We start from the raw sequence: 54275 nt of genomic DNA on the forward strand, positions 1-54275 counted from the left end.
GGGTGATGGTGGTGGGTGGTTTTTGGGCTTGGAAGAGGAGGATGAGGGAGGGAGGGAGGGAGGGAGGGAGAGGTTGAGATTGGGTCGGGATAGGGTTAGAGAGTCAGGTCGAGCCGGGTTTCCGATGAGTTTCGGGTTGAGTCACTAGGTAACTCGAACTTGACTTGGTTTGAGTTCGGATTGGGCAAAGCTTACTCAGTTTGGACCGACTCACCTATTCGGTTCGGGTCGAGTCGGATCGGAATATGTCGGATGAGTCAAGTTAGCCGGATCGAGTCTTCTGGTGCCACCTCTATGCACTTCATGCAAAATTTTCTCTGATCAGATGATCGCCTTATTTTCTGCGGCCATCCATTTATCAAGCCATGGATGGGATGGTTATGATTGCCTAACAAAAGTGATTCTTTAAAATCATACGCAATCCGTGATGCAACCTAACAAATAAAAGGATAAAATTGTTAATCAGACCTATTTTGTGCGAACAGTATTGACCATCCATATGAAAGGCCATCGATCAAATGGTTAATATCTTTCAAATCAGATTGATGTTTGCATATGGTAGCTGATGAAATGTGTGTTGGATCCCAATGAATAGTCTAGATCTATGGATTAGACTATGTATCCCAATGCAACTAGGAGAGAACACAGGAGCATCTCTCATCTTCTATTATTTTGTTTCTGGTTACGTTGGGTTGGGTGGGATCATCTGGTCCAGCCCTTTGATAACCTATATGAGTGGGTCGGGTGGTTGGGTAGGGTTTAGCCCGAGTCTTGACCCATTTACTTAAATCGGCTATAGGGAATGGCACTCTTCATACGCGGCAAGGTGGCACATGGCCGTGGGAGATTCAAGCCACTCATTCCACCATGGTTGTTTTCTTGTCCAATAATAGGATGATCTTATCATTAGGTGGTCCACTCGGTATTTTGTCTGATGAGCAGCTTTGGATCTCACCTGTATGAACCAGAGTGGCAAGAAGAAAGTCCATAGGCTCATGCAGCACAAGAGTGGAGTGACGTCTCCCTTCTTCCAAACCGTCCAAATCAACTATGCTGGTTAGGTGGAACCGTGACTATGGGGCCCACTGTGAAGTTGATGTTTTACATCTACGCTGTCCATCTGTTTTTCCAGTTCATTTTAGGGTGTGAGCTAAAAAATGAAGTAGATCCAAATCTCCACTGGACCACACCACAGGAAACAATTGTGATTGAATGCCTACCATTAAAAACTTTCTAAGGGCCACCGTAATGTTTATTTTTCATCCTACCCGTTGATAAGGTATCACAGACTATCAGCATAATCCAAAACTTCTATGGCCCCTTGGAAGTTTTTAATGGCGTGTTCAATAACCATTGTTTCTTGTGGCGTGGTCCACCTGAGATTTGGATCTGTTTCATTTTTTGGCTCACGTCCTTAAATGAACTGGCAAAAGCGATGGACGGCGTGGATATAAAACAAATACATCACGGTGGGCCCCACAGTCCGTTCCACCGACCTGCGTGATTCCGCGGATCCATGAAATCCAAATCCGCGTCCCAAAATCTAATACCTTATTTCATATGGGACGCATCAAATAATATTAGTTTGTTGCGAAAATGACCACTGTAGACAAAACCTTTTACCCAGCGGTTTTTATGAAGGAATACAAACTTAAGTTACCAACTTAGACTAGCACGTGCGGACAGCGACTTTGAGGACGAAACTACCCCTTCTTTTCACTGCGAAGACGAGCGCTGACGATCCTCCAACTGAGAGTTGTACGAACGGCTTAAAAGAGATCAAAGTTACATGGCCCCACAGCTATGTATTTATTATATCCACAACGTTCATCCATATTTCGAGATCATTTCGGAGCATTATCAAAAAAAGAAAATCATATCCAAAGATCAACTGGGCCACACCACACAGCAGCGGAAAATTGATTTTCATCGTTGAAACTTTTGTACGGCCCACCATAACATTTATTTTCCATCCAATCTATTCGTAAGGTCACAAAAACCTGGATGAAGAGGAAAAACAAATTTCATAATGATCCAAAACTTGTGTGGCCCCTAAAAGGGTTTCAACGGTAGACATTCAAGCGGAATGGTAATGGCGTATGGACGAGGATACGGATATAGCTACGGTTATAATCCATAGCCATAACAGTAGCTTGGCGATCAATCGCAGATCCCATGATTCCACTGTAAGTCGCTATCCCTATCGGCGATTAATCACGGATCCCACAATTCCACCCCCGATCTATGGCTATGGATTTTAACCGCAATTATAACCGTATTCCTATGGACTTTTTTTTTTTTTTTTTTACATGGAGAATTTTATTCTACCTACATTTTTTTCTAACACATATTCATATAAATGTGTAAATATAAGCATACAAAAAAAATTCTCTTTTTTTTTTCATTTCTTTCTTTATTCATATAACAAGAATATTTTCTAAACCAAAATTAGTTACTTGACGTACCATATATAATTTTAGGGCTGAAAGTTGGGCGGGCTCAACCCGACCAACCTGTGACCGACCCGACATTGGGTTGGGCTTGGGTTGAGGTCTCGGGAATTGCCAGGAAATGCATGGAAATGACCGTGAAATGCATGGAAATGAACGTGAAATGAAGGAAAATGACCGTGAAATGCATGGAAATGACCATGAAATGTATGGAAATGACCGTGAAATGAAGGGAAATGATCGTGCAATGCATGGAAATGACCGTGAAATGAAATGGAATCACCGGGATTGACCATGAAATATATGGAAATGACTGTGAAGTGAAAGGAAATGACCATGAAATGAAGGAAAATGACCGTGCAATGCATGGAAATGACCGTGAAATGAAATGGAATCGCCGGGATTGACCGTGAAATGTATGGAAATGACTGTGAAGTGAAAGGAAATGACCGTGAAATGCATGGAAATGACCGTGAAATGAAACGGAATCACCGAGATTGACCGTGAAATGCGTGGAAATGACCATGAAATGAAACGGAATCGCCGGGATTGCCCGTGAAATGCATGAAAATGACCGTGAAGTGAAGGGAATTGACTGTGAAATGCATGGAAATGACCGTGAATCAAAACGGAATCGCCGGGATTGACCATGAAATGCATGGAAATGACCGTGAAGTGAAGCGAATTGACCGTGAGCGAGGGAAGCTAGAAATTCAGCGAGGCAACCTACAAATTGAGCAAGGAACGGTAGAAATTGAGCGAGGCAACCTACGAATTGAGCAAGGGAACATAGGATTTGAGCGAGGGAAGCTAGAAATTCAGCGAGGCAACCTAAAAATTGAGCGAGGGAAGCTAGGAATTGAGCGAGAGATTGAGCAGGGCAACCTGGGAAATGAGCGAGGGAACATAGGATTTGACCGAGGGAAGCTAAAAATTGAGCGAGGCAACCTGCGAATTAAGCGAGGAAAGTTAGAAATTGAGCGAGGCAACCTACGAATTGAGCGAGGGAACATAGGATTTGAGCGAGGGAAGTTAGAAATTCAACGCGGCAACCTAAAAATTAAGCGAGGCAACCCAGGAATTAAGCGAGGGAAGCTAGAAATTGAGCGAGGGAAGCTAGAAATTCAGCGAGGGAACCTAGGAAATGAGCGAGGGAACATAGGATTTGAGCAAGGGAAGCTAGAAATTTAGCTCGGGAACCTACGGATTGAGCGAGGCAACCTACGAATTGAGTGAGGGAAGTTAGGAATTGAGCGAGGGAAGTTAGAAATTGAGCGAGGCAACCTAAGAATTGAGCGAGGGAACCTACGGATTGAGCGAGGCAACCGATGAATTGAGCAAGGGAAGTTAGGAATTGTGCGGGGCAACCTAGAAGTTAAGCGAGAGAACATAGGAATTGAGTGAGGGAACCTAGGAACTGAGCAAGGGAAGCTAGAAATTGAGCGAGGCAACGTACAAATTAAGCGAAGCAACGTAGGAAATGAGCGAGGAAACCCGGTCGACTCCGCAAATGGCATTCACACCCTAAACATTTAAGATAATTTTTTATTCCTCTAATAATTGAAACAAGGAGAAACAAGTTTTTAAAATAAGGCAAAAACCAACTTTTGTGTATGTGAAATCTTTTTGTATTTCAATTTTTGACTCAAGGTCAAGGGCTATTGATAAGCATAAACTGGAAATTGAGCGGGCCAAATTAGAAAATGAGCGGGATAAACTAGAATTTGAGCGGGCCAAATTGGAAATTGAGCGGGACAAACTGGAAATTGAGCGGGATAAACTAGAAATTGAGCGGGCCAAATTGGAAAATGAGCGGGACAAACTGGAAATTGAGCGGGCAAACATGGAAATGAGTGGGCAAACACCTATCAGTTCACCTAATAAGAGTGATCCGTTGGAATCATATGGAAGGGTTAAAGATAAATAGCATAGATCAATGGATGCGAATAGGTGTCCCATAACAACTACGTGTACTATAACTTACATTACTCTGAAAGCAATGGAGCATCTCTCCATCTCCTTCACTTTCTCTTCTTTCTTGGCCTCAGTAGCTCCACCACCGGCACTTGCAGCCACAACAAAGCCACCACCACTACCACCAATGGCACATTTATTCATAATAATTGAAATACATCAAGAAAGGGGCAGCGATTGTTCAATAAAAATAAAGATCTAGGAACATTTTGGTAATGAATTTGTCTTTTAAAAAAAACATTCAATTTGTCTGGAGGCTAAATTACTCTCATCAAGCCAGTGTTTTCTAATTGCTATGTTTACTTAATGTCATTATTCCATTGTTGGGTGTCATGAATAAATAGGAAGCCTCCAAAGATATTTTATTTGGCAACTAATGGAGGAAAAACAAACACATCATTTGGCAGAGTGGGCTGTGGTTTAAAAACCACATCAGCAAGGTAAGGGGAAATAATCTTCTAAATAGCATTAATTGCTGACTTTTCAGTATTTATCATAAAAGCTAACTTTTTATAAATTTCTAAGAAGAGTCTGATGGAAGACTGAGAAAACTACAAATTTCTAGTCTTTTAATAACTACAAAACCAAAAACTAATTAGTAGTAAAAATTATAACCATTCTTAGTCTTGCTTGGATTATCAGAGAACAAAATCAAACCACCTCTTCAGGATGAGTTCTTTCGGTTGGTGTAGTACATTTCCGCTAATTTACAGCCTTCATTTTCTTCATTTTAGTATTCATGGACTAGCACAACACAAAAGTAAAAACAATACAAAAACTATTAAAACGCGTGGGGAATGCTTAAAGCACCACAAACATACATTGCTTAGAAACTGAAAAGCCAATTGCCTTCCATGGTTCTCAACATAAAGGAAAAGACGTATGATATGCAAAATGGAGTGCCAAAATAACTTCTTTTAGTACCAACAGGGGCAATGTGAAAATAATAGTAGCAGAAGTAAAAGGTATATGGCACAAATTGTTAGGGAAATGATAGTTGGGTCACTTAGCAAAAATTCGGCCAAGATATCACTGTTCTCACTTTTTGTAGTATATGGCATGTCCTTGGACGCTTATTGAGAATCTTGACAGGGCATTCAAAAATATCACCCGGTCAGCTCAATTCGCCCTGAAAATCTCGATTGAGGACTCAATTAGGTTTTGAGTTGACTGGACTTGTCAAGTCACGAATCAGGTTTCAAGTTTTCAAACATTTTTATTTAAATAGAGAGGTCTAAGTTAAAATCAGCCATTTGTAGGAAGAATGGTAATTACATGAGCTCAAGTACAGATAATTAGGGGATACAAGGCAAGATTAAAAGAAGATAGAAGAAAATGTCGGATGAAGAAACATACCTCTTCATCAGACATACCAAGTTTGCCCTCCACCCTCATAGCAAGCTCGGCCTGCGATGTCATATAGGTGAGAAAGTTTCAAAAAAATGTAGCCATGAGAATGATGATTGTCTTGATGCAGGATGGAAAAATAGAGAAATTTAGATTTATTTTTTCCCATGTCAGAACTTCCATTCATGAAAATGTTATAAACCTGCAACCGCCACTAAAAGACGAAGTTTGGGTTATTGATCTTGATAATTATCCACGACTGTACGAACTTATCCCATGCATCATAATAAGCTTTAAGTTTTTTGTTTATGATCTCCAGCTGGAATATGAATTATGATATGAGCAAAAACCAAACTGATTAATTAATAATAAACATGCATAAAAGCCAAATTGATTAACTAACAATAAACATGCATTTGACAAAAATATACTAACCAAGCACATGCAATATAAAACAGATGTGAGCGCTAGATCCATTTTTAAAGGGCTAACCTGTGGGTCAACTGCTTTGACGACTTTGTTTGGTAGAGGTTTGAAACCAAGCATCCAACCTTCGAACAATACGACCTAAAAAATCACAACACAATCAAAATACTAAACATTGATCATCATATATACCATACACAAAATCAAAAGGTTATATTGGGTGGGCTTGAGTGCACTCCCAAATTCACGGTTGGCAGGGCTTCTATGGCAGACGTGTAAGTGTTGGGTGGATCGGCAGAGAAAACATAACAACATTATGAGGGACATGTTTTCATGATTTTTCAGTTATTTGCATCTGGAGAACTTGTAGCATGGAGGAATTTCGGAAAGTAGAAATTGAGCGAGCCAAACTGGAAAATTAGGGAAACAAACTGGAAATTGAGTGGGCCAAACTGGAAATTGAGCGGGCCAAACTAGAATTTCAACGGGCCAAACTGAAAATTGAGCGGACAAACTGGAAATTGAGCGGGCCAAACTAGAGATTGAGCGGGCCAAACTGGAAATTGAGCGGGCCAAATTAGAATTTGAGCGGGACAAACTGGAAATTGAGCAGGCCAAACTGGAAATTGAGCAGGACAAACTGGAAATTGAGTAGGTCAAACTGAAAATTGGGAAATTGAGCAGGACAAACTAGAAATTGAGCATCATTCAAAGCATTCCTCAGAAGATCCATAAAGTATTCTTTTGGGACACCTCCATAGTTTAGTAGTGAAATTAAAGTCTTATTTAGGTACGTTTTCCTTGGCTGGTTGCTAAAAAAGAAAGACAAGTAATTTGGATCAACTCTTCACATCACATTTGTAGATAACCCATAACCATTACATACAAGCACTAAAAGCAAACAAGGTATTGTACTATTATTCACACAACCAATTCGAAGATGGAGAACCCCCACTTCTCACCCTAATAAAATTTCAAATACTCCCAACAAGGATGGAATTTATTCATGGAAGGATTGAAATTCTTCCTACAACATATGATGTATAATCCTAAGAAAAGGGCGCATCCCCTATAAGGTTGGATGTTTGGTCCCTCCAAGACATCCAACACCAAACTGAGAGACCATTCAAAATTGATTTCTCAGCAATCAGGAGATATTCTTGGCATTCTGGAGGCATGTAGCCCCAAGAGGATAAGCTAGGATGTTCGTTTAAGGAACATTTTCATAAAAATTGAATAATCTGGTAGATATACCCTGGGTTGTTGGAAACTTATATTAGGCGCATCCCCTATAACTGATGAAGAATCTTGGATATACCCTGGCCCTATAAATGTGGTATCCACCTTAGGTGGTCTAAATAGTTCACATGTTAGCTTCATTGTGCAAGAATCTTGGATATACCCTGGCCCTATATTAGGCCCGCTCATTTTCCAGTTTGTCCCGCTCAATTTCCAGTTTGGCTTGCTCAATTTTCAGTTTGTCCCGCTCATTTCCATGTTTGCCCGCTCAATTTTCAATTTGGCCCGCTCCAATTTCCAGTTTGTCCCACTCAATTTTGAATTTTGCCTGCTGAAATTCTAGTTTGTCTCGCTCATAAACATGTTTGCCTGCTCAATTTCCAGTTTGCCCCACTGAAATTTATGTCATTTCCATGCATTTCACGGTAATTCTCGGCCATTCCGTGTTGATTCACGGTCATTTCCAAGCATTTCACGGTCAATTCCCTTCACTTCATGGTCATTTCCACACATTTCACGGTCAATTCGCTTCACTTCACAGTCATTTCCATACATTTCACGGTCAATTTGCTTCACTTCATGGTCATTACCATGCATTTCACGGTCGATTCCGGCGATTCCGTTTCATATCACGGTCATTTCCATGCATTTCACGGTCATTTCCCTTCACTTTACGTTCATTTCCATGCATTTCATGGCCAATTATGGCGATTCTGCTTCATTTCACGGTCAATTCCCTTCACTTCAAGATCATTTCCATGCATTTTTTTTCTAAACAAACAAGTTAAAATATAGGACAACTACTCCATTACAAGTCGTATTTTGTATCAAGCAATTTATTTGGGAGAGGGAAATCCGACATATCTTGTTAGCTTGAGGGGAGACATTGGAATTTCCTTTGCCTTTAACACAAATGATCTGCACTCAATTTTAATTAATTTATAAGGAACTTATATCTTAATCGGGTTTGTGTTGGGTCAGGCAACCCGAGACCTCAACCCGAGCCCAACTCAAGTTTTATCGGGTTGGTGTTTGTGTGGCCCAACCCCAAGACCAAACTCGATACATCCTGCCCAAGCCCAACCCAATGACGGGTCGGTCACAGGTTGGTTGGGTTGAGCCCGCCCAACTTTCAGCCCTAAAATCGTATATGATACGTCAAGTAACTAATTTTGGTTTAAAAGATATTCTTGTTATATGAATAAAGAAAGAAATGAAAAAAAGAGATAAATTTTTTTTTATATGCTTATATATACATATTTATATAAATATATGTTAGAGAAAAATGTATGTAGAATAAAATTCTCCATGTAAAAAATAAATTAAAAAAAAAAAATGGATAGGGATACGTTTATAGCTACGGTTATAATCCGTAGCCATAGATCGGGGATGGAATCGCGGAATCCGCAATTGATCGCCGATCGGGACAGTGACTTGCGGTGGAATCGCGGGAGCCACGATTAATCGACGAGCTACAGTTATCGAAAAAGCAGGGGCTACGCTATGGCTACGGTTATAATTCGTAGCTATAGAAAACCGTAGCCATAGGTTCCTGGTTTTTTTTTTTTGCTGTTGTAATCCCCACCGCCTTTTGTGGGTCCCATCACGTGCAGGTCTAAGTGGCAAAACAAAGTTTGTATTGTTTCATAAAAACAGCTAGATAAAAGGTGGGGTCCACAGTCCTAAATTTCTCTTTACTAATAAGTCGTAGCTTATCCTCAATGCGGCATGCATGCAACATTTTAGTTTACAGGAATTCTATAACTAGGAAACTAGGATGTTGATACTAGTCAACAAGTGATACAAAAATGGAATGCCTACCTCTTTCCCTCAAAAACACATGGTGCACAGACAGAGACAGAATGCACTCATTCGGGATTTGTTATCTCTGTTGATATTGGATATTCCTGTGTCTAAAATTTGTTACCAAAATCATTCACCAATTCACCTAATGTTTTCATGGCACTGATGTTTTACACAAGTGGTATATGGCTGCAAAATTATCAACATGACACCACAGGTTGTGGTACATTGCCACTAGGTGATTAGTTCCCAATGAGAAAGGGTCAGAATCACTCCCACGGTGGGACTTGTACAAATGCAAATACTGTTTGTTACCTTGATTCTATTATCCTTGACTTGCAATAACATCAGCCTCTCATCTTGAAGGCCTACTTGTGGTAGTAATGAGCGGGCTGAGCTGCATGACCAAAATGCGAATGTGAGACCTGGATTAATACAGGAACCAAACTCTGAGGTAAGTTCTCTTGAAGCTGGTGATGTTGATGCATCTAAGGCAACAATACATGTTTACAATAGAAGAAAAAATAATCTTCCATTAAAAAAATGAATGGATGAGCAATATCCCAAATAACCAACAAATCAGAAGATCCTAGCCATCTATTCTCTGGACAATTCTCCACAAAATCATTAATAAAATACATATGAAACAACATGTTAACATTATACAAATGGATAGAATTGTTAATATTCTGTAGCAATTCTCTCACAAGAAGATCCAAGTACAACATGGAAGCTCAGTTTTTCCATCTAATGCATGTGGTCCAATGTAAGATTCTGATATTAGCAGCAGCAGCAGCAGTGAGTGATACTGCAACTTTTTTCTTTCTTTCTATTTAGATCACTTATACTATACATACAGATGAAAAATCTATAGATGGAAAAATGGGGACCATTTTTTTTCCCGAAGGGTAAGAAAAAAATCCTAATAAAGACAAGTTTTTCTGAATTGTATTATATATGAATGGATGACATGAGGTGCTAAAAAATACCTTTTTGGTAAAGTTTGGCCAGTAACTCCTGGACACCAGGGTCTTCAAAAATAACATTAACAGTTAGGTATACAGCTTCTTGTCACCAAGAAACCAACAAAACATACAACAATGGGGCCTGCAACCTTGAAGGTGGAAAAGTCATTCCATAACTTCTTTGAATGTTTCAATGTGACTTTCACACTCAAATTAAGAAAAGGAGATTTCATTTTCATTGCATAACGGGAAACTAAACTTAAGCAATACATATCGTGAACTCCCCGTAGGGAGAAGATGACACCATGCTAGGGATGGGGCCACAAAAAGGGGCGGCATGAGGTCCTACTAGTCCTCAGAGTCAGGCGAAAGAGGGGGTGCTCCCTCTTTCTGTACACAGCACAGGACCGCTTTTACTGTGCGGTAGAGCTTCTTGCCCAGCTTCTCTTGTCTCTCCATCCTTGCATCAAGCGATTGGTAGAGCTCTCGTATTTCCTGTAAGGCAAGAGGTGTCTCGTTTGCCCTTTCCTTTTCAGATTCCTCTTCCCCATCACTTTCTTCGTCTACTTCGTCGCTCTCCTCTTCTTCCTCCTCTTCGATCTCATCCCCATATTTTTTGAGCCTCGACATCTTGAGTTTCGGGCCAATATTTATATGGTTGATCGTAGTTTCGTCGATGAATTTCATAGGCTCGGGGTCCCCAGTTTGTCCTGCTCAACCGCTCAATTTCCAGTTTGTCCCGCTCAATTTCCAGTTTGGCCCGCTCAATTTTCAATTTCCAGTTTGGCCCGCTCGAATTCCAGTTTGGCCCGCTCAATTTCTAGTTTGGCCCGCTCAATTTCGAGTTTGGCCCGCTCAATTTGTAGTTTGTCTCGCTCAATTTCGAGTTTGGCCCGCTCAATTTCCAGTTTGTCCCGCTCAATTTCGAGTTTGTCTCGTTCAATTTTCAGTTTGGCCTGCTCAATTTCCAGTTTGGCCTGCTCAATTTCCAGTTTGTCCTGCTCAATTTCCTGTTTGGCCTGCTCAATTTCGAGTTTAGCCCGCTTAATTTTCAGTTTGTCCCGCTCAATTTTCAGTTTGTCCCGCTCAATTTCCAGTTAGGCCCGCTCAATTTCGAGTTTAGCCTGCTCAATTTTCAGTTTGGCCCTCTCAATTTCCAGTTTGGCCTGCTCAATTTCAAGTTTGGCTCGCTCAATTTCGAGTTTGGCCGCTCAATTTCCAGTTTGTCTAGCTCAATTTCTAGTTTGGCTCGCTCAGTTTCCAGTTTGGCGTGCTCAATTTGGATCGCTTAATTTCCAGTTTGGCCTGCTCAATTTCCAGTTTGTCTCACTAAATTTTTCTTCTTTCCTCTCCCTGCTCCTTCATCTTAGCTGACCGAATCTGATTCTTTGATAACTTCTCCCCCTCTGTGACTGTCCACGGTCATTTCCATGCATTTCCCTTCATTCCACGGTCATTTCCATACATTTCATGGTCATTTCCATGCATTTCATAGTCATTTCCCTTCATTTCACTGTCATTTCCATGCATTTCCTGACAATTCCTGAGACCTCAACCCATGCCCAACTCAAGTTTTATCGAGTTGCTATTTGTATGGCTCAACCCCAAGACCAAACCCGATACATCCTGACTAAGCCCAACCCAATGTCGGGTCGGTCACAGGTTTGTTGGGTTGAGCCCGCCCAACTTTCAGCCCTAAAATTATATATGGTACGTCAAGTAACTAATTTTGGTTTAGTAAATATTCTTGTTATATGAATAAAGAAAGAAATGAAAAAAAAAGAATTTTTTTTATATGCTTATATTTACATATTTATATAAATATGTGTTAGAAAAAAATGTAGGTAGAATAAAATTCTCCATGTAAAAAAAAAAAAAAAAAAACGTAGAAGAAGAAAAATGAAAAATGAAAGAGCATTGGTATACGGCTATAGCTACGGTTATAATCCGTAGCCATAGATCCGGGGGGGGGGGGGGGGATGGAATCACGGTCTCTGCGATTAATTGCTATTAGGGACAGCGACTTGCGATGGAATCGCAGGATCTGTGATTGATCCCCAAGTTACTGTTATAGCTACGGATAATAACCGTAGCTATATCCGTATTCCTGAGCATACACCATTACCATTCTGCTTGAACATCTACCGTTGAAACCCTTTTAAGGGCCACACAAGTTTTGGATCATTATGAAATTTGTTTTTCCTCTTCATCCAGGTCTTTGTGACCTTATGAATAGATTGGATGGAAAATAAATGTTATGGTGGGCCCTACAAAAGTTTCAACGATGAAAATTTTCCGCTGCTCTATGTGGTGTGGCCCAGTTGATCTTTGGATATGATTTTCCTTTTTTGGATAATGCTCCGAAATGATCTCGAAATATGGATGAACGTTGTGGATATAATAAATACATAGCTGTGGGGCCATGTAACTCTGATCTCTTTTAAGCCGTTCGTACAACTCTCAGTTGGAGGAGCGTCAGCGCTCGTCTTCGCAGTGAAAAGGAGGGGTAGTTTCGCCCTCAAAGTCGCCGTCCGCACGTGCTAGTCTAAGTTGGTAACTTAAGTTTGTATTCCTTCATAAAAACCGGTGGGTAAAAGGTTTTGTCTACAATGGTCATTTTCTCTAGTTTGTTGGACAATCCAGCCTCCAGTTAAGGGAAATCACAGCCGTCCCCTTGATGAATGCTAATTGCACTCGGTGTAACTTTTTGACTGTGACCCGTCGATAATGGACCACTTGGTTTGGATGGTTTAGATTTGGGGTTTATTTGTAGCTTTGTACCTGACTACGGATAATCACATCTGCAAAAGTATCAAAAACTAAATAATTTAGGGTTATCATTTGCATACTACTGGATGAACGGTTTAGATTACTGACTGTGGTCATCTTGTGCGGTGAAGATCGGGTCCTAAATATGCAAAAGTGGGGTGGAGTACATAACCACATGACCCTTCCTGCGATTTCCATAAATGCGATATTAGCCCCACACGCAGTACACGTGTCATTCTCTCAGCTTTGGGGGCATCTGAGAGGATCACAAAGTGACCACCATAAAGATGAAAACATGTAATAAACAAGTTCTACTCATCGTTTGGACCATCCTGTAATAAAGTAGTGGACAACAAGAAGACTTGTCAACGTTCCACGTTTGTTACACGTGTGACCCGTCTACTGAGTGTGCGGGCCTAAATCTCGGCTATGTTCACCCTCACGGAATGGGTCACCTTATGTACGGCTCAGATCATGTTTCAGACTCCTTTTAGTGTAGCACGTGTACCAAACCTTTTTAGGACCATATTCCAATGGTTTTTGTTGCCTCATTTGCAACCAAGGCGTTGATTCGCTACCACAGCAAATTGAAGTGAATTTGGGATCCAGACGAGGACGGATTAGACGGACAGCGAACCTGGACACCGTTTTGCTACCATCACAACCGTTGATGTCTACCATTTTGAACGCATGGCAATCTTGATCTTCCTCTATCTCACGTTTCAAGCAAGCATAAGCTGCCACGTGGGAAATTTATAAGCACTGATAAGCTAGCAAATGAGCATTTCGAAAGGGAGCGGATTAGGTGTTGCCCTCACTGTGGGGCCCACCTTAATGTGTATATTATATATCCACGCTGTCCATCGGTTTTGCCAACTTGTTTTAGAGTACGAGGCAAAAAACGAAGCAGATTCAAATCTCAGGTGGACCACACCACAGAAAACAGCAGTTATTGACCATTAAAAACTTTGTATGGGCCACAAACGTTTTGGATCAAGCTGATATTTGTTTTTTCCCCCTTCATCCAGGTCTGTGTGACCTTACCAGCGGGTTGGATGGCAAATAAACATTACTCTGGCCATCACTGTGGGCCATAGGAAGCTGTTAATGGTAGGGGATCAATCACCACTCCTATGTGGTGGTCCACCTGAGTTTGGATCTGCTTCATTTTTTTTTGGCTCATGCCCTAAAATGAACTGAAGAAACGGATGGATGGCGTGGATATATAAATACAAACATCAAGGTGGGTCCCACAATCAGGGCCGCACCGTGTTGGGTGAGGCCCGGGCACACCTTATCAGCTCCCATTTGGAATGTAATGCACAGAGTAATGTTTATTTGCTATCCAACCTGTTGGTAATGTCACACAGACTTGGATTTAGAGCTGGGCATGGAGTTGAGTTGTACCGAGTTAGGGTTGACTCAATCTGGTTTTGAAATAGACCTGACTCGAACTTGATCTAACTTAGTATTGAGTCCAGCTTGACCCAATCCGAGTCTGGGTCTGGCATGGACTAATCCGGACTGAGTCTGACCCGGTCACAAATAACGAGTCAAGTCGGGTGCAACGGGCATCCACAGGTTGAAATCACAACTCAAAACCGATAGATTCTAGTTAGTACCGAGTTAATTTTGGGTTGAGTTACTGGGATCCAAAACTTGTGGGCCGTATGTTTTTAATGGTCAATGATTGCTCTTTCCTATGGTGTGGTTCACCTGAGATTTGGATTGCTTTTTTGGTTCGTGCCCTAAAATGAGGTGGAAAAACGGGTGGACGGCCTGGATATACAATACATACATCAAGGTGGGCTCCATAGTTAGGGCAGCATTGTGTTGGGTGAGGCCCAGACGCACCTAATCGGCTCCCATTTACAAATATTTGAACCATCTATCCATCACTATTACTGGATTTTATTTATTTATATTATCTATCCATCACTATTGCTGGATTTTATTTATTTTTATTATCCAAGGGTTTGGAACTTCCAATCCGGACTATTTCTTGCACATCCCATCTATGGTGGTGCTTGGAATTTCTGTCATGGAGCAATTAGGGGACTATAATTTCAGTGTGGAGCCAAACCTACAAGGGCCTGTTTGGTTGCCGGTTTTTTGTATTTTTTTTAGGGCTGAAAGTCGGGCGGGTTGGGCCGGGTTGGTGCTCAACCCTAGCCCAACCCAAGGTTCCTGTACCTCAACCCTAACCCAACCCAACCCAACCCAACCTTGGGAATTCTCAACCCAAGCAGGCTCGGTTGGGTTAGTCGGTTGATGATAATATTTTCATTATTACATTAGTCTATTGAATTTCAATACACGTCTTATTTTTTTGTATCTATAGTTTTATTAATTATATATGTAATTATTTATAGTAAAAAAAACTTTATTTTTTTAGAAAACAAACAAGCTAAAAATATAGGACAACTATTTCTTTAAAAGTCATGTTTTGTAGCACCCAATTTATTTGGGAGAGAAAAATCCGGCATATCTTATTAGCTTGAGTCATCGGAAATGATGTGGACCAATGAGACCCAACAACACTAGAATTTCCGATGCCAAACTATCCACGCTCAATTATAATTTATTAGTAACTTATATATTGATCAGGTTCGGGTTGGGTCGGGCAACCCGAGCCCGACCCAAGCTTTATTGGGTTGGTGTTTGTATAGCCCAAGCCCGAGATCGAACTCGATACATCTTGCCCGAGACCCAATGTCGGGTCGGTCACGGGCCGATCAGGTCGAACCCGCCCAACTTTCAGTCCTAATTTTTTTGACTTAGCAAATCCCTGGTTTTTATAAAAATGAGTTTGGTTCACACCTTACACAATCCTATTGGTTTTAAGCAAGTGGGATTTTTAGTGCCTATTTCAACAAGAGACGATGAAACAGGAATGTGGAAGTGCTTCAAAATGCATTTTAGGGCTTGAGCCAAAAAATGAAGCATATCCAAAACTCGAGTGAACCACACCATGGGAAACATTATGAATTAAACGTCTACTGTTGAAAAATTCAGGCTACAGGTTTTGGATCAAGTTGAAATTTATGCTTTCCCTTCATCCATGTCTGTGTGATTTTATGAACAGGTTGGATGATGAATAAACATCACTGTGGGCCCTAGGAAGGTTTCAACGGTGGAAATCATTATTCCCACTGTTTCCTGTGGTGGGGTCCACCTGAACTTTGGATACGCTTCAATTTTGGGCTCAGCCCCTAAACTAAGTTGGAAAAACAGATGGTCGGCGTGGATAAACCACATACATTCAAAATGGGCCAATAAGGTTTGTTGGGTACGATAAAAACGCACTGCATTATCAGCACCCAATCCAATTTCCTTCTAATGCCGCGTTCAAATCAACCGTTAGTTGACTTTTACAGTTTTAGAAATTCCATTCCCCATCCTTTCTTATAAAAACTTGCAAAGAAAACTTAAGAAATTAAAACAGAATTTTAAATATTTTCAAAGTTTCTTCTACACTTCAACCTGGGTAGGCTTGAAAGGGCCACATTTTCTAACCCAAGCTTGGTCCCACATCAGAACCGAGTCGAGCTAGTTGACCTCCAGACCTACCTGACCCATTGGTTATCCAGACCTTATGCTATGTACAGATAATCGTTTATGGCACGTTTGGTTGCACTAAATATCATGAAGTTTCATCTTACTTTTGTGCCATTACTAACCATGAAATGACTATGAACCGTTGTTGTGATTTCTTTCTTAACCGTCTAATTCTTAGCCACCTATTGAACGGTCCGATATGGAAGCATTTTGGTACATTGGCCATCCTTAGTGGGCCCCACTCGTATAAACTCATAGCCTGAACGGTATTGTACAAACACTCGGCCCAAGCAACAGTAGTCGCCTGAATTTTTGTCCAGTAACATTCGGATTTTCAGTTAGTACAAGTATGGCCCATGGTTCACTAATCCAAACCATTGATATTGCGGAGACCACTTTGGATGGATGGTGGGATAAATATCTCCCCGGATCCAAGAGTAACAATCTTTAGTAGGTGGAAGACGAATAGACGGTTGAGAAGGAATACCATTACAATTTACGTTCAGACAAAAACTATCCAAAAAATATACTCTGCATGGGTCAGTTAAGCTAAGGCTCATCATTTCAACGGTTCAGATCACAAAGACATGGGCCACATCCATACAAACTGAAAACGAGGACTTGGTACCTCCTCTAAGAAAGAACAGAGAAAAAAAAAAACCGTTACCTTCCAACGAACTTTTGAACGCTTCTTTGGCGCGGGTTAAAAAAACAGAGGAAAGGCCTTTCTCTCTCTCTATCTTTCCGCATTCCCATCCATTCCCTTCCCTCACTCCCAACACCAGACACCAACATGTTCTTCCTATTCACCTGACCCCACCTGAATCCGACCCGTCCTCCAACCACCTCCTGTCTACTCATACTCGACCGTCATCAAACGGTCTCGAGCATGGTCCCGGCCACCACAATCTTGATATGGGTCACTTGGTTAGCCATGATCTTGGGTTGCCTTGCCGAGAACATCGGCGTCAACTGGGGCATGATGACTTCCCACCCGATGCTACCTACCACGGTCGTCGATATGATCAAAGCTAATGGGATAAAGAAGGTGAAGCTGTTCGATGCGGATTCATGGACTTTAGGCGCTTTGGCCGGGAGTGGGATCGAGGTCATGGTCGGGATCCCAAATGATATGTTGAAGCAAATGAACGATTACGACAATGCAAAAGATTGGGTGAAGGCTAACGTCACTAAATACAATTTCAATGGAGGCGTCAAAATCAAGTATGCAATTTTCTTTTTCATTTGTGTTTTTCTTCAAACTATTTGAGGAAACATACTATGTAACCAGACATGTGAGGCCCACCTTCTTGTGATTATACCTACATTTGGATGGACCATCATGGATGGATTATGCCCCAAAAATATTCCCTGTCAGATGATCTTAGCCAGGCAATATCTGGATTATTGCCCCAATCAAATAGTTAACATCATCTGATGGAGAAGATTTTCACAGAAAGTTATACCCAGGACAAGATCACTAATTGAACAATCTGGACCAATGAAAGGTGGGCTCCATCTTTTTGTGATTATACCTAGTGTTTGGATGGATCCATCATGGAAGGATCATGCCCAAAAAATATTCCCCATCAGATGTTCTTAGTCTTGCAAGCTCTGGATTATAACCCCTTTGGGTGTGGATAATTGGCTAAATGGTACGTTTTTCACGCCACCAACCAGATAGTTAAGATCATCTGATAGAGAAGATTTTCACAGCAAGTTACATTATCCAGGACAAGACCATTAATCAAACAATCTCAACCAAAGAAAGGCAGACCCATCTGTATTGTCATTGAGATGAGCAGAAACCATTTTGTTCAGCTGAGCATCATATAATGCCTCACCAATAAAATGAACTAATTCACTACTTGCATTCTTCTGTAGTACTAATTACATACAAAAATAAAAAATAAAAAATCTTAAAGTGCCTTTTGTTTATCGAATTAAATTTGATTGGATGGTTAAGATCATCCGATTGGGAGTGGTTTTTGCACCAATGGTTGCTCCAATTGGTATGATCAAGTGAACTGTTCCAATCCATGATTGACTATGCCAGATGTTGCTACTGATAACCAATTGGTCCACTTGTGCAATGGGACCCGCTGGAATGCTACTGAGACCTCGCTTAGGTGGACTACAAGCAGATTGTACAGATCTGCCGATGTATCCACTTTCAAGCGTATCAAATAGAAATGCAGTCATTCTCCATGTTAGCAGATTCTGTTTTCAGATTTTGGGCAACTTCTGATAGTTGGTGCAACCAAACGCACCCTTAAGGCAGATTTACAGTTTTTGCAGTCAATAGTTTGATGCAGAACTGCAGCTGCTTCCACTTTCTGTCGATGCTTGAAGGATTGGTAACTTGAACATTTGTGATTCTCAAAGTGAATATTTTTGTGAAAGAAACAAACTAAATTCAAGCCGGGATGAATTTCAGCAGTGGCCCGCTCTCGGTAGAATATAAAAAACAAGTATATTATTTTGTAAAATTAAAGATAATGCATATATACCCACTTTGTGAAGAGAATGGAGATCTCATGGACGCCTATTAGCTGAAGATATGGGACCCAGTCCTTAAACAATGGGACCCACTGGTTACTGCACGGGTCCTAAATCTGGAAATGGTTGGTTTTAATTGTTTTGTCAGTCCTCTTCAACGTAGTATTTTTGTTACATTGCATTGATATTGATCATTTTCATATGTATGTTACCCATGTTAAAATCTGAAATTTTGAGATCATATGACTGAATTGTTGAAATTTTATATGGACATCAGGACTTTCGAATGTTGCCCAAATGACGAGGGGAATGTCGTGAGACTAGTGATCACAATGGGAGAGATTTTGTTGTATTTTCTCTTGTTCCTTGCAATGGGTTCCTGATATCTTTTATAGACTTCAATCCACCACCCCAACAGTCAATCATCAACTGTCCCAAGGTGCAACGGTCTTCATTTGGGAAATGTTAATCCCCTTCATAATCTTGATTTTAATGGTTCAAAATTGGTTTGTTGAAAGAATAACATTAGTACTATTAATAATATGAAATGAAAACTGATTAGAAGCCTGATTAACAAGCTGATGTGGGGATTACTTGGGATCTCCCGCCAAGAATGGCTAAGATAAAGAGGGTCTTGTGGTCATTAATCCGACAACAATACACTTCTAATTGAAATCAAATTAGGAAAACAGATTGGGGTTTCTTCTATATCACTTCGCTTGTTAGTTAGCAATGAACACTGACGAATTTCCAATATCATGGGTTCCCAAAACCGCCTGTTTATGAAATACTACAAATCCATTTGGTTTCAATCCAAACATGTAGGGAAAGGATAGTAATCGAATTGGCAAGTATAAGAAGACATCATTTGGTTTTTGGTAATTGTTCTGTTTCTTCATTCATCTTCCACAACACAAGGTATTTATTTTCTTGCTTTTTTTTTTTTCCTGATTTTTTTAATCATGTTTTACAGATATGTAGCAGTCGGAAATGAGCCATTCCTTGAGAGTTACAATAATTCCTTCGACAAGACCACCTTTCCGGCTTTGAAAAACATCCAGAAAGCCCTCAACGAGGCTGGAGTTGGGGACAAGATCAAAGCCACCATCCCCCTCAATGCCGATGTCTACAACTCCCCCAAGGACAAACCAGTACCATCATCTGGGAACTTCCGTTCCAACATCCGAAAGACCATGGTCGATATCGTTAAGTTCCTCCACTCAAACAAGGCCCCTTTTGTTGTCAACATCTACCCATTCCTTAGCCTGTATCAAAACCCAGACTTCCCCGTCGACTTTGCTTTCTTTGATGGTGGAAGCAGGCCAATCAACGACAACGAGCACCAATACACCAACGTCTTGGACGCCAACTTTGACACACTTGTTTGGTCACTAAAGAAGGCGGGTGTGGGCGACACCAAGATCATCGTTGGGGAAGTTGGGTGGCCAACCGACGGTGACAAGCAAGCAAATGTGGAGTATGCTAAGAAGTTCTATGACGGGTTGCTGAAGAAGCTCGGCAGCAAAAAGGGGACTCCAATGAGGCCTAGTCCCATGGACGTGTATCTCTTCGGCTTGCTGGATGAGGACTTAAAGAGTGTCGCGCCGGGGAATTTTGAGAGGCACTGGGGGATCTTCCGCTATGACGGACAGCCCAAGTTTCCTATGGATCTTTCAGGCCATGGACACGATAAGTATTTGGTTCGCGCGAAGAGAGTACCATACTTACCAAAACAGTGGTGTGTACTCGATGAGTCTGTTAAGGACTTGAGTGCATTACCCGCCAACATGGACTATGCATGCTCCCATGGCGATTGCACGGCATTGGGTTACGGATCGTCGTGCAACAACTTGGATGCGAATGGCAATGCATCGTACGCTTTCAACATGTATTTTCAGATACTGGACCAGGATGTGAGGGCCTGCAATTTCCAAGGGCTGGCCAAAATAACCACCAAGAACGCCTCCCAGGGAACTTGCCTCTTCCCAATCCAGATTGAAAGTGCTGGTGAGAGGATCAGATCAGTGCCTATGATGAGTATTGTGATAACAGTGCTAGTTCTGGTTGTAATGGTTGCTCTGTAGGAGCTCTGTTTGGGCTTGAAATGCTATTTCTATTAGAAAGAATGCATCATTTGTTATGGTAGAGAGTTATTTCGTACATGCAATGTGTGGAGAGAGAGAGGCGGGGGTGTCATGGTGGGTTATTCGGATTGCATTCCGTTCTCTGTTCTCCGTGGCCCCACCATGATGCGTGTGTTTTATTCATGCCGTCCATTCATTTTTCCAAATCATATTAGAGCATGAATCCAAAAATGACGTACATCTAAATTTCAAGTGGACCACACCATAAGAAACCGTGGTGATTAAATTCCCACCATTAAAAACTTCTTAGGGGTCACAAAAGTTTTGGATCAAGATGTCTGTGTGACCTAATCAGTAGGTTGGACAGAAAATAAACATTATGGTGGGCATTATCGTGTGTTGTAGGAAGTTTATAACAGGGGCATTCAATCACCACTGTGTGGTCCACTTGAGATTTTGATCTTCCTCATTTTTTGGCTCATGCCCTAAAATGATATGAAAAAAAAATAGATGGCGGATGTGTATAAAACATATACATCATGGTGGGACACGCATAACACCTACCTAAAGCCACCTCCTTACTTTGCCTCCTTCTGGAGAGAAAGTTCTTGATTTTCTTCCTTTCTTTATGATTATTGTTGCTGATGCGAAAATCTGGTTAGTCCTCTCTAGACCGATGAACCTAGACAAAGAATAGACAAGGAAGACCTTGGCTCATGCAGGGGACCCTCCAATGCCTAAGTCAGGTATGGAATCAGGGTCTCAATTAAACGGAGGAGTTAGGGTTAGAGATTGTACGTACCTTTCACCATTAGAGGTACCTCTATTTATAGTTTAGGAGAGGCGGTTGCGTAGGGGAGATCTCCTCATTTAGTAAGATATCTTTGTAGTAGGATTTAAATCCTATTGGGAGTCGTAATGACCGCCCTAGATTCTCGGCTGAGTCTTCAGATGAATCCGTATCGCAATAGGCTTCCTAGATCCTCGGCTAGGATCTCGGGCGGGCGAGGTTGGATTTTGATAGGAGGCAGCCGAGATTAGATCGGAACTGGCAGAAGGTGGGTCGAGCCCTGGAGTTGTGCCAACCTAGAGATATATCGACATGACACTCTTGGCAAATGGCTCATTCGGCAGGTCGGTGGGTCTCCCAACTTACTGTCAGGATGCCGAGGTCGAGCTCACTTCTTGTTCAGTTTTGGAGTGGGAGGTTGCTCCTACAGTCATGTCTGACCTGGCGAAGTGCGCAAGGTTCCGACTTGACATTTTCTCATCAGTTGGCCTATTTTCCCTATAACAATTGTTTTTACTTATTTACTTCTTTTGAAATAACCTCATTAATTGGTGGTAGGTATTTTTATCACTTTAGAAAAAAAAAATCACAATTTAATGTGACGGAGGTTAGAGAAAATTATCAAAAGGTACCTCTTTGACTATAACTTGATTAATTAAGTCAACCCATAATGTAAATAACATATTAACGAAGTACTATTTTATAAAATTACATGAATTATTTACCACCTTGGTAGTTGGAAAAACAATCAACCCATAGTCACTATACTCCAGAGGAACATGATTTTTTCGAAAGTGAGGGAAATGCCAGTGGTTGAGAGGGAGTGGGCTTTTTCGTTTTGCTTGTGGATATGCCAGATGCCTGCACCATACCTTCAATATTACGTCTGTCAATGGTGTCGAAGAGTACTATAACGTTTATGCCATGCACTACTAATATATATATACACACACACACACACACACACACACACACACACACACACACACCCATAGTTTCGATAAATGCACCTTCATTTTTTATTTTCGTCGACAGTAAGGGGTGTTTGTAATAAAAGTAATTTTACAAAGAACTACCTAATTAACTTAGAATTTACATTCCTCTACCGTTCTCAAAAAGGTTTTCAAACCGCTATTATTGTCCCACCACCTTCGGTTTAAAGTAGGGCTGAAAGTTGGGTGGGTTCAACCCGACCGACCCGACATTGGGTTGGGCTCGGGCGGGATATATCGAGTCTGATCTCAAGCTTGGGCTATACAAACACCAACCCGATAAAACTTGGGTTGGGCTCAGGTTGAGGTCTCGGGTTGCCCGACCTAACCCGAACCCGATCAATATATAAGTTACTTATAAATTATAATTGAGTGTGGATCGTTTGTGTTGAAGGCACACTAGTGATGTCGGGTCTCATTTGTCTACATCATTTCCAAGGACTTAGGCTAACAAGATATGCCGGAATTCTCTCTCCCAAATAGATTGCTTGCTATGCTACATGACTTTTAAAGGAGTAGTTGTCCTATATTTTAGCTTGTTTTTTTAAAGAAAAAAATAAAGTTCTTTATGATGAATAATCACATGTATAATTAATAAAATCATAGATACAAAAAATAAGTTTTATATTGAAATATAATAAACTAATGTAATAACGAAAATATTAGCACGTATATACCCGACCAACCCGATCAACCGGACTGAGCCCGCTTGGGTTGGGCTTGGGTTGAGAATTCCCAACTCGAGATTGGGTTGGGTTGGGTTAGGGTTGAGGTATAGGAACCTTGGGTTGGGTTAGGGTTGAGCACCTACCTGACCCAACCCGCCCGACTTTCAGCCCTAGTTTAAAGGGGTTGTTGGGTTTGTACGCTAGCAAGTGAGTTGGTTGCTTGGGTGGGCCCTACCATGATGTTTATGGAAAATTCATACTGACCACCAGGTGCATCACCTTATGTTAGGCCAAGGGCGAAAAATCACCATTATCTGTGATTCAGGTAAATCACATGATTTGAAATAGTATACAGATAATGATCACCCTCCAAAATGTTTTCCTTGATATGGCCCACTTGAATCACAGTTGAGCCTGAATTTTAGGCTCTAAACCATCTGTGTGGCATCTAATGGTTGGAGTGGATTTGATATAATTAGCACAGTGGACCCCGTAAAACTCAAGGGTTATACATCTCTCTCCCAGGTGTTCAGTGCCCACCTAAATTACAAGTCATCCTGGTTTTTTGGATTGAAGCCTAAACTAGAATTATGCATCTAATGGTCGGATATGTTAAATAAACGACATGGTGGGCCCCACCAAAAATCAAAGTCCCATACATTTATTTGAAACTGTATAACGAATATGAAGAAAAAAAATTGACTCCATGAGACTCTGCGTTTGATTTTGACAGGGCACACCATTATGTTTATGTATGATCCATTCTGACTAATAGATATTTAGTACATTTAGTACCATACTAGATTCATAGGCAAAAAATTAGGCTCATATGTGATTTTGGTTGGCCACACCAAAGGAAACAATTGGGAGACAGATGCTTACCCTTGAGTTTTACAGGCCCTCTGTAATAATTATATGAAATCCACTATAATTATTAGATTCTACACAAACATTTAGGCTTATATCCAAAAAAATCATACCCATCCATGATTGATGTGGGACACACTAATAGAAACAGTTTGGAGGGCGAGTGTTGCCTGGGACAGTACTGTTTCCAATCATGTAGTCCTCCTAAATCATAGATGGAGGTGGATTTTGGGCTCTTAGCCTAACAAGGGGTGACGCCTGTGGTCAAGGGATTTTACATGAACATCACGATGGGGCCTACCTGTGACACTGACCCATTTGCTCTCACGACGACCACCGTTACAAAGCTAACGGAATGATAATTATATCGATTAGTGAGGTAGTTTTTTGCACATATATATTTTTTTAAATGTACTGGTATGTAAATTTCATACAAATTAGGTGTTTTTTTTAAATTTTAATTTTAATTTTTTTAATAATTTTGTAATGTTGTGCAAATGCCTTATATTCTGCAGGTCACGATCATAACTCATTGTGATGTTCATGGTCGACCATGACTCTTTGTGATGATTCATGGTCAACCATGGAATTCCACGATCGACCGTAACTCTCTGTGATATTTTACGGTCGATTGTTTAGTTTCGCGATTTTGCACCAAATTGGGTATTTAAGCAAGGTTTTGTCATTAGAGCTTAAGGTTAATAAAAAACTAATACAAATGTTTTCTCAAGGGGCTAAGGTTGGTAGCGGGAGAAGGTTTTCTACACTTGTAAATGAACTTACGAAGGATTTCTCAAGAGATTTAGAAGTTTCCTAGAAGTGCACATCATAAAGGGAGATCGGGTACATTTGTAATCAAAGAAGGTGAGTCTGTATAACTCTAAGGTTTTGATTATAGTGGATCTCTATCGCTTTAAGCCGTGGTTTTTCCCTACAAAGGTTTTTCCACATAAAATATCATCGTGTTTGTAATTATTTACTTTTGGTTTCGTTATCCTATATCATTATATTGTTCTCTTTTCGTTTATTATACTTCCGCAAAGCGTATGGATTGGCAATGGTGTTAGATTCAAAATTCTAACACCCAGGGTTTGATCCGGGTTTGTTGTTGGCTTGGGTTTACATCATTATAGTGTGATATAAAGCGGGTCCACTCACAACAAAGTGGAATTAGAGCGCCAAATTGGACGTTTGAGTTTGAGCAAAGATGTCGGGATTAAAATTAGATATGCAGAAGTTTGATGGGAAGAACAATTTTAGTTTATGGCAACAGAAGGTCAATGATATTCTAGTTTCACAAGGGTTGAGTAAAGCGTTGTTGGAAACAAAATTGGAGAAGATGTCGGATGATGATTAGAGCGATCTCTAGGAGAAAGCTATAAGCATCATCTATTTATGTTTATCAGATGAGATTATGTATAACATGCTGAACAAAGAATATCCCCTGATGATGTGGAAGAAGCTAGAAGACATGTACATGTCGAAGTCCCTCATAAATAAGTTGTTTGTGAATAAACAACTTTTCGAGCTAAAATTAAAGGAAGGATCAGATCTCCTAGAACACATAAACTTGTTTACAAAGCTATGCAGAGAGTTGGTAAGGTTTAGAGAGATAGTCAAGGAAGAAGACAAAGTACTGCTACTTCTAACACCGCTTCCCTCGTCATACGACCATCTTGTCACTACTCTGGTATATGGGAAGAACACAGTTAAGCTTGTCGTAATTCTAACGGCTTTCTCTCCACAAAACAAAACGGTAAATCCTCTCGTCTCTAAAACCCATTTGCTCTCTCTCTCTCTCTCTCTCTCTCTCTCTCTCTCTCCCTCTCTCTCTCTCTCTCTCTCTCTCTCTCTCTCTCTCTCTCTCTATATATATATATATAAGACAAAGTAAAGGTTATCCATGTATGAATTTGGATCATATGATTACTGCAAATAGATTTTTCCTGCTTTTATTACAAACACCCCTTCTTTATAGTCCATGAAAAAAAAAAGGTGCATTTATGAATATTATGGGGTATCAATATCATTTACTAAGGTAAAAAGAAAAAGTAAAAAGCCTTTAGTAGTGCATGACATAAACGCTATACTCTACGACAGCATTGCCAGACGTAACATTGAAGGTATGGGTGCGGGCCTTGGCATACCCACGAGCAAAGCGAAAAATCCCACTCCCTCCCACCACTGGCATTTCCCTCACCTTCGATACACCCGAATTCCTCCCGAGTATACTGACTATACTCTGATTATACTTCCCGTCCACGAATACAAAATTCAAGGCCATTAACAGGCCGACTTCCTCCTGCGACGCCGAAGCGTAGAGCCCCTGAGCTCTTCCTAGGAGCTTAGACTTCGGGTCTGGACCTTCTGTCAACGGGTCGTCGATTATCGACACACCACCAAAGCCCGTACGTGATTTATTTGTGGACGACGCGGCTGCCACCAGCACGGCTGTTGGATTGGGACCGCTAACAATGTCGTGGAAGTAGAACCGTAGATGGGTCATCTTCTCTTTTCCGAACCCAAATGCAGGTCGCGGGATCTCAGATGGCGGTTGGGGCTTTGTAGAAAAGGCGACCACGAAAAGAAAGAAGAAGATGATAAATGCAGAATGGAATTTGGAAAGAAGGCCAGCCATGTTAACACGTACGTAAGATGGAAAACTAGAAGACGAGATTCAGGAGATTTAGGTGTATTGTATTTATATATAGATTTGGTGGTATAGCTGAATGGGAACAGATTAGGTGCGGCCCTTAACCTGAATCCACGTCGTCCATCCGTTTTTCCAGGGCCTTTGCCCAAAAATGAAGAAAACCCAAATCTCAGGTGGACCGTAGTACGGGAAGCAATGGTGATTGAACGTCCTACCATTAGAAATTTCTTAGGGCCCACAGTAATGTTTCTGTAATGTTTATTTGCAATCCAACCTTTTGATAAGATCAAATAAACCTAGATTAATGGAAAACAAAATTAAAAAAAAAAAACAAAAAACAAAAAACAAATATCATCTTGAGCCAAAAATTTTATGGCCCACTAATAGTCAATCATCACTGTTTCCTATGGTATGATTCACATTAGAATTGGATCTGCTTCTGTTTTTTTTTGGATCATGGTCTAAATTGATCCATCAAAACAGATGGACGGCTTGGATAGAAAATTATTACAGGCATCAATGTGGGCGTGAGTACCGCAGCGTGTTGGGTAAGGCTCGGGCTGGACGGGGATTAGCTACTGACACGTTGAGTAGCAAGACTGGCTACTGAAGTGACGTCACCAAGTTCTGTGGGCCCACCATGATGTATGTTTGTATCCGTGGGGAGAGTGACGCCCACCGTTAAAAACTTCTAAATGCCACGAAAGTTTTAGGTCAAGCTGATATTTGTTTTTTCCCTTCCTTAATGTATGTGATCAATTACACGTGAACTGGTTAGATTTCAAATAAACATATGGTGGGCCTTAGGAAGGTTTCAACGGTGGGCATCAATCTCCCCACTGTTTGGCACTATGGATTAAGACTAATTTAAAAGTAGATATGTATGGTATATTCACAGGGAATTTAAATTTAATTACTAAATTAACTTAATATCTCTTATTAGTGTACTTATGTCATGTTTGACACAATGATTGCATTATGCTTGTTGAAATATATGCTTTGGTAGAAATGATGAAATTTCAATTCTCGGATGGGCCACAAGCATAGGATCACTCCGGAGCAACTAACCAAAGATTTTTAATCATTGATTTACATGGACAATGTTTGGACTATACAAATTATCTTATTTGTTGTATTCTATTTCTTATTGATCTTAAGATAGCCAATTAGAAAAGGACATATATCATTGCATGATAAATGTAAATCGTGTGTTAGATCTTTAGAGATATTTAGAGTGTTTTTCACAGAATAACAGCTTGTGTTGATCTAATGATATACATAATCTGATGACAAGCATGACCAAGAAGCCCAGAGGTGAAAAATGGTCAAGTGGAAAAAGCATCACACGTGTTAAGAAGAGGAGGAATGATCTAGAAGACCAACGTGGCGACGAATCAGCTATCGTAATAGTTAAATGATGCAAGGAAGGACGTGAGGTCTTCCTCGGGGGGATAACTGTTCTGAATCAATAGAACTTCTCTAGACTCCTCATAGAGATTTTTCGAATCCACGAGAAAAGAAACAAGAAAATATAAATAAATTCTAGAAAATAAGTAATTAGATTGATGAATATCCCAAATTTATATACCTGATTCACCATTAATATAGAAAAAAAAAATCTAAAAATCGTAATTACCAAAAATAGCAAATTTCTAACTCTAATAAAAATCATAATTCTATTAAAACTCTTTTAAAGCCTAATTTCTAAAAATAAAAATTCTAAATAAAATTTTGCTAGAAGAGTCCTAGCATAATTACAAATTATTTCTAAAAAGGAAGAAAATCTAAAACTCTAAAAATAGAAAAATATTAAAAATTTTGAAATTACTAAAAATAGTAATATCTTCTTAAAAATTCGTTTTTGAGCTGAAAGCGTGCGTTTTCTAACGAAATGGATAGATACAACCAAGTTTATGAGTTGGTTCTTCTTGGATGGCCTATTTCAATAATGATTGATAGGTTTTGCGCCCCGTAACGATACCCGGATCAAAAGTTATGGTCGATTTACGGTTCACCTTCTTTTGGCCTAACCATGTGAGGAACTTATCTGTGACACGTTCTACATCATTAAATAAAGAAAGAAATGTCTGAAAGATAGCTACAAGAGAGATCTATAAATAATAAAGCAAGTCGTCTGACACCAAACCAATCAAATTATCTTTCATTATCATATTTTAGATCTATCTTAGGAGTAGTGATAATTTAGTAGCGGTAATTCTTATTGTAATCCAATAACGGTAATCTTTATCTGTAATCAAAGTCTACGCTTTTACATTGGAATACTCTCAGTTTCAATACAATTAATTCAACTTTCAAGAAGGCATTTTACAGTTGCTCTATATGATCGACTATAAGTATTTTCTTTTTGTTTGATTGTTTCTGTATAACAAAAGTCCTTTCGTATGGAAGGCAAGGTGCAACCCATCTTCAGACAAAGAACCCCACCCTTCGATAATCGCCTGATTTTCTTATAATTATCTTGCGAGTGAATGAATAAGCGACCGATCTTCTTAGGTCTTGATCATATATGCAAACTCAACATATCTGCTTACTTTAGTGCATGGTCAAGTTGTTTGGTTTGAATCGAGCCACCCAATCAGTTTTGGCACACCCTCAGGGAGCCGTTCGTAAATTATACACACATAGCGCTAGACCATTCAAAATTATAAAACGAAACGGTCTCAATGCGTATGTGGTTGATCTTCTACCTTTCATGGGTATTAGTTTCACATTCAATGTGAAGGATCTAGTTATATTTCAGGGGACCACTAATACATTGTTTAGCCTTTCACTGAACCAGCCTGATCCCCAGACCTTTTCTTTGATCCGTGGTATCTTCATAACCCATCTTTCCAGCCTCTACCTCTCATGCCTACCCTTCCCACACCAAGAGAGGAGATAAATGATATTTTAGACTATCAGATATTATTGACGTTAGACGGTGGGTTTCAAAAGCTCCTGGTCAAGTGGAAGTCACACCCAACTTCAGGCAATACATGGCTCACTGAGGAGGAGCTTCAAAGACTTGATCTTAATATTTTGGAGCGGTTCGGGAGTTTTGTTATGTCAGTGGCGAAACCTTCGCAGCCAGGGAGAGTTGATGGGGATATCACATGCACATGCACGCCCCTCACCCTACGCATGTACTCAAGGAGGAGGAAGGCTCCACTATCAATTTGAATCAATGACAACATCAATGGAGGACCTCGTAGTTAGGGTGATGTGCTATAGATCATTAGAGTGGACCCGATCATCATGTGGATCCCACCATTAGAACTCATGGTCGTGACCCACTACCCTAGATGATATAGGATTTTGAGTTTTGGTTATTATTGCTATTAGAAACATCATGAACGGTTTTGATTGCATTAATTAGTTGTTATTTTTTTTACTTCGCCTCTAAGTCTTAATGTGCACACATGGCGCAACTTTTGGGGTTTAGAGTTTTCTAATAAATTGGCAACCTTATCTAGTTTTTTTTTTCATTGAAGCTTATGAATAAAATTTTATGTTTTTTCTTCTCTATCCCTTTGAGTTGAAGAAGCTATTTGGGTGCGAAACGCTTCCTTTCTCGAATAACTAACTACCGTGGTGTGAAGCCACAACTATTCCAAATTATCCTCATCTCTTTTACCCCACATCTATGAGACCCGTCTCCTAACCCGTACCATTCCGTATGCCTCTGCAGTCCTCCCGGTGGAATTTCGAAGACCCGCGATCTGTTATCAGCGTTTGCGCACGATCCTAAGTCGTGTCCCGTATATCAAAGTTGGCTCGACTTGAAACTTCTACCCTTACAACCGCGCTGTCGCCGCGGTTCCGACGCCACTTATTATGCGCTGAGGCGATACCCGGGCTAGGAGATGTAGGCCCGCATTCAGCAAAGGAAAATGCCACACATTGCAAATATCGAGAGAATTTCTACAACACATCACATCAATTCATCAATCAAATGTCAAGTACAACACCCATCCCCAAGTACAACTACCCCTCCCCTAAAGTCAACTATCTCTTACAACCAAGTACACCAATCCATCACTCACCATCCCTCTCTCCCATCACCTCTCTCTCTCTCTCATTCTCTCTCCATTTCAAGCAACCCCATGAGAGCGATCGTCCATGGCTTCCATGAGAGAAGTTAGGTGTAGCCCACTCCCTATCACCCAATCCCACCCTCTAGAATCAATCTTAATCGTTGAATCTTATTTCCTTGGAGCTCTAGAACCCGTTGGTAGAAGAAGGAAGAAGAGATCTTGAGGTGGGTGATTCTATTATTTGATTTTATGATATGAGGGTCACATATGTGGCACCCATCTCGATGTATGCATTGTATAGGGAGGGCTCATAGTGGCGGGATCCCTCCCCTTCTCTCTCTCTCTTTCTCTCTCTCTCTCTCTCTTTCCTTTTTTTTGAAAAAAAAATTATTTATTTATTTTTCCTTGTGTGTTGGTCCACCTTAATGGATGGTGCCGTGGACCCTACTTGATTTATGTGTTCATCCAGGTCGTTTGGCCATGCACCCCACCTTATGTGTGTGTTGTCCACACATGTGGGTCCCACATGATGCATGTGAGGTATCCACACCGTCCAAACTCTGGACGTGTGGACAACACCATGATGTATGTATTTCGACCATCGTCCAGACCCCTGGACGGTGGGACCCTATGTGATGTTGGTGTTTTAAATACACACCGTCCATCTACGTGGGACCTGGATGAAGGAAGACATAAATATCAACTTGACCTGTGGGCCCCACCATGATCTATGTGTAGTGTCCAAAATTGTCCAGTGGTTGGATGTGGGACCCACATGGTACGGATGTTTTACCCAGGCTGTCCGTCCATTTGGACGTAAACCACCTGAGATGTGGATTTCATCCATGCTGTGCATCTATTTTGCTGCAGCAGTAGCTGATGCTGATATCAGCAGTTTGTGGGACCCACCTCTCTAGTATATGAGATCCACACCGTCCACCGCGATGGGTGCAGGCCTCCATGATGTAAGTGTCACCTACACAGTCCATTGCTAGACGGTGCTGTGCAGGGACCACCTTAATGTATTTTATCCCACCGTCCAGTGGACTAGACGGTCGGACCCTACTTAATGTATGTATTTTATATACAGTCCATCCATTCCAATGGACACGTGGGACCCACCCTCACATGCCACACATGTAGGGTGGGACCCACCTTGATGTAAGTGTTATCTATGCTGCCCTAGAGCATGGGCCCCACACTTGGAAACCACATGATGTATGTATTTTAATCAACACCGTCCATTTGTTGGCTGACGGACGTTAGCAAGTTCCTTGGAAACCACATGATTTATGTGGTGTATTCCACGTCGTCCACCTGTTTCACATCCAAGCCGCTCATCTGTTTTACATCCACACTGTCCATCTTATGTGAGGCCCATCGCTGATGTATATGTTTTAAATCTGGGCCATCTATCTGTTGTGGGCCAGCAGCGGCCTGACCATGGGTCATGTGTTACATCCAAACCATTCATCCAATCGGTGAGCTTGTCTTAAGGCTTGAGACAAGAAAAATGAGGCAGATCTGTCTATCTGATGGACCACGCTGTAAATACCAGTGGGGGGTTGAACGACTACCATTAAAACCCTTTTTGGTATTCCAGACATTCTGGATCACTGTGAAAATTGTTTTTCCTCAAAATTCAAGTCTTTGTGACCTTATGAGCAGGTCAGATGAAAGATAAACGTCATGGTAGGCCCTGGAAATTTTAAACGGCGGAAAATCATTATCTCCGTTGTTATTTGTGGTTTGGTCCAGATGATCTTTTGATTTGATTCATTTTTAGATAATACTCTAAAATGATTTCTAAAAATAGATGAATGGTGTAGATGGTGCGGCCCATTGTTGCGGCCCATCTTGATGTATTTGGGGCCCATGGGTTGAGGCATGTTGTGATGTATTTGGAGCCCATGGGATGTATCTGAGGCCCATGGGCGAGGCCCAATGTGATGTATTTGTGGCCCATAAATGAGGCCTAATGTGTGTATATGTGGCCTATGAGTATGGCCCATCGTGATGTATATTAGGCCCTTTGTGTAAGGCACATTATGTTGTGTATGAGGCTCTTGTGAGAGGCTAAGGGCCCACTATATGTTAAGCCCTGTGTGGGCTACTTTTTGGGAGCAATGTTGGTTGAATGTCCACATTGACGGACAGTGATGGTTAAATGTCCACATTGTGACCTTCCCTTAGGCCTGGTTAGGCCCTATTCTCATCATTCTCTAGTGGGCTAACACAAACGATTGGGCCTCATTGATATTGCTTGGTCCATCATCGGCTGCTCATCTATGGACCCCACTTTGCATCGAGGCTGATTATTAAGGCCAATTCTGATTGTCGAGGCCGAGGCCGATTGTTGAGGCCGATTCCGATTGTCGAGGCCGACTCCGATTATCGAGGCTGATTCCGTTTGTCGAGGCCGATTTCGATTGTTGAGGCCGATTCCAATTATCCAGGTTGATTCTGACTATTGTGGCTGATTTTGATTGTCGAGGCCAATTTTGACTATCGTAGCCAATTCTGATTGTCGAGGTCGTGGCTGATTATTGAGGTCGATTCCGATTGTCAAGGCTAATTCTGATTGTCGAGGTCAATTTTAAATATCGTGGCCGATTTCGATTGTCGAGGCCAAGGCCGATTCTGATGGTCGAGGCCGATTCTGATTATCGATGCCAATTCTGATTGTCGAGGTTAATTCTGACTATCGTGGCCGATTCCGATTGTCGAGGTTAATTCTGACTATCGTTGTCGATTTTGATTATCGAGACCGATTCCGACTGTCGAAGCCGATTCTGACTATCATTGCCAATTCCAATTGTCGAGGCCGATTCTGATTGTCAAGGTCGATTCTGACTATAGTGGCCGATTCCGATTGTCGAGGCCGATTCTAACTATCGAGGCCGATTTTGACTATCGTAGCCGATTCCGTTTGTCGAGGTCGATTCCGTTTGTTGAGGCCGATTCCGATTGCTGAGGCTGATTCTGATTATTGAGGCCAATTCCGTTTGTCGAGGCCGATTCTGTTGAGGTCGATTCCGATTGTCGAGGTCGATTCCGATTATTGAGGCCGATTCCGATTGTTGAGCCGATTCTGATTGCATAGGTTGATTTCGATTGCCGCCGCCGATTATCGAGACTCATATAATGTATATACGGCCCGTGTATGAGGCCCATGGTGATATATATTAGGCCCTTATGTGAGGTCATGGGTCCACTATATGTTAGGCTCTATGTGTGCCATTCATTGGGGGCAATGTTGGTTAAATGTCCACATTGTCAAGGCTGATTGTTGATGCCGATTATTGATACTGATTATGAGTATGTGACAACATAACATCATGTACATGCCCATAAGCATCATCTACATGTTTATTATAAGATGTGGTTGACCATTGCATATGTCATTGGGCAAGTTGTTATGAGGCTCCCTGAAAGGTGGAGATTGTCTCACATAAGCGCACAATATGCGCAGGATTGATGCATGACTGGATTGTATGACTCATGTATCTTGCATTGTGTGTTGTGATTACTGTATGCCCTAGCGACATCAGGGTCGTTGCCTCCACCGACATGTCGTGGATGGCTAGATGGGACACTGGAAATGTTTTGGTTCAAGCATCTGGGCACTTTGGACGTCCGTGGGTAAAAGTCTTTAAACCTCCGAGGCCAAGAGACACCCCAATGTCTAGACCGAGTGGATACATGGGTGCCCAAGTGCCGAATACTTATAGGTCGCGTCTTCCACTGTGTCGTGGTCGATTGGGAGGGGGTGTGACCTTATCCGTCCGAGTGAGGGAGTTGTAAGCTAGGCTGAGTTTGACCAGCTCCTAAATGGGTCCGCTATCGACGAGCCGGGTAGGCATTGGTATACTACTGGCAGGCGGGTAGTGAGGTCTTTTTCACTCGCTAGGCTACGCAGCCGGCTGGGGGCGGTAGCCAGCTTGGAGTGTACTAGACCCCGGTGATGATCCTAGAGATGTACAGTACTGATATGTGGACTTATTGAGCAGGAGTTTCATACTCATTCATTCATTCACTATCCACTCGGGCTGGTGGTGCGCAACTAATTGTTGTGTACCTTCACATGGCCAGGGTCTCGGTTGGGCGCACGACTAACCTGAGATCAGGAGTCTACCACATTGAGTATGACTATCCAAATTTGGGTATGGGACTGGTTTGGATAGAAGTCATTTGTGATAGACCCCGTAGCTTGTGATACTACGTATTATCATCCCGACTTCACTCCACCTTAGTCATTTCATTCACACCGTATAGTATATTGCATCTTCTGCATCTGATATTTGCTTATTATGTTTTTACATCGCACAGCCTTGATATGGTCATTAACATTCTTGCCTTGCATCGCATAGCCTTAGAACCTACCAGTATATTTTCGCTTACTATGATATTGTATGATTCATGATCTTGTTAATATATTTCTTCTTACTCTGATATCGTATGATTCATGATCTTATTAGTATTTCCGCTTATTTTCGACATTGTATGATTATGACATTGTATTGAATACTTGGCACCTATCTTGTGCATACACCTACACCACCTTCTAAGCTTTCTATAAGCTTATGTACGATAGATGCGTGCAGATGGCGTTAGGTTGCAGCAGAGTTGAGCATGGAGCGTGCAGCGGTCTTCTAGAGTTTTGATTTTGACATATGTATTTCCCTTTCAGCATTGTATTCAAATGTTTATATTAGTGGATATGTGATGATGATGTCGCCTTTGTGATTTATGTAAACTTGTGGTTATGCTTATTACGAGTTAAATGTACATTGAAAAATTTTCCTTGTAGGATCCCAGGATCGAAATCTGGCGTATGGACGCTGGGAGTCGAGAATAGGGTACTAAGGAGGCTGTCGACACCGGATTTTGTGATCGAAAATTTCGTGAGCCCGGTTTTCGAGTTTGGGGTGTGACAACATCCATCATCTTCCACAGCCCTCCCATATTCAGATTTATCATTTTTTTGTGCTCAAGTTCTCAATTATAACAGATTTCCAGATTCTGGCCCACCAGAGGGGCTGAAACTTCGGCAGAGCACCACGCACACACCGGAAGGCAAATCATCACGAAACTTAGTGTGAGAGTGGGCCTCCCCTAGCCGACCAAACCTTAACTGGCCCTTTTCAATTTCGTGGGCCCCACACACGTGTTGTTAGACAGCCACGCATGTGTACCCAGGTGGGCCTACTGTCCATATGCAGAATCCTTCTCAGGTTATTCTCTCTCCTCTCTCGCCTTAAATCCCAAACCCTAACCTTAGAAAATTCCAGATTCTAAGTATTTTCAACTTTTGCAAACCCTAGATTTTCCCCTATTTGAAATATGATGAATCTCTTAAATTGGAGAACAATCCTTTGCAGGATTGGATGAATCTACACTCTATTGGGTGTTTTTGGTTTATAATTTTACTTGATCCAGCCTTAAATGTGTGTAGGCTTGGACTCCTGTAGATTCCCCTTGTTAAATGTTTGAACATATGTGGGACGTGATTTTTTTGTGATTGTTTAGAAATTGGTATGATCTAAAGCTTGAAATTTTGCACCTCATATTTAATTTCATGTCCTGCATCATCCATTTTACCACAAACCTCATCTTGAATGGATTTATTGGCAATACCCATTGTCTAGAAATTACTAACCTAATTTTACTTTATTCACAGCTGACATTGGTCAATCGACCATAAAGCACATAGGTCGATTTATGATGCAGTATAGAGAACTAGCCAATAATGATTATTACAAATTGTAATTATTTGACCATTCTTTAACCATAATAGCTTTCACTTGGTACTCTAATCTCTATTGCCAAACTCCATCCACATATGGTAAGAAATTAATGAGAAATTTCATGTCCAGTTCTTTTAGAAGGATAGAGAAATTTCTATGGTCGACCTTCCATGTTTTCGGCAGTTACTAAGTGAATGATGTGAAAACTATATAGCTCGGTTTAAAAGGGCAAAAAACTGATGCAAAGTAGTAACGACCGTGGTTGAATTTGTACAACTTATCTAGGATGGCTTGGAGTACAAACTTCGTAAAAAGTTTATCAAAACAGAGTTTACAAATTTATATGATTTAATTATAAAGGTATCTCGATATGAAGCTCTCTTTTATGAGAGAACAAGACAAAAGAACTCATCAGTTGGGACATACTAATATGATCATAATTATGAGGTAGCAGTGGCCGAAGTAGTAGTCAAGCAGTTATTTGTCTGTTCGGCATTGGTTAAAGTAGAAGTAATAGCGTAGGCCACATAGAGAACTCAAAGGATGTATACATTTGATTTTAACCGGGCTGATGAGATCTTTAATATAATGTTGATTGAAATTTTTATTAAAATTTCTATCAACCATAAAATACCCATGGTCGAAGAATTGAAAAAAGACCGAGTATTGCAAATGGTATGGAACTCATTCTCATTCCATTAACAAATGTATTATTTTTAGAAACGTCATCCAAGACAACATTAATCGAGGATTACTGAAATTCCCAGAGAAAGAAAAAGAAGCAATGCAGATTGACACCGATCCGTTTCCACTTGACATGGATATCAACATGGCCACAGTCAATTCTCAAACATAGGGGCATCCATAACCAAGTAATAACACATGTTGCAATCAAATCAAAGTGTGAACATGTTACTATACATTAACCTATCTACAAATAACAAAATCATTAACTGAGACCCTCAAGGGTCGATAAATGACAACCTAGGAATAATGGTCCGCACCTTTGCAATGATTCGCCAGACTCAAAGCGCTCTTAAGATTAGAGTTATACGGAAACTCCACCAAAGCCTAAACAATCATACAAACCATTGTAAGGACTATAAAATCGAACAAAAAATACTAGATTAAATAGTAGAATCTATTTCTTACCTCCAATTACCGTCGAAAAAGTTCCACGACGGCTCTTGTTATGGTGAGGTAGCTAGAGAGTGGATGAGAGGGTAGAGGTACACCATCACTCACGCCTCAAGCTCTCTCTCTTCTCCTTTCTCCTCTTTCTCTTCTTCATTTCTCCATTTTTCTCTTGTTGAAATTCGAACGGGAGGAGGGGGTGCCTAAATAAGGGCCTTATATAGTACCAGAATTGGTGTAAATGGCCTTAATGACCCTTTATTCATTATATTAACCCTTAAGGGAGTTGTTTCCCACTAATGGGACCCAACAGAAGGCATATGTGTCAATCTAAAATCATTAAATAGGTGTCCAATAATGTGATCTTTGTTTGGACATAAATATATGATGATCAGGCGTGCCGATTAACCAGGAAGCCCTAACTTAGATCGACGGTCACCATTGATCAATAAGGGCCATGTCTATACAAGTAAGTGTGGAGAAATATCTTTAGTCGGTACCCCGAATTTGGGTATGAATCGACGGTTCGAAAGTTATAACTTCGCGAAAGAGTAAAGTACTAGTTTCACTTAAATTTTAGGTTTTTACCTAAGACATTCACACAGTACATGCACTTGGCTTACGGTCCAAGTTGAGTAATTTGAGATACAACCTTAGCTCGATGTCCCGCAATAGACATCAAGCCCACTAACAATAACATCTTTCTATAGTATCTGGTTTAGTATGCCACTAACGAGCGGTCTAGAGCTTGTTTGGATAATCATGACATTTCTAGAATAAATTGGGTATTTAGATTTCTTGTTCGTAATGATTAAGGTTTGGATTAACTAAGTTCATAGTGTGACTTATTCGTAACTAGCGAAAATGACGATTCATTTGTAAGCACCCTAAATCATCAGTTCTTATGCCAGACGAGTAACTAAGCCAATTTAGTTTATTAATTAAGATCTTACCCCTAATCATCTCTGCTTTAGGTAAATTTTTATTTAGTTACAGTTGTCTCGATTAGTCTGTGATAGGTCAACTAGATTTAGACCTTACGTGAATAAATCACATTATTAAACTCAATGTTTAAGTGATCAGGCGGATTCGTTAGTTTCCTACAGTTGATTAATTGGATTTATGTAGTTCTTTATCGGTACCACTCGCGTATAGGCTCACCTCGAGTGTTAATAGTCAGTAAGTGACAATATAAGTTAATTATAATAAAAAATTTCAAGGGTTTTTGAAATCCAAAATATCAAAAATCTAAGACGTTACAGTCCTCTACTATGGTAAAACCCTTTTTAGTTGCATCAAACATGTTGCAACACAAATGACCGATCACGAATGGAGCAAGAGCTAACTATCGTCCGGTAGCTAGCGGCTTGTGCAAATAAACATACTCTTTAGTTATCTAAACAACATTCGCATATAGAAAGTAATGAAAATCCACATCATTAGGAATGTTGTATGCTCCTGGTCGTCAACAATGTCATGAGATTTGTACTAAATAGATATGAAGGTAGAATAAGCTCACCCATTCTTGTCTGGAAGGACAAAGTAATACTCTTCATCCCAGGTGAAGTTGGAATAGATTGGATCATTAAAATGAATGAGATTGGTGAAACAATAAATATCCATGATTGTTAGGCTCATGGGACCCCATTTGAAATGGAAAGTATTGGTTGATTGACTTTAAAAGGCAGAAACTACAACAAAAAGAGAAGTTGTTGTGATATATTCATGTAAAGATAGATTGATACGTTCATAGATACCAGCCTATTATCATGTATCATCATGTCGATTGGATACATGGTTGAATTATTCTGACCATCCTTTCATGAGTCTCGGCCAGGATCTCGAGGTCTTGAAAGCATTAGCAGAATCCTAAAGGGAATTAGATTGAAAAACAAGCTTTTCCCTGGGACAGCGAGAGAAGAATTTTCTATGGATTGGTTCTGTTCATGAACAATTTTGGGATGAAAATTTGAGCCGAGAGTAAGGTATGATCTATTTGGTTCGACGGGAATGTAAAAAATGATGTCACTAATCACTGTGTCGGAAGGAAAAATGTTTAATACTCTCATAAAATCTTTCTGATGGTAAGTAGGAGTAAAAGATGAAGAAGCATCCATGGTTGCATAGAAGGTGTTTTGGGATTGATATATATATATATATATATATATATATATATTGGTGAGGAATACGTGCATTAATAAGCGGATAATTATGACTTCTCGTATGATACAATTGTGTGTCACATTGGGCAGAATCAATAGGGAATTGATACGTAGAAAGCTGATCGATTGCATTTATTGTATTGAATAAAGAGCCACCATCACTTTCACCTTTTTGCCTAAAGACGAAGTGACGTAGGACCAATATTGTACCCTATTTCTAATTGATCATGAGATAGTCAATTAGAAAATGACACATATCATTGTACGAGAAATATATAGTATGCGTGAGATCTCTAAAGATATTTAGAGCATTGTTCACGGAATCATAGCTAGCGCTGATTTGAAATCCCCGATTACCTTATGTTGTTAAGGGCCTGTTTGGCCGGGCAGGCTGGATTGGATTAGATTGTATTAGAAGGGATTGGAAGGAGTAATCCCGGGATTGGCCGGGCGTGCCAAACAAGCACGATGAAATTCTGCCTGGATATCCCATGGGATTGCCAGCAATCCACCGACATCACCATCATTACCTTGAAATCCACCCAATCCCTCCAAATCCCACCTAATCCCATGATTTTTGCCTAGGACATGTTTGGATGAACAGGTTGGAAGGGATTGGCTGGGCGTAATCCCGGGATTGACCAGGCGGGCCAAACATACTTAGGTGTTAGATTCCCTGAATTTAGCAATCCCATGGGATTGCCTGCAATCCACTGACACAGCCATCATTGAATGCAATTCACCCTGTTACAATCTAATACCGCGGGATGGGCCTGTCCAAACACGCCCTGAATGGACAGGGATTTGAAATCCCACCAAATTCATGGTGACAAATGACCCACTAATAATTTTAAATAAGTGTGTTATTATAAAAAAAAAAAACTTTTATAAAATCAAAAAGAATCTAGGGACGCAGATATAGTAGTAGTTGGGGTCGGTGACAAATAACCCCGTGGTACTATTAAGTAGGTGTGTTGTTATAAAAAAAAAAATATATTCTAAAATATCAAAAAGAATCCAGGGATGCAGATATAGCAGTAGGTGGGGTCATAATATTAAATAGATGTGTTGTTATTAAAAAAAAATAATTTCTATAAAAAATATATATATATATATCTAGGGACGAAGATATAGCAGTAGGTAGCGGATTGCCATAATCCTCTGCGCAAAGATATCTCTGTTCCCGGAGCCGTGCGGGGCCTACAGAGATGTTCGCGATAAAGCCACTTTGTTAACTTTTTAAAAAGACTACAGTAGACAGGAACCTAAAAGTCAGGTGATCCAAAAAGCTGGTGAGCCATACGAGACCATGATATTTATATCCCACCCAAACCGTTCATAGGGTTATTAATACTCAGATAAACTGTAGGCACAAATATCACCCTAATACAGAACTTCTGTCACTCCAGACGTTCAATCCCTACTGTTTGGTGTGATATGGCCCACCTGAGTTTTGGATATAACTGATTTTTAGACTTCATTGTCTTTTAAATCAGATGTACAGAGTGGATTTGTCATGAACATCTCTGTAAGCCCCACAGAACCCGGGCACATATATCTCAATGCCCAGGGTCACATGCAATATTCCACTCTTAGTTGGGACGTGGCTAGTGGTGGGTGCTTTGTGGGACCCACCATGACGTATCCGCGATCATTTTAGCACATGAGCCCAGAAATGAGGTAGATTTAAATCTCCGGAGAACCACCCGACAAGAAACAATGGTGATTGGACGACCACCATTAAAAACTTACTATGGCACACCTTAATGCCTACCATAATGTTTATTTTCCATCTAACCAATTGATTAGGTCACACAGACCTTGATGAAAGGACAGAAAAAATATCAGCTTGATTCAAAACTTATGGAGAGCTTAGGAAGTTTTTAACGGTCAACCTTTATTACCACTGTTTTCCACAGTGTGGTCCACCTGAGATTTAAATCCTCTTCATTTTTAAGCTAATGCCTAAAACGATACGCTAAAATTGATAAACTGAGGTGAATTAAAGACATAAATCATGGTTGGGCTACAAAGCACTAAATGCAATCCAGGTTAAATGCTCTAGTGTGGACCCTCAGAGATGACCGTTACAAATCCAGGACGCGGGTTAGATACTGACAGGTTGAGTATCAAGACTGGCTACTGAAGTTACGTCACCAAGTTCTGTGGGCCCACCATGATTTATGTGTTGTATCTGCACTGTCCATCTATTTGGAGACATCATTTTAAGGCATGAGACAAAGAATGAGTCAGATCCAAATCTGGAGTGGACCCCACCACAGAAAACAGTGGGGAGAGCGATGACCACCGTTTAAACCTTCCTAAGGTCCACTATGATGTTTATCTTAGATCCAACCTGTTTATAAGTTAAGATAGACATGAAAGAAGGGAAAAAACAAATTTGAGCTTGATTGAAAACTTTTGTGGTCATTAGAAATTTTTAATGGTGGGCGTCACTCTCTCCCCTGTTCTCTGTGGTATGGTTCACTCTAACTTCGGATCTAACTCATTCTTTGTCTCATGCCCTAAAATGATATCTCCAAATGAATGGATGGTATGGATACAACAAATACATCATGGTAGGCCCTAAAGAACTTGGTGACGTCACTTCAGTAGCCAGGCTTGGTACTCAACCTTTCAGTATCTAATCCGCGTCCAACGATCCACTGTCAATCACAAATTTTGCCAGACCAACATGGGACAGAAGTCTAAAACAGCAGATGTTTATAGGCTATCCAAAACTCCTGTAGGTCACACCAAATTAAACATTAAACAGTGGAGATCCATACCTCAACTGGCAGGCTGAGTGGAGATACCTCGTTTCAACACTTGAGGTCTTGGTTTCGATCCCTAGCGGGGGTGGCTAACATGGAGTGTGTGTATACCACACATGGGTGTGTACTAACAAGCTAACTTAAAAAACCGTACATAGTTGAAACCTTCCCGGAGCCGACCATGATATTTATAGGCTATCCAAACCGTTCATGTGATTATTGCTACTCGGATAAACCGTAGCCATAGATATCATCCTGACGCAAAACATCTGTGGCTCCCCGCAAAGTTTCCAATGGTGGTCGTCCAATCCCAGCTGTTTCATATTCTGTGGCTTACATGAGTATTGGATCTGCCTGATTTTTAAATTCTTATTACATTGTTGTATTGAAAAACAGATGAACGGAGTGGATTTGTTATGGGAATCTCTGCAGGGCCACACAGGTTCTGATTACAGGAAGTCCCGGGAGCAGCAATGGGGAAGCGGTCCGTGGTGTGGCACACACCACCGACAGCTGCCGTATGTTGACATCACCAAAATCAGTTGGCCCACCATGATGTATATATTATATCAAAACCGTCCATTCATTTGGCCAGATTGTTATAGGGATTCAGCTCAAAATGAGACAAATCCAAAGCTTAAGTGGACCACACCATAAAAAGCAGTGGGACATTCATTTGGCGAGATTGTGATAGGGCTTCAGCTCAAAATGAGAAAAATTCAAAGCTTAAGTGGACCACACCATAAAAATCAGTGGGGACAAATGATTCCTATCATTGAAACCTTTTTAGGCTCACCACGATGTTTATTAGCCATCAAACGTATTCACAAGGTCACACACATCCCACCGTGATGTTTATTTGTCACCGAACATGCTCATGAGGTCACGCTGAAGGGAAAATACAAATATCGATTGGTCCAAAATTTCTGCTACCCTGCGGAAGTTTTCAGCTGTAGATGTTCAATCTCCACTACTTTGTGCCGTGTGGATCACTTGAGCTTTAGATCTGTCTCATGTACTAAATTATCTCTAAAAATGAACATATTCATCATGGCTGGGACCACATAACTTTACGACGTCAACACAAATTCAGTCTGCCCATTACAATCAAGACCTTACCATGGGTTCACCTTGATGTATGTATTGTATATCCATGCTCTCCATCCGTTATGCCAGCTTATTTAGGGCATGGTTGGCTGGGCAGATCCCATGGTATTAGGAGGAATGGAATCAATTTTAAGGTAATAATGGTGGTGTCAGTGGATTGTCTTAAGATCCATGGGATTGCTTATATACCAGACAAGTTCACTGGTTCTGTTAGGCACGCCCTGCATATCCCGGGACTTTACCTTCAAATCCATCCAACCAACAGATAGGATCAATTTTAAGGTAATGATGGTGATGTCAGTGGATTGTCTTAAGATCCATGGGATTGCTCATATCCCAGGACAAGTTCACCGGATCTGTTTGGCTCGTCATCCAGGATATTGCCAATCCCATCCCTGTAAATCCCATCTAATACTGCATCCAACGCTCGGCCAAACACGCCCATGGATGGGAAACCTAAAAATCTCAGCTTGACCATATCAGCTTAACAGCTGGAACCTAAAAATTAAGCAGATCCAAATCTCAGCTTGGCCATATCATAGGAAACGGTGCTGATTTAACGTCCACCGTCAAAAACTTCCTAGGGCCCACCATAATGCCAGCCATAATGTTTATTTGCCATCCAACCTGTTGATAAGGACACACTGACCATGATGAAGGGAAAAAGAAAATAGCAGCTTGATCAGAAACTTTTGTGGCCACTGGTAGTTTTTTATGGTGAGCGTTCATCACCACTGTTTCCTGAGGTGTGGTCCACCTGAGATTTGGGCCTGCCTTATTTTTGGACGCATGCTCTAAAATGATCTGTAAAATTGGATGGACGGCGTGGATTAAAAACATAGACCGCGTTTAGGTGGAAGGCTCCATGTTGGTGGGCATTTTAGTGGAAAAATCATTCTTCAAACGGACCGACGTTTGAGAAAACTAACGAACCGTACTCGTACGAGAATAACTAGATTAATGATGTAGCCTAATGAAAACTTGATTAGAAAAGGTGCTGGGTTGTAAATATTACACTCATGAGATGCTATTTTGTAAAATTAAAATATATAAAAAAAATAAAAAATAAATAAAATAAAATAAAGTCTGACATTCAGCGGTTGGTGTTCTAAAGGGACGGTGCTCTATGGCCTCCCTGATGTATGTGTTCTGTCCATTTGGTATTGGACGATGCTCTGTGGGCCCTACCATAGTTGGTGTTCTAAAGGGACGCTAGATTCGCTACTGGATGGTGCTCTGTGGCCTCTCATGATGTATGTGTTTTATCTTCTGTGGCTTCTCATGATGTATGTGTTTTATCTGGCTAGATTCGCAATGATTTTCTATTTTTCTTTTTCCAAAGAAGCGCAATGACAAAGGAAAATTAATTGAACGGCCACCGTTAAATACTTCTTCATGCTATAACAGGTTCGGATGAAGCTGATATTTGTGTTTTTCATTCATCCGTGTCTTTGTGATCTAATTAGTAAGTTGGATGGAAAATAAAAACTTATAGTGTAGTCGCATAAAGTTTTCAATTGTAAGCCATAGATTGGATGGCAAATAAAAATGATAGTGAGCCGTAGAAAGTTTTCAATGGACAGTGTTTAAGCACTACTCTTTTTCTAACGTGTGGTCCACCTGAGATCTGGATCTGCTTATTTTTAGGCTCATGACTTAAGATAATGATTCAAAGTGGATGGGGATAAAACAAATACATCATGGTGGGCCACAGAGCACGTACTGACATTGTCAGTAGGCCATCCGTTTTCTTGGCAAAGTTACCTTTACAATGGAATACCAGCATTCGTTGGTATTGAAATCTACAGTTCCAATGATAGCAAATTCCATCATCGATAGGACGCCTATTGAATAATACCCAGCCTGTCCGGAGCTAGGCACAGACGGGGCTCTGAGGGGCCCACCGTGATGTAGGGATCTATCCACACTGTCCATCCATTTTGTAATATCATTTTATGCTATATTTCCTAAAATGGGGCAGATCCATGGCTTAAGTGGACCACACCACAGAAAATAGGGGTGTTAATTACATGTTCCATCGAAACCTTCCTAGGGGCCACTGTAATATTTACTTGCTATCCAACCTGTTCATAAGGTCACATAGACCTAGATGAAGGGAAAAGACAAATATCAGCTTATCCAAAATTTCTATCATGGCTCAAAGTTTTCAATGGTAGGTGTTTCATCCACACTAAGTATTTTATTTGAGTTTGCATCTGCCTTATTTTTGGGCTCATACTCTAAAATGATAAGGAATAATGGATGGACGGTGTGGATAAAATTCATACATCACAAGGGCTCCTCATAGGCCCGGCCTATGCCAACCTCAAGATAGGCGGGGGAGTACCAAATCCATGTATAGGTGATTATGGTAGCATTAGTGATAACAATGGGGCTGAAAGGCAGGTGGGTTGGGTGGGGTTGGTGCTCAACCTTAGCCATCCCAAGGTTCCTATACCTGAACATTAACCCAACCCAATCCAACCCAACCTCTGGTTGGGAATTCTCAAACCAAGCCTAACCCAAGCAGGCTCAGTGGGGTTGGTCAAGTGAATACGTGCTAACATTTTTCTTATTAAATTAGTCTATTATATATTCAATACACGTCTTATATTTTTGTACTTACGATTTTATTAATTATATATGTAGTTATTTATGAAATAGAACTTCATTTTTTCTAAACAAACAAGCTAAAACATAAGACAAGTACTTTAAAAGTCATGTTGTATAACATGCAATCTATTTGGGAGAGAAATCCAACGTATCTTGTTAGCTTAAGTCATCAGAAATGATGTGGACCAATGAGAACCAACAACAGTGAAATTTTTTATGCCTTCAACACAAACGATCCGCACTCAATTATAATTTATAAGTAACTTATATGTTAATTGGGTTCGAGTTGGATCGGGCAACTCAAGCCCAACCCAAGTTTTATCAAGTTGGTGTTTGTATAGCCCATGCCTGAGACCGAACCCGATACATCTTGCCCAAACCCAACCTAATGTCGGGTCGGTCATGGGTCAGTCAAGTTGAACCCGATCAACTTTTAGCCCTAATAACAATACTAAATGCATACCTATGCTATTTATCAACCTCTCAATATATATATTTATATATGTGGAACATATGTATGTGGTTTGAAGCGTTCATTGGCCCATGCTCTCTCTCTCTCTCTCTCTCTCTCTCTCTCTCTCTCTCTCTCTCTCTCTATATATATATATATATATATATAGTCATGCTCACCTATGTACCTACACACGTGTGTACCTTTGCACACGTGTCATGGGCATCTAATCTAAACGGTCTATGCAATGCGGATGCCATGAAACCCCAATGGACAAATTTTCACCCTGATCTAAAATTCTGGTAGGCCATAGCAAAGAGAAATGCAAATCAAGGGAGGAAATTGTTTTCATTTTTCATGGCACACCAAAGTTTTGGATCAAAGTAAAAAATTGGGCTTGGAGGGTTTCATGAGGTGCTGCTTCACGTGGACCATTCAGATATTGGAGTGACATCGCATATGATGAGTTCTTGAAAAAGTTCACAAGAGTACCGTGCGAACTAATGCACAACTGAGCATTTGTATATATATATATATATATATATATTCACTAATGAGCTGGCCATGCTGTTAGGAGAGCGTGTTTTGAACAAGAACGTGATGCTACACTCAATCAGGTTGATAGGAATATCTGATATATATACCATCTGTGGAATATCACATACCCATCGTAGTTTGTTGTCTGCTTGGATTGGTTGGAAGAAGAGGAAATGTAATCTGCCACAAATAGACCGGATATTCTTGATCCAGCACTCCTGATCAGACATGGACGATTCAATCGAAAAATCTATATTCCTTTTTTTTTTTTTTTCCGGTTAGGTTGTCAGTACACTTGAGGTCAGTTCACACTTCACTGTTAGCCACCCCCACTAGGGAATCAATACCAATACCTCGGGATATTTTTCACTCAATCTACAACTAGCCATGGATCAGGGTATTTAAAATAATAATAATAAATAAACAAAGAAATAAATAAATCTATATTCTGAAAATGGATAGGATCATACAATCAATCTGATATTCTGTTTACAGAGCATGCATAATAAAGTAAGATATTTGGACAGGATACATTCCATCAAAGGCTGCCACGTGTACATGGGCAGAATGCATGTATACGAATCACCGTACTCTTGAACTACATGGAAAGATTCTGTCGGCGTCACCGGCGCAGGACTGAAAAATCTCAGTAACGCGGTGCAAGTCAGCAAGTGCCATGCGCCTTCCAATGCCATGAGAAGGTCGAGAATCCTACGTGGCGCATAGTGTCGGTTGCGGACTGAAAAATCTCAGCAACGCGGTGCAAGTGCCACGCGCCTTCCCACGCCATGAGAAAGCCAAAAATCCTACGTGGCACATAGTGTCGGTTGCGGCCGGTTCGCTACCTATCAATGACACGCAGATTCTCGTTCCAAGAAACATTGATTGTCTCGTCAGAATATAGACGCATGCTGATGGAAGCGGATTGGCAAGTTTAGCTCACACGCGGGTATATTGTTGATGTATCGACCTCAGTAAGTACCGTGGGTCTGATCATGAGGTATGTATAATATCCGAACTGTATATTCATTTTGCGAGCTCGTCTTTAAGGGTTGAGAAGAAAAATAAGACAGATCTAACTATTAAGTGGACCACACTGCAAAAGGCAGTGTGGGATTGAATGTTTACCATTGAAACCATTTTCGGGGTCACAGAAGTTTTGAATCAATATGAAATTTGTTTTTCCTCTTTGTTTAGGTCTTTGTGACCTTGTTTAGGTCTTTGTGACCTTATGAACAAATTGGATGGAAAATAAATGTGATAGTGGGCCCTGTGAATTTTTTAACGGTAAAAATCATTATCTCCACTGCTATTTGTGGTGTGGTCCAGATGATCTTTGGCTATGATTCATTTTTTGGATAATGCTCTAAAACGATCTCTAAAAATAGATGAACAGTGTAGATATGGTAAATACAACACCGTGGGGCCATGTAACTTTGATCTCCTTTGAACGTTCGTACAACTCGAGCTCAAGGAGCGTCGGTGCTTGTCTTCACACGACACGTACCTACAGCTATATAGCTGTTGTGTGGGGCACACCAGCCCATTCGCTTCCTGTGCTGATTGCGTGCTGATTGCGTACTGCCGCTTCATGCGGATTGACTTCGATGGCGTGTTTGCCTGGCAAGGTTCCTTGGACCACAGCATGATTAATGTATTATATACAGGTTGCTAAACCGGCTTATGAGATCATTTTAAGACCAAAAATTAAATAGATCCAAAGTTCAAGTGCACCACACTCCAAAAATTATGTGTACAATGACACGCTCAAACTTTGCTAAAGCTTATCATTTTTTTTGGGACTATTGGAATTTTTATTTTTATTGGAAATGCATAGTAAATGGTTCATTATTAAAGGTGGGCATCGAGTCGAATTGGATCAGATTGAGTCCAAATCAACTCGATCCGATTTTTTCAAGAATCTGACCTGAACTCGATCCGATCCGAGACTGAGTCTAACAAAACTAACTCGATCCGATTCGAATCTTTGTTGGCTTGATCCGAACCGAGTCTGACTCGATCAGGAAAATCGAGTGGATCGAGTTGAGTCTGTTTGGTCGATTCGGACTGGGCTGAGTTAAGTCGAGCCAGAGACTCGCATGCTAGGAAGAAAACAGAGGGGAAAATCGGGAGACAGAGGGAGGGAAAGAAGGAAAGAAAGAAGGAGAGGAGGGAAATCGGGAGAGAAAGAATGAGGGAAAGGAGGAGAAAAAGAAGGACCTCGTGTAGCGTGGCTCGGGTAGGGATAGGTTAGGGTTCGCCGTTCGGATAAAAGATGGGTAAAAGTAAAAGTTTTAAAATATATATATTTATATTATCCGACCAGATCGGATTGGATCAGATCGAATTCTGAATCAGATCGAATCGGATTGACTACTAACCTGAAATCGACTTGATGCGCGGTCAGATCTGAGTGGATCTACTCAATCTAACCCGATCCTGGCTTTCGGTTTGGGTTGGATCGAATCCGACAGGTTCGAACAAATCGGACCTGTCGGTTCAGGTCCGATCCTACCCAGCTCTATTCATTATTTATCCTCTTAGCGTGTTTGACTTTGGTGAGTATTTCTATCGCGAAAATTGGACTAAAAAATTTGACTTAAATTTGTAGGTCTCACAGCAGCAATTGTAAGAGATCCATGCAATTTATTTGTTTTACTATGCATTTTTTATATGAGCTCAAAAATGAAATATATCCAAAGCTAAATTGGCCTACACCATAAGAAATCGAGGTTGTAAATATTCTAACATTGAAATATATATATATATATATATATATATATATATATATATATATTTCCTTCCAAAGGTTTGGAGGATTATTTATTTGTCATTTATCTTGTTCATAAGGTGACACGAACATGAATAAGGGGGAAACACAAAAACCAGTTTGATCCAAAACTTTTGAGGCCCTCAAAAGATTTTTAATGGTAAGCCTTCAATCCGATTATTTTTGAATTATACAGTTGAAATGAAATAGAATACGAAATAGTAAATCTAAAACAATAAATAAATAAAAGAATAAGGTAGAAAATTTTATAAATTTGAGTCGATGCGTGATATAAGTCACTCGGCTTAAATCGAATTTTCTCCCATTAGACAGCATCTCAAGTATAACAGGTTTCCAAAGCAATCAACGTGCAGGATACAACAATTATGACTCAGTTGCGAAGGTGGATTCACTATATGTGGGCTCAAACTACTTGCAGTTTAATCTGAAAGTGCTAAGTTAACTCAACAATGAACTCAGTGACCAAAACTCTTAAAACAATATAATAGAAAGAGTTTTGGAAGGAGAAGAAATGAATTTTATGGTATTTAAAACTAAATGAGGGAGTCCTTATATAGACTTTGAAATTGTGCCTTAAGCACTCTTTTGAAAAGGTTTGATAAGTTGGATTTACAATTTGCATATATCTGTTTTAAAAATGAAGGGCGCAGCAAGTGTGAGTACTTTACTCTCGCACAAAGTAAAGTCTTGCGAGTACCCATACACACACTCGCGCGAGAATGCCTCACTTGCGGCCATGCCCCCACCCAACCCATCGCAATGCGGTGCATGCATATACGAACTTGACACGGCTCAACACGTAGTTTACGACATATATTAGAGATAATGGCATACCTCCCCTTTCCGAAAGTGTCTCCGTCCCTAGGCAAAAAAAAAATCATTCTTATAAACATTAAAGTTTCTTGAACAAATTTAATGTTGAACAAAACTCACAACACAAAAGCAACTCAAATTTCAAATTTTAGAGCAAAATTAAAATACTTAAAATTCATTTTTATTTTATTTTGAAACAAAATACAACAATATGGTCAATTTTTGGGCTCATACCGTAAAGTTAACTATTAGAATGGATAGACAACGTGGATAAGCCATATACATTATAGTGGGCCCCACATGAAATTCAAATTCTGCCTCAATTTGAAAGCAACCCTGACTCGAGAAAAGTTTTGGAATAACCATGGGAAATAATTAATACTTATCAGCAAGTATTTATCATAGTGAATTAGAAAACAAACAATCCCCTCTTTGTCATCCAGCCAATTTATAATGTCATATAAGCCTGGATAGAGGCAAAACAAAACACCAACTTATCCAAAATTTCAATTGCCTTCAATGGTAGGCATTCAATCCTCGCTGTTTTTTGTCGTATGGTCCACTTAAACTTCTGATCTGATCATTTTTTGGTTCATGCCCTAAAAGACCCTGCAGATTAGATGGATTGTGTGACCAAACCTTGCCATATCAACACACCACCGAGGTCTCTGGATCCGCCCCCACCAAACTTTATGGGGCCCACCATAATGTATGAGTATTATCACACATGCCATGCATTTTTCTAGGTCATTTTACAATATGAGCCGAAAAATAAAATAGATTCAAGAGTCAAGTGGACCACACCAGAAGATGCAATGGTAAGAATGAGGCCCATAAAATTTTCCTAGGGCCCACCGTGATGTTTATTTGCCATCCAACGGACGCGGATTTCCTGCGAATGCCTTTTGCAAGAAGTTCCTGTGCAAGGATTCTGGGTGGGCCGACTACACTTTGTTAGAAATACAACCTATCCATCCGTTTTGTGATCTCATTTTAGGACATGTGACCAAAAATAGGGTGGATCCAAAACTCTAATGGGCCACACGAGAGGAAACATTGGGGATTTAGTGACCACAGTTGAAATATTTATATGGCCACAAAAGTTTTGTATCGGTCTAAGTTTTTGGCGTTTTCGCTTCATCCCACTAAAATGACCTTATAATCTCGGTTTGGATGGCATTAGGGGTGTAAACGAACCGAGCCAACTCCGTCAACTTGCTCGACTCGGCTTGAAAAAGCTCGATTCGGCTCAGTTCGAAGCTGAGTTCAATCCGAGTCGACCTGGATTTTAGAGCTCGAAACTGAGTTTGAGCTGGCCTGAGCTCGACTCAACTTGGTTCGATATATGGCTCGAACTTAACCCAACTCGGATCGACTTAGTCAGATGGTATAAATAAAAAAATTAAAATTAAAAAAAAAATGCTAAATTTACCCCATTTCCCTTTTGTTTGAAAAAACCCACTCAATGCCCGACCCTAGTTCTCTACCTCTCTATCTCTCTGCTCGTTCTGGACTCCCACCCGACCAGTAGCGGCTCTACCTCCCTTTCTCTACTCGTCTCGCCCGACTAGCCGCAATTCCGCCTCTCTCTCTCTCTCTCTCTCTCTGATCATTCCGCTGCCCTCAGCAGTGGCTCTACTCGAAAAGTCAAGCTCGAACTTGGCTTGAAAGTTGGAGCTCAAACTCGACTCGATAGCTCGAGCTTGAACTTGGCTCAAACTGGTCAAATCTACTGACCGAGCCAAGTCGAGCTGGAGATGATGGCTCAATCACCGAGCAGAGCCGAGTTCGAGCTGGGTGTGGCTGCTGACCGAGCCGAGTTGAGCTGAGGCCAGCTTGACTCGGTTTGACTCGATCCACACCCCCAAATGGCATAAAAACATCAATGCGGAGACTAGGAAGGTTTTAACGGTAGGAATTCCTTTCTCCACTGTTTCATCTTGTATGGCCTAGTTAAGTTTTGGATCCTCCTAATGTTTGGTCGCATGTCTTAAAATGAGCTCAAAAAATGGATGAACATGTTGGATTTCTCATAAACATCACTATGGACCCCACCTTGCATCACAGCGCAGGAACTTCGTGCGAAAGCCTTTCGCAGTAAATCCGCGTCCCCATCCAACCTATTGATCAGGACATGTGGACCTAAACGAAAGGAAAGCACGAAGATTTTTAAAAAATAAAAAAAAAAAATCTCATGGCTTGCAAGAAATTTTCAATGATAAGCATTTAATCCGCATTGTCCAGTCCACTGGAGCATTGGATCCATCTCATTTTTGGGCTCATAAACTAAGATGACCTGAAAAAATAGATAAACGGTGTGGATTAAACCATACATCACAGTGGCCCCACAGAGCCTACGCCTGAACCCCCAGGTGGGGGCAGGAATCAAACCACTTACACTGTAAACATCTCCATGCATGCCCACACAGCTAATGTACATGTGCACAAATATATATATATATAGTTAATCCAAGCCGTTAATAAATTGAACCATCCTAAAATCAGATTATTATGATCAAAATAAGGCCAGTCCATGGTATGAAAACTGTCATTGACAGTAATCGGTGGACCATAGAGGATCGAAAAGAGCTGAAATATGCATTGGAAGGGTGCAACGTACATGAGGCTCGTTGTGAAGAGATTGCATGTGAAGAGCATCCTGCTTTTTACATGGTATTTGATGCTGGACCCCTCCAACATGAAAGGTGGACACCCAAAAAATCAAGCTCCAACCATCCAGTCGTACCATGTTGGGAGTCAAATATTGCATAATTTTCCCCATTTATATCTTAGTTTTATGAACATAAATCATCTTAATATTCTATTTTACTCATGCATGTGTTGCAAGGTGAATTTATATGCTTGGATTGAAAAAGGATGCTAAAAGCAAGAATTTGATGCTCAAGAATCACAAAGGCAAGGGATGGATCTTGGGAGACAAAGATTGAAGAATTCGCATGCCAAAGATCCAAGAAAATCAAGTGAAGAATGAAGAAAATAGAAGATTTGAAGTGAAGAATCCTGAAAT

The 54275-nt window shown here is 40.7% G+C and overlaps 2 protein-coding genes across 2 annotated transcripts; one reads left to right on the forward strand and one right to left on the reverse strand.

The window, feature by feature from the left end:
* Positions 1–16405: 16405 nt before the first annotated feature.
* Positions 16406–21163, forward strand: LOC131223436 (glucan endo-1,3-beta-glucosidase 8-like). The gene is made up of 2 exons (XM_058218852.1): positions 16406–17755; positions 20004–21163. Exons 1-2 carry the CDS (start codon positions 17421–17423, stop codon positions 21112–21114), a joined length of 1446 nt encoding a protein of 481 aa, XP_058074835.1. The 5' UTR covers positions 16406–17420; the 3' UTR covers positions 21115–21163.
* Positions 21164–26363: 5200 nt separating this feature from the next.
* Positions 26364–27092, reverse strand: LOC131224080 (dirigent protein 21-like). Its single transcript, XM_058219645.1, has one exon. It carries the CDS (start codon positions 27067–27069, stop codon positions 26494–26496), a length of 576 nt encoding a protein of 191 aa, XP_058075628.1. The 5' UTR covers positions 27070–27092; the 3' UTR covers positions 26364–26493.
* Between the last annotated feature and the right edge of the window lie 27183 nt (positions 27093–54275).

The sequence above is a fragment of the Magnolia sinica genome, chromosome 13 (assembly GCF_029962835.1).
Source record: "Magnolia sinica isolate HGM2019 chromosome 13, MsV1, whole genome shotgun sequence".
NCBI lineage: Eukaryota > Viridiplantae > Streptophyta > Magnoliopsida > Magnoliales > Magnoliaceae > Magnolia > Magnolia sinica.

Bases quoted from the DNA above. Each gene is read 5' to 3' on its own strand.
- LOC131223436 (XM_058218852.1), top strand. From the start codon at position 17,421: ATGGTCCCGGCCACCACAATCTTGATATGGGTCACTTGGTTAGCCATG. The intron at 17,756-20,003 runs GTATGCAATTTT...CATGTTTTACAG, and splicing joins AATGGAGGCGTCAAAATCAA to ATATGTAGCAGTCGGAAATG.
- LOC131224080 (XM_058219645.1), bottom strand. From the start codon at position 27,069: ATGGCTGGCCTTCTTTCCAAATTCCATTCTGCATTTATCATCTTCTTC.